Below are 72,089 nucleotides of genomic sequence, written 5' to 3'. Positions count from 1 at the left end.
TAAATCAGGGGTGATACCCAAGGAAGTTTCCAAATTTATATAAAGTTTACTACATAGTTGCCAGCTTTCACAAACAAATTTTTGGATAAATAAATAGCAGATCCTAAGTTGAACGTGACATTATAGGTACCTACGGATATTTTACAGTGTTCTTTAAATATCTACACCCTCAACTATCCTGAGTTTCGGTAAAGTTGCTTTTAAATCAATGTCGTATTGCATCAGCGAAGATAGTGTAGAGACCTGCCTTACCGACATTTTTCTTATGTTTTTTTTAGATGTATGGCGCGTAACTCACAGATGAACTACTACGTATTTATCACGCGGAAGAGATCTTCAATTATGATTGAACTTCACTATGGTAAGTTCGTTGAATCATTTCATATTCCGGACCGGCGTCCACAAGTATGTTCTGCATTCTTTTTATGTGACTGATCTTCAGGTAGATTCCCTCTTCCGGCTCGAAGGACCACAGCAAATGTTGCATATTTAAATGGACTGTAATTTTTAAATAATGTTTGCACTTACCCCTTTTTGATGAAATTCCTTCTCCACATGATTGCAGAAGAAGAATAATGTAAATAAGGAGGTTAGAGTAAATGCAAATCTTCAATAATTGCTTTGAATTTCCAGTTCGTCATTCACGCTTTTAACAATCGCACTGAACAAACTTTAATTGTTATTATTTATCAACAAACGAGACGTATAAGGGATTTTAAAGATTGTATGAGATCAAACCGTATAGGTAATTTATTTATGCGACTGCCCCAGTTGCACCAACAAAATTAACTCGAACTTAAAACCTATGGCAACGATTATTAAGACAATCGTTGCTGTGGTATTTAACTGTAAAGCTTTAAAGGATACTTAATTTTGACAGTGCAATTGGCCCTAAATGCATTAATTGACCAGTTATTACGCGTCCCTGGCCGATTACTAAATTGTGGGAAATAAAATACTCATTTCATCATGCATGTGAAAACCAAACAACAAACTAAAAGCGTTACTAATCGTGACACGGGGACGTTTTCGCTTTCCATTTAACGCTTTGTAGTATTACTGGTGAGAAAATGACAAGTTATTCTAAGGAAAGTAAATAGAGAAAATGTAGGTTTCTCTTTTCTGCACAGCAGCGTAGGGACGTACTGCATCTTACACAATAAGATTTCATATTTGTAATAAAGTACCCTACAGATTTTATCAATGGACTGTTTTTATTTGAACAAATTCGTGTCCACTTCACAGAACAAAATTACAGCGATTTGTCATTGCTAGAATTCTGACAGGTACACATATTCGGCAGAGGAATGCTCAATTCAATACAAAGCTCGCTAGTTTTCGATTCTCTTCTTTTGATGGCAGATACAAATGTCTTTTGCCATCAAGAACCCGTTCAACTTCACGTACAGGAGAAATACTTTTTTTAAATGTAAACTACAACCGATATTTCAAGATGGAGAGTTACGAAATCAGGATAAATTAGTATAACGGAAATATCGCCGATGTTATGAATGTACAGCAGACGCAGGTGTTTTTACTGAAAGCCATCATTTCATTTTGTCTAAAAATCGTGTCGTATAATCATTTACCTAAAAGCTATAATTTATCACAATATCTGGTAAAGTTGTGTTCCATTTCTCTTAGGCTTCTACTTGGCAGTAAAATTTAGTTTTAACTTTAGGACAGGACGCACTTTATTGAAAAGCGTGCATATGTTCAGTCCCAAAGCGCCAATTCCGCTAGAAAAGATTCTTCTCATTTAGATAGGTATTGTTATAGATGCGTTGATGGTTATTGACCATGTCTCGATTTCCTTTTCAACTTACCCTTTTTACGAAATCGACAATTTCGTTAAACGTTCGCTCAGGTCTATATAGCTGCTTGGCGTCGCTGTACAATCGCTTTTGGAGAGACCTTTGACGTATTGTAGATATTATTGATTACGTAGGTAGTTTTAATGATCTTTTTATATTTAAGAATTTTATATACAGTTAACCCGTTTTAAAGTGGAAAAGTAGCGGTGCAATTTGAACTTCATTTGAGCTAGATCTAATCTCTTCATCCGTGCATTCTAGAAATCTTCTTAAGTAATCGGGAGTTTGCTGTACTAGCGAGTAGCGAGATAATGCAAAAACGTGAAATTCCACGTCAATCGCTAAGCATACTACATACACTTTTTGAGTAACTGGGCATTGGGCCGCCAGACATTAGGCGGACGCAGACCTTAATTAGCAAATGTTTAATAACACCTGATGTAATTCTGGGTAGAAAAAAATTTAATATGAACACTCTTATCTAGGTCGCTCGATTAATCACAAAACTAATCATTTATAGTTAAAACAAATTTATTTTACCTAAAACAATCAGGCTGAGAGAAAACTAGGCACTCAGGGCCAGAATAACATATACCACGATACTTTTAATACGACGACTTCTATAATTTAATACTCGTAGCACTCAACTAACTTTCTTCTAACACGTGAACATTGGCAAAACTGACCGTTTCGAAAATAGGCTTCCATAACAGCAAAATTAATTGATTTACAAACAAATACGGCAGTATTTTGACGTCCAAATTCACGTCTTTCACAAAAAATCCACCACAAAACAAACGCTTGGATCAATAAAACGCGTCGTTTACGTCCAATTCGTTTATTTAAACCCTTTTTCCTCTCACTTCCGTTCCTCTTTCCTTAACAAAATAATGCGCGTCTTCGCTAAATTAAACTGCACCTGCGTTCAATATAGCAACAACACGTCCTTATCTTGGTATTTAATTAGCGCACGCAGCGATAAGAAAACTTCTTATCCACGACCGGAGAAAAACATGAAATAAGCTTTTACAAATACTATGCAAATAATTTCCAAACTCAGTCTTTTAACACGTAATTTACATTTACAATTACCAAAATAAAATAAATAAAGTAATCATTTAAATAAAATCCACCATCAAATAATTAAATAATTCTGATGCAACATCAACATTGTCCTCGAATTCAACTAATATGATCGGGATTGTCTAATTTGTCTAATTCCAACCAATACTTAACGTTAACAATACATGAAATTCACATACAGGGGCACCCATCGTTATTGCAGGTGCCGAAACCAAACCAAATGTGTGCTTGAAATAGTTTACCCAACAATATATTAAAAGATCAGAAATAAATAAAATCGCCGGTGGTATTGCAATTCCTTTCGTTAACCCGGTGCAACGGAACTCACGTGAAAACAAAAATTCTTGTTTTTCGCACACATTATTTAGGTTTAACGCACATTATACATACTATTTGACCTAGTGAATACTGTAACCGTTATCCTTTATTTGTTAACATTATACGGTTATACCATGAATCTCTTTAATAACTGCACTTTTTTCATTTATAGCAACGTTACAATGAAAATAGATGTCTGCAATATAATCTGACACTGTGAAATACAAATGTCATATTATTATTACCATGCAGCTTGGAAATTTCGTATTAAGCGCAATTATTCTGTTTGCGACTCAAACACAAATACGAAACATTCTTCTTTTTATTGTAATTTCATCTTAGTGACTTCCCAACTCGACAAATAGCAATTCCTGACTTAGACGAATGTTCCAAGACCACACTCTAAAATTAACAGGCAACTCGAGACTACTTTGTCTGAGTAGAAACAAGTCTTTTTAGAGATAATACGATTTCGACTCTTAAGACGCTGCGAGACAATTACAAAAAATATCGTGTTTACTTTGAGATGGTAATTAAGATAATGCCGCTTTTCTAATTCCGTAACGGCGCAACTACACGCTCTAACTTTCCGCGTAAAATATGAGTGACGATATTTCGTAACGTGGAAATTTATTGCATTGAATTACGTCTCATACTATGCCTGAGCGAATAAATCTTGCCAATATTAAATTTCGCTCAAATTCGACAGAAATTTTTAGAACCTAAAGAAACCACTTCAAATAAATCTTTATCAATTGAACCGTAAAATTTATTTGATTTTGCTGCTTAATGTCATTAAAATAAATTATATTTAGGTACTTCATTTGTTTATATTGTCAGGTAGACTTATTTCTATTTTACAATGTTTAAAATATTTTCTCCTTATGGTTCTGTTTGAAGTTATAATGTAACCGTGATGGATTGCAGTATTCTTAAAAGCTTTCTTCCAATATGTTCCCAGGAGTAATTCTCAATTTAAAGCAAGTATTCTGTGCTCGCATTAAGTTAGTGAGGATAAAAGGCACTTATTTACATATTTATTTCTTTCGCGTGCAGATGTAGCAAACGTTTATTGGCACTTTACTAATAACGTAACACGAGATCAATTTGCAGAGTCTATTTACAATTAACTAATACAGAAATTAAACATTTCATCAACTACCTTCGACTATTGTTACAACAATTTTTGTAGAACCATTAATTAGGCTACTAAAATGACCTGTCTGGTGTTTTACTTGAGGTTTCGTTTATAGCGCGTCCAAACCTCCAAATTCAGTATGGGCTCTTATGGAGTATACACCTCCTTTACTATCTTTAGCGATTCCCAAATAACACTATCCTTGTCCTACAAGGCAACGTTGTCAATTGTAAATTGTAATTTCATCAGTCGTCTGTCACCTGTCACATTTATATTGCTCTTGTTTTTCTCCGTAATTTCTTAAATTCTCGTACCGCATTTATTAAAAAATCGTTCTTTTCAGAACGCATAAATCATTTACATTTTACAAGCGTTTTTAAGGTAATGATGGGTTTTCCTATGATTTTGTCATTGAGGTTAACTTTGTAGAGTTTCCAATAATATGGAAGTACAAGGAGATGAAGCTGGACCTGCAAATAAAAACGACCCCAGGGGCAATATTTCAGCCGTAAAGAGAAACGACTCATCGTTAATGTTCTGAATTATTTCTCCTCAACAATGAACACCATATTAAGATGAATAACACGACATTTAAGGTAAAGAACATGCAAGAGTTAATGAAACTTGATTATGAAAAAGTCACGATTGAAAACTGGCAACATTATATAAATCACGTAAAGGGCATTGAAAACAACATGTGGATAGCAGATAATCTTCAAGACGATATTCAAGCTTTTGTAATAACGTTACGAAATCTTCTTCAGATGATGATCCAGAATACGAGTCCAGTGACAACTGATGAACAGATATAATATAAATTGTATTGACAATGTTAACTTGTGATATAAACCATTAAATTTTCTTAAAATTTTGTTTTCTTTAATCTTTATCAGAGATATGGAGTAAGCATGCATAATTTGTATTTTGAGATTGAGGTTAGGAAGTGTGGTTGTTATACCGTAAAAATCTTCTACGGTAATATAAAACTACAGGCACTACATCAGTAACATATGTTTGGCAACCATGTACTGTTTTCCCATAAGCTCTATACTGAATTTGGAGGTTTGGACGCACTATAGTAAATGGAGAAAGATCTATATAATATACGGTTTATAAATAACAGAGTAAGTAAAAAGACTGGAATAGAGAATGTTAGACTTCTCAATAAAACAAACCATTGTTCTATGTGCACTATTTTTGATATTCTCCAACACGCTGAAACATTCGCCCGCCGAAACGTCCTTCCGTCGATAAGTACTACCGCCACCGAAAAGTCCCGCCGCCGAAACGTCGCGCATCGAGGTAACTTGGCCTCCAAGAGCGTTTTCTTCTTCGCGTCTGTGGTATTTAGACTCCCCCTTGATTTTTGAAAAACTGAATCATTAAATAGAACTGGTTAGCAACGATTTCTGGCCAATAAACGATCCTTAGATACCTCACGCGACTCAATATTACGAGATGAAATTAATTTAATTCTAATAATTTCTGCCTAAAACTATTGTTACAATGATTCACTTATCTTACCTCTCACAAATAAAAGCAAAACCTAATAAATTAACTCGAGTCACTTATGGTCAATGCTTATGGCTAACAAGCAACTTCATAAGAAATAAAACTTACAGATTAAATAATTTTATAAATTACACATTTCCAGGAATGCCTTATCGTTTTTAACAGAAAATAAACAAATATAATCTTGAATGCACGCTCGTTATGCAAAATTGTTTTGTGTTGAGAATTGCAATGACCTTAATTAACAATTAACTATACAATACTATATACAAATTATATTATAATCGGTACTGATTTAAAATAAAATTGTCTTGTTGTATATGTCTCGTAAAAGAAACATGTGACTTCATTTGCATGGCATTTAAACAACTATTATCTAAAGTGACATTCAGCCATATATTGTATTAATAGCTTTTCTCTGAAAATGTGTGCATTGTGCATCGAAATTACACGTCACTTCAAATAAGAACAAGCAGAGAACCTTTGCCAGTCAATCTTACAATTTTACATATATATATATCAGCTGAATTAATTGGCTTGGTTGCTGCATTGCAAACTAAGCCGAAGGTTAATCGCTGAGGTAGGGTGAATACCTAGGCTATATAATTCCTAGATTTTCATTATTGCCTTGCATTCAATTAAGACTAGAACCAGAACATGTGTAAATAATTAATTTTGAAATAAAGCGAATGTTATAAATCTTTCAAACGGCATTTGTATCATTCGTTGATTTATCTACGCACGTATACCACGAGGGTAGTATCCATTTGACGATAAATTGCGAGAAGGTGAAAAATGTAGTGGAGTTCGGCTACACCAAAGCTAAAAAAGTTTGTAGTTCCTGCATATTTTGCCGTGATAAACTGTCTAGTTTGAGTTATGAGATTTTAATATCGGTACTAATATTGTGGAAGGCCCGAGCTGGCGTTCGCGCTTCTATCGCCACCTATTTTCATGAAGTTATTTTGCATTCACTCTAGAACGGAATGGCAAATAACAAACAAAAATGAAATTGTATGAAAATGTGCAAAACAGTTTGAAAATCTCACGTCGAGATCTTCAAATGCGCTTTAAATTGTAGAATTTCAGGGATATCTTACATGTGGTAATTTTTTTTTCTTTTACATAATTTGTGTTGAAACAGACAGTTAACTTTGTTAAGCTTATTTTTCCGCTGTCACGATGATTTCTGTACCGTAATATTTACGAGGAAATCGTGCTTTAACGTCGTTGTCAGTTTTACGGTTTATTTACCGTGCTTGTATTCGGTTCATTTAATTTGTAATTATTAAAACCAATTTATACGTTTGTAAACTGGACATTACAATAAATAACATTCATAGCTGGTATTATTTTATGTAAGAACATCCATTAATTTTTCTAGTTTCTACTTTTACATATTGTATTTAAAAACTATCTACATCTACATAGGCATTCAAAATAATGTTAGCGATATAGGTAATCTTAAATGTCACTTACCTTGCGGAATTAAATAAATTCTCAACTTTCTCCAGATTATCAATAAATGCAATTGATTTTCATAGGTGAGTTCCTTTAGGTTTAGCTTACAATTAAAAAAATGCCTATGCAAAATTCCTAAAAATAATCGACCAATACTTAATGTAAATCAAAAATTGAATGTAACTTACAGTTGATGACACTGGTGTTGTATTCAGGTTACGATTGATACTATCCTCTCTTGGAAAAGGCAACTTCAACTTAGAAATGTGGAACAGCTGAACTTTGGGTACCGCTCTGGTAGTATCGGCGTTTTGTTGAAAGGAAATTTCAGTATAATGTCCGTATTAATTGCGGATACGGCAAACTTGCATCGGATTCTCGAAAGCATGGATCGAGATCTTGTTTATGCACAGAAATAAAAAGCAATTCCCCATTGCAATGAATATTAATTTATTATTAATTGAGTTTTGCTGTATGCAAAATGCACAAATTAATTGTCTTAAATTTTACCGCATGCCGTTGATAATAGAGCTTTAGTTAGAACACGTGCGTTAAACGTTTACTGGTTCTGGTCGGTTGGTTACTTCATAGATGATAAAAGTTGCCATCTGAGAATATTTCAAAGTTAAATATGTAGATGTATTTCAGAGTTTTTAAGTTCCCTCTTTATATTCAACAACAAATTCAGGAATATTGCAAAGGGTTGGGTTTTTTCTGGATTGCAAATCGTCCGATCTGTCCTGTATGGCCACATTGTATTTAGTTTTGAAGAAAACTATTAGTTACTGCAATGAGGTGGAAGCGTTAAAAGACTGACACCATATTTTCTTGCATAGTCAATTATAGCTACATGGCTTTCGTGATTAACCAATGTTATATTAAACATGTTCGATGTTCAAGTGATGAACGGGAATATTTCACAAAATGTTGCAACAATTTTGGAAAATTTCTCGTAGTCAACCACCCGGATGGGTAAGGATCTCATCTGATACTGTGGGCCCAGTAGAAACAAACGGGTCATTATATCTTACCCTCGAAAATATGAAAAATGGTGGAAAAGGGGTTCCCAGGAGCGTTTATAAAAATCCAAACAGTTACTAAAGTACCTCGCTCTGCCGAAGTAACTTAACCAACCTGACGAACTTTCTTATAGCTGTGACTGTAGGAGGTTTTTGCACTGTGGTGCAGCCAGTTTCATCGCAAGTGTATATGAATTACTGGCAATTAATATTGTATTTAATTCTATCTTTTTTCAACAAATTTGCCGTGGCTAGCACAGATTCCAATCGATTGAGCCGTTTAAACGGAAATGAGAGTACAGACGGACCGACAGAGAGGCCGACAGGCCGACATCATCAAGGTTTTGTTTGGTTCGGATTCCTAGTGCTTCAAAACGTGTATTTTCATCAAAATGGAGGATCAATTTTTACCCCTATAACGTATTGGTGCGGTTTCAATACGTGATCGACCCACCGTAGCCAAACAATCACCAATCGACATTTTGTTCGCGCCAATTTCAAGTCAAAAGTATTTTCTCCCCTCTGCCCATGTATCCCGCACTCCCTCTATTGCCTGGCCAACTACCTAGGTGCCTTTAAACACCTATCATGGTCATTTCCCATGCCTTCTTGACAAAAAGACATTCGTTTTGTCCTTACGTAGTAATTTATATTACGCCCACTCGATTTTTAGTTATTAATAAGTTTATTAAATGAAGTACTATATGTCCACTTTTCCTTGGCACAATATTTGAGACATTTATTAAGGAACAATTTACAAGGGAATTTTCGGAACGTCAATCTCCTGCGTGTAACTGTAAAGTAATGAAGGAACTGTTAGTTCATAAGAACGTAGAAATCGTGCTTTCCCAAACAACGTAAATTATGGCTTATGCTCGCGGTCTTCCAAGTTAAGCCTTCAAACTCCCCAGAGTGTAGATTTTATTATTTTATTATTTCACAGAGAAAGTGGAAAAGCCAGTACTTTATTTGTGTTAAGGAAGTTATTTTGTTTGCATAAAATTAGGTGCCCTTCAGAAGGAGTTCGCTATTTAAAAGTAGACATGTAAAATCAATACACGTAAATCCATATGCCTACTGATCCTTAAAAATATCACTGTATAACGAGGCGATCAACATGGACGGAAAGCGGCAATACTACAACGCGATAGAACAAATTGCTCATAAATAACTTTACTGTTTGTGATCCAGGAGTTTTAGTTACGTTCTGGTCACGGCTTTCTGTACGGAACGGCTGTAGAATCCTCACTGATGTTACCACACTTAATTCGGCGCCGCCTTCAACCCCTACCACAGGGATTGCCACACCCTCCTCACCGTTGGCCGGACTTCCGCATCAAAGAATCAGCAGGTATACCTACGGAAACCCAATCACCAAGAAAAGAAGACACTGGCGTTAGGCAAGTCATCCAATACCCCTTCTACAAGCGACTCAGCCTGGTGGTTTGGCTCTGACCAATACCTAATTTGTTTAAATTAAATTCAGGATTATTTGTCCTAAGGATAAGATACATTTACGTGGAAGGGACGTCTTCTATACTTGTTTAAAATAATGGAAGTATTTATAATTTCAAAACAAATGATTTCTTTGTCCCTGGGCCAAAAATAAAATATATTTGTTTAAAATAATGGAAGTATTTATAATTTTGAACCAAATATATTTTTCCTTTGGCCAGTGGCGGATTTACATATAGGCACACTAGGCACGTGCCTAGGGGCTGCCGCTTTAGAGGGCGGCATTTTTTGCACTATAGTATGTTCATTTTAGATAACATTTTAAGTTTTAAAATATGTCCCACCAAGTTACAAATGACAAAAATCTTCGATTAAAATTATGAAATAAATTGGAACTGGTAGATAGTTTAAACAAACTGTAACTGTAAGAACAATAATCGACAATCCAAGTTTTGACGTGTGTGAATACTTAATCTTAGGTATACTGTAGGTATTTCTTTTCATATTAGTTTAAAAAATTTCAAGTTATAATTTGATTTTTATTAGCATCCTAGAATTTATTGCAATTTAAAATTTAAATCCACCACTGCCTTTGGCCCAAGGACAAAGAAATCATTTGTTTATTTTAAGTGTAATTTTGCCACGTGATGATGCGCAAAGAATGCACCACATAGCATTTTTCCTACAAATTAACCTCAAGGACTACACAAATTTAGCATTAAAAGTTTTCTAACCTTCAATACAATATTTTATTTATTTGAAATTTATGAAGAAAACTGAATCGCCGAAAAACTGAAAATGTCATTTTGTTTTTATTTTCCCTAGCTTAAACGGTCAGAAATGGACGGTTTCCGTTAGTACCTGTTATTGGTACTTTTTTTCGGAGAATCTGAATCTTTTATCAGAATGTATTTCTCACCTTTACGGAGATCCAATCGTGAGCCACGAATTTGAACCACCCTTTACAATTTACGTTGCAAAAGACAGCATTACATTTTGGAAAGTGTGCCGATTCTTGTATGTAAAATAGCGGGTATTTTTATGAAATAAATTGAATGAAAATTGAATGTAGGTATGCAACTGAGAGATGTTATTCGAGGCTGCTAAAAGAAGAAATCCTTAAAAAATAGTCATTAGCAGCATGCATTACACCCCGAATACCACAAAGCCGTTACCCCTTCACAACAGATCAATTTAAATGATACACGATTTATATTTATTATAATTAAAATTTACAAAATAAATTGATTTTTTTCGTCTTCATATCCTGCGATTATTGTATTCAGTACACAATTTCTATTTACTGCAATAAACAAAATAGAGCATGAAGATTGCTAAAGTATTCTTACTTGGATGGAGTGTTATTGGTAATTAACACCTAAGAAAACATTTCAAAGCTAGTTCCATAAAACCAAAATAAAAAAATTCTGCAAATATCCACCTTTCTACATCATAACCGTAAAAACTCAATAAAACGTGTAATAGAAATGTAAAAGTCCCATAAAGTGAACATCGGCTCACCAGAAAATAGCATAAAACAGAATAGAAAAAGCAATCCTTCAATGCTTTAGGAACTTTGTTTGCTAGTGCACTATGTCTTTGCAAATTTAAACGAAGCGATGCTTATGCCTTTCTAACAAACGTCTCAGACGGGACATTCATTTGATTGTTCGAATTCTATAGAAAGTACAGCGAGATCAATGAAAGTCGAAATAAAATTCATAACAAAACAATAAATTCTCATTTCGCTAGTAATAAGATGCGCCATGTCTTTAAAACGTCTGCTTGCCTCTCAAAAACCTATTATCTTTAGAGTTTGTGCCTTGACAGGTAAATAATTGCTTTCGACGTTTCAATGGCGAATACTATGAATACATTAAGTAGATGCGTCAATTAGTGAGGGTTGATGTCGGGTCAACGTAAATTTATAATATAAGTTCGCGTTTCGTCAATACTTTTTCAGAGTATCTTGTATATACCTACACCTTATACAATGATATAACTGAGATGAGGAATAAACAAATTACACTACACGCAGGTGTAATATGTACATGCTGGGATCCCTACGATTGTGGTAAACCGCAGTTCACACGGTTCATCTAACCCTCGCATCTGCACATAACCATTAAATAAAAAATTAATTTTTATTCAATGACATAACTAAGGATCAAATTATAATACATTTTTTTGACAAACTTGTTTGAATAAGGGTAGGTACTAATATGTTATGTCATCGAAAAGAGAAAAAAATGACTATCAAACTCGCTATCAAATGAGCCTAATGAAAAGGTGCACTGCTATTTAAAAAAAATCAATTGTTTTTCGTTATGTACGCACTTGTTTTCTGAAATTAAAACCACAGTATGCTGCCTTACTATGGGAAATAAAATGTTAAACAACTTCATTTCATTCAACGAAAAATAAAGTTTGGAAAGACTGGTCACAAACTCAGAGATTTCTTTCGATGAAAAAATGTAAACAATTTTTGACATATTACGTTTTCAAATAACTTGTTCGCTTTAAGCTCGGTGAATCGCGAACACTGGATTTAATTCCTTGGGACTCTAAATGCCGCTTTAGGAAGACGCCGGCGCCGTACTGACCCAATTTTCGCCTTCACCGCACAGACCAGAATCTCTCTGGTTGGCCACTCAAACTAGTATGAATAATTTTGTGCAAACTCATCTCCTATTTCTATACTAAGCTGACATAAAACGCCTATTACGTGGTGGAAAGTAATGGCGACGATCCTTCACTAATTTTCATCGGTGTGCCAACTCAAAAATTGTCTACAAAAAGCGCTAACTCAACAGAAATTAACTCGCAGCGTAAGATTTGAAACCTTATATGACCTCTTTTTACCCTGTAAAACGAAACAATTTTTTTTCAACAAGGCGCCGAATGTGATAAAGCTCGCTCCAATCGACAAAATAAAAACGTGACATAATGAATAACTTTTGAATTAAATTTCGGTTAGAATTTGAAAGTGTAAACTTACTGTTGAGTCGTGCAAACAGCAAGCGAAATTCTGTGCATTGGTTTGTAACAGTTTGATGGCTTTGATCTTTCCCTATCCAGAAAATGCACTGACTGTATCACAACCTGTCCACGCAGGTAATGCTGATATTATACCAAAGCCAATTGCAGATGCTAGTTTTGTTAATTATTAATTAATCTAATTCGACCACTAGTTCCGCGTTTTATATACCTACACTTATAACAGTTTCTCTCTTCATTGGTGTCAGGTAATATACAGTGCCAGACGTTTTTCTCCGATATAGTTCACGGAAGAAAGTTGAAATAAAAATATTAATAACTAAAAGGTATATGGAGAAACCAATTTCGATATCTTCGGTTTCCAATTTCCGGAGTCAACTTTGTAATTTTAAATGGAAAGGGGGGTCAAGTGGTTGTCGTTAAAAAGGTCTTTTTAAAAGACACACAGTATGACATTGTTCCTTGTGCTGCCTGGAAGTATTCAATGTTTTCAGGTAAAAGTTCTCTTGATTACTGTACTTGTAGTCTGTAGGCCTCTGAGGTAAGCACTTCCACGAAGTCTTTTGAACGATTATACCATTGACTCGATGACAAGCACAAACCAGTTTCCACAAAGAAATTGATGTTCCGAACACAAATTCGCACGTGTAAGCCAAATTCAAGTAGGTAATACACAAAAAGGCAACGCTTACCTTAATGTAAATTAGATGCCATCTAGAGAAGTGAGCTCAGTTCCCGGATCCATAAACCTGCTCCCAATCGCATAGCTCGGAATGCAATCAACTGAACAATGTCTGAAGGGCCTCGCCTTACTCGTAGTAATTTTCCATCACAAGTACGATACTGACCCGGCCAACCTTTCCAGAAGGAAGTGGCGGGTTACCATAACATTCGCGTGTAAAACTCGTAACTTAACGGAGTTCGCCAAGATAATAAATAGGTACTGAAGGTAACAAATTAATTTAATACGATAGCTTATAAACGTCGACAGAATGGTAGGTAAACCACCTCCCAACTTAAGCTGGTCCTTACAGTTGAAGTAAATTCAATTTGTACTGGGCTGTTAAACTGGTAACAATTAAAATAGAACTTGAACCCAAAATTAAAACTAGACTTGAAGCCAGAACTAGAATCCTAAAAGAAAAATCAAAAATAAAAAACCTATTTTCAATTCGACCATACTTACTGTATAAGATACCTATTGAATACTTCCTGAGTTTTTACATATCATCCTCAATGCTTTTAAATCAGTTTCTTTAATACGATATATCTTCCTTCAAGTTTTCATTTTGGATTAAAGTGATACTAAAGCAGTAACGTAAGCTTTTGATAGAGAAAGATAGCATTTATTACAACGTTCAGGATACAAAGAAATACACATAAAGGCAGAGCTACCTGAATACGAAACCAGAGGGAACGTTGGCAATATAAGCCGTACTAAAGTTATGCCCTAATCCGAAATGAAAAAAGATTGATTGAATTCGATGTTTTCATTTGTAAACGTCTCTGCCTTTTCATTCCATATGCCAAAGGGCAAATTTTCCAGTTCTCATAGTAGCCCGCTATTGCAATAAACGTGTAGCTACCTAAACGAAATTTAACAGAGCCCGTGAAGTTGATATATAATGGACGAGTAAAAATGTGGAAACGAAAAAAGAGAGAAATTGTTAACTTAATTGCCGATCCGTCACTGGCAACGCTTGTTTAATCGCTCGCCATTGACAATCAATTCTAACTGCACGTACCCCAAACTTTTAACTTTATTAAACTAAAACAGAGCGGAATGTGCTGCATTAACAAACAACAAACAGCACTATAAAGGTAGAATTCATTTCCTTTCGGTGAAAAACGTAACAAATTCTTTCTAATTCAGAGCGGAACAATCTGTATCGACCCATTACACCCAATTCTGTTAAAATTGTAACATCCTACATTTGCACCACAATCTAAAACGTGAGAGCAATTTTCTGTTCATTATTAAGCTTTCATTAGGGTATACTGTTGTTCCACGTGAAATACAATGAAATTGGGCCCTTTGCACTTCGCTAAAATTAAATTCAGATTAATTCTATAAGAATATTAAAATATATGGCCGTGGTTCCTTACGTATCCAGCCCGATACCGATCGGAGAAGAGAGTGCGGAGTTCCATTGTTGGAAGGTAATGAAAATCTACAGCATCCATTGTTGAAACTTGTTTATAAAAGGCTAGCGCTAAAAGTAACGTATGTTGTACAAAGTAAATACAAATTTCAAAGTTTTACCGGCATCCACTACGAACGCTTAGGTATATTTTTAATTTTGCAAAGGCTTTCGGTAGACTTTATTTACGCTCACTTACACATTCCAGTGTATACAATCCAACAAAGTAGGATTTGGTTCAAAGCTGGAAATTTTAAAACACGTCCTCTATAAATTAAGCAGAACCTCACAAGTTTTTGAATGCATGCCAGGCCAACTAAATTTAATCTTTGGATTATAAATTAGGTAGGGGTCTCTACGATTATGAGATATTAGGGGGAACTCATTTTAAGAAGTAGACGCTTGAATGTGGTTATGTCGGAAATTTCTGCTTAATACATTTTAGAATGTTCGTTTCTTGTTCATTTCGAATCAAAGGAAACTCGTTTTTCTCTTTTCTACCTTTCGATTGTTTGTCGTTTAAACGAATGCTTCTGTCACCGCCAGTTGCTAAAAAAACACAGTTTTAATCGAAAAGAGAGAAATTCATGTCTTTTTGTTGAGAGTGCTTTGGGAAAAGATTGGGGAGTGGGGAAGGCACGAAATAATGTTGCCCTTAGTATAGTGGTTGAGTTGCGGCACAAAGGGTAACTTTTTGAGTTGTTGTCAATCTGCAATATTGTTCGACGCATAACAGAAATCTAGAAATGCCCGAATCCGGGCGTTCAAAGTTTGAGGGACAAGATCTATTTAATTACCGCTCTAGTACATAAGTAGTCGAAGAGATGAGAAACAAACAGCGAAAAATAATACAGTTACTAGGTTCATACTATACGGGTATTAGTTTGGCCTGCGAAGGTGCAAATTGAAAGCAAATTCGACATAAAGTATGCCAACATCGAAGCACCTTAATGCGTCGCTGAAGTTAGCTTGGAATTTGAATTAACATTCCCAAATATTTCAGTTGACCAGTTAAGTGACACCAAATTGTGAATTTATAAAAAAATAGTGTAAAACGCATCAGCGTAATGAAAACGGTATAAATTAACTACGATGACCATGCAAAAACCTTACCCAACAACAAAAATTATCAATCTACCCCTTCTAAGTACCTAACTCCATTAGTATAGCCACAGACAACATCTGTGGTATAGCTTATTCCTTTATAGGCCAGTAGAATAAAATCAAATTAGACAAATCGGACTTATATCCTAGAAAAGGTTTGCCCAATATGAATACTCTTCGAAATAACAAAATTTATAACTAAAAGTATGAAGAAGAGGGTCTCCAAACTCTATAATTTCCGTCTCCATATATCATGTATGCTGTCCAAGTCTTGAGTCTTGGTCAAAACCTGGTTCGTGAATTGCATCTGGTTGGAGGGAGTTAGTGCAGGAGCTTCCATTGCAGTAAGTCATGGGAAGATTATATAGTTTATAATTATAGTAAAGTGCAGTTTACGTTATGTGATTTTGCTTACGATTTCTTTTGCGGGTTGTCATGATTTCGGGTCCGATCGTACTTTTTCGTAATTGCTGGTACCAAATCGTATAATGTAAACAGAAAACCACCAAAACAACTCCTAACAAAACTCGAAATTAAAATCATATGAAGAATCATACGAGAAATCGTAAGCAAAATCACATAACGTAAACTGCACTTAAGAAGGTTCGGAAGCACTCGAAATTATAGGTAATAACGTGACCTTCCATTTTTTAATAACAGGCCAATTGTTTTTATCTTTCAAAATAACTAGATCAATTAATAATAAATCAATTAATATCACATTGCGCCCTTCGAAATGTGACCTCCGGGAACATTGGATTGAGTTACCAAATGTTTATTTTTATTTTATTTATTGTCCTCCGGATTTATACCCCAACGCTTCTACCACTGAGCTATAATGCCGGTCAAAGGAGGGTGGAGGCTGGGGCTGGATCGTCAGAATCTTGGTGGATGGACTTGTCCCGGGTTTGGACGGAGAAAGCGGTGATTTCGGGGGAAGAGGCTGCCTGATTCTGTTTTGAAGGTAGCGGATCTTCCTTTTACTTCGATGACCATGGCATAGTTAAACTTGGATAAGGACGATGACATCTCTCTTGGTGAGTCCTAAGGGTTCAGCATTGCCGTCATAAGCATCTTTAGTGCTTCCTGCTGCCATGTCTCTATGAATTGGCGAGTATTAGGAAGAGTTGACCTTCTGGGCGCTCCAAATAACATTTGGATTGGACTGGGTCCATGGACACGGACACGGGGTTCTTGAGCTCTAGTGAACCTTGCTGGAACTCCCCAGTGGTAATATCTCCATTGGGTGACGACTTTACCAGTAAGTATTTCAGGCTTTTTACACCTAATTCTGCCAATCCGTTGCATGGTAGCAGGGAGAAGAGGTTGAGCAATACCAAACTTTTTCGTCCAATTACGAAACTTGAGCGGGGTGAATTGTGGTCCGTTGTCGCTCGTCAGTTGGCGGGGTATTGCGAATGCGGTCATCCACTGACGTAAGTGATATATGATGGTATTGCTGTTGGCACTGGTGCAACACATACCAATAAGGGGTTACGTTACCGCATTCTGTGCATCGGGTTGAGCAAAAGCTTAGACATTCGCATCTGAAGTCTATTCAGTGATCACACACGTCGTCAAGAGTCTTTAGTGTGGCGAAGTAGTGGTCTACTGACTCGCCTCTGTTCAATAGTGGGTTTCTTCGTCTACAAAGATTTGCTTCCATTCTCTGGAGAATATCATCCATTTGGGTAAAACTTGTAATGCTAAGGCGAGAGCTACTCCACAGCATGGTCCATTCATACTCAAGGGCCGATCGAATGGTTCACTCTTGAGCACATAGATAGGTGCTATTGGGAGAGCTGCTGGGCACGGAAGTTGTGTTTCCAGCGGAACTGAGGAATTGTCCAATTGTCGACTGAGGCAAGTCTGGATACGTAAGAGACTTCACTGCTGGAATGTGAATTGGGGTTGATGCAGTTCTTAAAGGAAGAATTTTGCTGATTCAGGGCCTGGGTGAAGGTAATTTATGGATAAAGGAAATAAAAAATTGCGTTTTAGCCATATTCTGTGGGATGAAAGTCGTAACTAACAGCAGTTCCCCGATCTTTTATTCATAAATTAAAAATAGGCGTGAGATAACGTAGACAGCTTCTCTTGTTTTAAGAATAGCAGGTTTTTGCTTTCAAAATGGCAAAAATGTGTACCCTTCTCACACTCGGCATTTGCAGTTAAATAATAATAATAATAATAATAACTTTTATTGAGCTTCCATTAATATACATAAAAAGCTTTGCAAATAAAAACAAACAAACCCTCCACGAAACGATGAAGTTCAGACTAACGAACCAAACAGTTGAATTATCTGTTCTTCCATTTCTCCCCTTATTAACAAACTATATTTATTGTCATGTCAAGATATGGAACAAAAAATAGAGAGAAAGAAAATGTGCGCAATGAACCCAAACGATACATCAATAATATTGTAAATATAAAAATAAATAAATAAAATAAATTGATTTGCTAAGTGAATAAATGATACAGTAATCATAGAACCCAACAATCAGACCTGTGATGTATTTTAACGTGCAGGTCATCTGCCAAAAAAACGTTATTTTACGTTATTTTGTATGAGTAAAATAACGTTTTCTACGTTAAGTTTAACTTTAGTGATACATCACAGAGCTAATTATCTCTAATGACTCTTACGAAATGAGCACAGAGAGATATTAAGTTAAAACGGTTTAAAGAAAAACACAAAGAGACGTATACAGTTTTCGGAACATATCTAAATTAAATGGTCCCATGACAGACGTATGTTTGCATTTGACAACCATATCTTTTTCGTTTGTGGTGCATTTGCGATTCAATTAATCTCCGGCGAAGCAGAAACAGTTTTCATATACTACATATTTTTTTTCGGAATCTCTTTTACATAGTCATACCAATTACATACAACAATCTGGTCGAAACAAAATTAATAAGTCGTTTGTAGTAGATATCTAATAAAGCACAACATACAAACACGAAATTTTCAACGCGGCTCATAAACTTTTTTAAATGTGTGTCACACGCAATATTGCGCTGAACGTGCTCTCGTGCAGTCGCAACAGGAACACACCAACCGCTTGATAAAAAATAAAACGCGGTCCACGCTTTGCAAGGCCTACGAAATTGGTTTCCCGGAACCATAAGAAAACCGGAAGGAAGTGTACCTTTTTCTAGTAATTTTTCATGCTTTACTGTAAGCTGATGAATGATGATATATTGCGTGCTACTGATTGGTCGCTTGTGAATATCGCTTTATCTTTATTTACATGAATCAATAGATAAACGTACCGAATCGATGTGTATTAATTAAGTTGCCTGCCACTGCAATAGAAATCCTCGGTTAGCTTCGGCCGAACCTTACAAAACCACCCTCCGTCGAGGTTCAAGTTCTCTACGTGTCTGAGCTTACGCATAAGATTTACGCTGTCATTGTCACACTCTTCTGTATTGTGTTGTGGGTAAAGGGTATTAATGTATAAGAAAGCTTACGTCGTTGTCCCGTAAATTATGCCGCAAGATAGTTTTCCCAAAACTGAATAAATTTCACTAAAATTAGATTGGGAAATAATGTTTCCATAGATTAAAATGCAAAATAGCTGACCGTATTCTCAAATATTATGACCGCGGAATGTGTGGTCCATGTTGATAAACAGCTTCTGACATTTCATTAGCATTGCTGCTAGTAACATTGTAATCTCCGTTTTTCTAAAAAAAATTCCATTAAAATGGAGATTGTATTTGATTTCTGTGACCGGTACGTATACATCAGTAGTAACAATATACAGTGCGTGTATTTAAAACGTGCCAGGAGTTCCGTCGCTGTGCTGTACAAGAACACGTCATGTTGTGTGATGAGCTTTTATGCTTTCATAACAAACGCTATACCCTGTGTCCAATATGGACGTCTATTCGAAAACCAGAAAAGATGCGAATCATCAAATTTATTTATTATATGGCCTCTAAAAAGGTACATATTGTATTAAGTAGCATTTTTCATTACAAAAACAACAACGTACAACACCAAAAACCAAGGTTCGAAATTGGTGATTTCAGCAGGACGGTGCACCCGCAAACAATGCCCTAAGAGGTATTTTCTGGCGTTGTATGGTGTTGCACCATCCTTTTTTTTTGTATGCTCAATACAGTATGTCCTGTTTTTTATGGCACACATAAAAAATAAAGTTGATGATGATTTCACCGAAACGAAACGTTGTATTGAAAATCTCTTAACGGTGACTTGTAGAGCTCAAAAAGTTGCAAAGAGGTGTTTTTTTTATTTTGCTGTTCAGATAAAATCAATATAAAAACAAAATCGGCAAATTTCGGTTTTCCCGGCATATCTTCGGAAGTAATCGTAATTTTCTGGTTTCCTTTACAGCAACTCTTTAATTGCGCAACTTTTCCCTAATCTGACCATATTCGTGGGCAACGAATGCAACGAATTCTGTCGGGAAACCATCCGGCCCTGACGCCTTTCTCCTGGGCTCATAGGCCGCGTCTCTGATTTCGTCGTTGCTAATGGCTCGACTGATTCGTCGCGTTCCTGTCTCATCGTAGCTCCCCTGCCTTGGAAATATGTGTTCTATTTTATTCATGATCTCCTCGTCGGTGCCAACCACTCTCTCACCGCAGCGCCGTAGTTTCCCGGTGACTATCTTATACGCCCTTCCCCACACATCTTTTTCAAGCTCCGTACACAGTCTTCTAGGGCAATCCGTTTTGCTGCGTTCCATAGCAGTCCTATACTCCTTCCTATGGGCTCGGTACTCCTCCTTCGCCTCATCTAGCTTGACACTTTTCCACTTGGCTCCAGCACTCATACCGATGCTCTCGCGTTTGTTCGGTGCACCACATGACTCCAGTCTAAAAGTTACGCATTTATGGTCGATGAGCGTTTCTTCCTCTTCGACCACCCACGTGTCGCGGGCCTCTCTCTCGCTGGCGCGGGTGACGTTGATCTTCTCTCTCCTTCGTACCTATGTAGGGCGGTTTCCTTGATTCAGGGGAACGAGGTCTAGAGTGGGTAACATCTCCCCCACTTTCGCTCCACGCCTCGTCTCGTTAAAGTCTCCAACCAGGAGAATCCGGTTATCTTTCCGAGGTCTTCCATGCTGTCGTTGGGGGGGCACCTCTTAGGTGTTTTGGCATTTTTCTTGGAAGTAGCTCTCCTGTCCGCAGTTGAAGCATCGGTTTCTCAGGTCTTTGCAACAACTCGTGTGTTCCTCGTGGATCCCTCAACACAATTTTTCATTTCTACTCAATTTTTAGGCGGCACGGGTTAAACCCATATCCTCTTTTAGCCTTCCTCGGACTTAGTGACCAGGATTGTGGCCGACTTTTGCCCGATGTCGCTCGTCGGACTGCCCTGACCTTAACATTTTCTTTATCGGTGCCTTTCGCCTCGCAGATGGCTTCCCGTATCTCCTCCGCCTCTGCTACCTTGTCCAGGTCTCTGATATGGTGCACGACTTTCTCCCGTCCATTACGATGCAGGGGTGATCTTCTTTGGTTCTATGGACTCCTTTTAAGGCTTGCCTACCCTCTCCTACATTTCAGGGTTGGGTAAATCATGGTGTTTAGCTGTACGGACGAAGTTCTCCTTTTTTTTATATCATTGATGATTAATTCATTCAATTTACTCCATTTATTCTTTGTACTTTGAAAACTAAAATGAATATTGTATTCTGTGTTTACTGAGTTAAATGCGAATATTTTCAAAATTGAAGGTAGGAGGAGGGGGCGATTGGAAGGTCAGGGGGAGACATATTATGTACTGGTAGCAAAGCTCTTTGCTGGTAGTGTAAAAACTTAAGTGCAAGTATCTCGAAAAGGGGATGTCGGAGGGGAGGGTACTTACAGAGTGAAAATGCAATATTGTCGAGAAGTGCTCTCGATTAATCTTGCATTATATAGCGTATAATTTGAATGCGTCCCAGGCGGCCTTTAAATATTGATACTTTGAATAAATATATCATTTAGTTATAAATCGTTAGTTTACGATAATTGTTTAGACATTTGTGTCAACTTCGAATGTTTTGGATACTAAAGAAAAGAATAAAAGGTAACAGTTCCATATACAAGGAAGGAATCGAGTTCTATGTAAAGAAAGAGTACCTACTAATTGTGAAACCTTTGAATATAAGATAAAGGCAAAACTTTCCAATTCTACCTAATTGACACATTCCATTGAACAGATATGTGTTTAAAATTCATGAGAACAGTATTTTATTAATTGTTATTGCCGGCCCGTGTGGCGCAGTTCAGTTGAAGCTGGACTGTGGTGCTAGGGTCCCTGGTTCGAATCCGGGTTCGGGCATGGATATTTGTAAATGTATAGTGGGTTGGGTTGGTAGAGCAGCCTTGGCTGAAACCCCGCCCACTCAAAAATAAAGGCAAAAATAAAAAAAAAAAAAAATAAATATCGAGTCAATTAAACGCTACATAAAAAAAACTTAAGGCGAATTACAGAATTGGCGTAACAACGCAGTTTGTCCACGGAGTGTATGTACATTACATTGGAGGTTGGCGAACATTGAGCAAAAAAAGGCAAAAGTTGTGGAAAAACAGGGGCGAAATGTCATTTTTAATAGTACAATTACACCAAAAACGTGAGAATCCAATTATTACGGTTACATTTGCCGCAAACGTAATTGAGATTTATTATGTAGTGCTTTCGGAAAGTCAGTAGCTCTCCTTCTTTTTCAATTTCATATATAATCAGCATGAAGTTGTTCGTATGGAAATATCGTCACGTGCTGAAAACTTTTCACCTGTTGAGCTTACCATAACTTTTTGCATTTTTTTATGTGCTTTTCGCAATACAACTATTATTTCAAAGTAATAGAAGCATTATAAAATGGTCCTTCAAAGTATGTAGCCCCCTCCTTTTACAGTCCTAGCGAACTTTACTCTAAAAACAATTCCTTTTACCGTTTGTAAAATTTTAAATAGGTTTTGTTTACTACCGAAGAGATAGCAAGTACGTCATTAGGGACAAGTATCACGGCGAAACTAAGGCGAACAGGGTTGAATATTCTAGTCTGCTTATGTAAAATAAACAAAGCGTAAAGGTGAGAGTGTACCTATGCCTAAGATCTGAAAAGCAAACATGCCAAGATGTTGACCTAAACACACCATCTGAATCTGGACTAAGCCAACACCATTTATTATGGTTATGATCATTCATTGTCATTATCTTCACCGACAGTTCGTCTGTAAACATATCCATCTTTCTAAAATGTAACATGCAAGATCTCTCCATATTTACATTTCTACTTACCTAATCGTTATGAAAAATATTGAAACTCGAATCACTCTTACGTTCACTAGCTCAAAGTGACCCAATTGATTTATTTGTTACCGTTGATGTGCGGAAAACCGTTAGAGTTCATATTATCTAATTAATCTGCAAATTACCTATCTCGTTAAGTCCGGTAAAGTGCGAAAAATTCGTTTGTTTGGCAGATTAGCTAGTTACTCTGCAGAATGAACTCGATAATCTACAAATTACCAACTAAGTATACGTGATAATCTGAAAAAAATGAGTGCTTTGATACGTTTTATTTATTTATTTATTTATTTTATTTATTTATTTATTTTATCCCTCTCTTGTTTTGGGCCCTCAACAGGCATGCGCCCAATTACAGAGTGACCCGCACAATGCTATTTAGAGGTGCCTCTGCAGAAGGTCTTAAGATGGTCTATACTACTCCGGTATTTACCTTACTAAACTAAACAAAAGGGCAACAAAGGTAATTGCGGGGCGGTAATAAAGCCACTGCCTACTAACTCAGCTCAATGGGTTCAATAATAGTTGATAACCGGGCGCCAGGTCCTATCCCCAATGGTATATGCCTCCAGCGGACCAATAGAGGTTATATAGCCACAAATTACTTGTACTAATACTCAACAGTAATAATGAAATACCAAAGTTTAATTTTAAGTAAACGAAAATTATAGTTATTATAATAACTCGGAACAAAATAAAATAAACCCTATGTAAGATGGATTATTGTTATAAATAAACTTAATATTGGTTTTAAGATAGACGTAGGTAAGTATGGTATAAACGGAGGATGTAAATTGTAAATGATGCAAGGCCTTCTACAGTTGCTATAAAATCAGCAAGAAATCATACACAAATATTGACACCTTACCCTGTTGGCCGGACGATAGCTATAGTTTTCTGATTGAAATATTAGGGGTTGTACAACCAAAGCGCTTTGTTTGCTACCACCGTATATGTGTATTTATTCGATGAATACAGCAGTCCTCCGTACTGTCAACTGGCAAGTACCGTTTAGCCTTATCGCCCAAAAATTACGGTAAGTAAAATTGATAAATATGTAGGTAGGTACCTAACTGTAGAAACGACCTAATGCTAAAATACAGATGGTTATAATGAACGATGGACGAATAATTAACGGATTGGATGGATCACAGGTGAGTATAGATAATGTTCTTGCTTCTTTTATATATAGTTTGATATCAACAGGTGTAATTGGTATGCAGATATGAGCCCATGGACAGCAACAACAACCACAAGGGCTGATTTACGCGACGCTGCTATCCAGTGTGGTGATAAGGAGTTGAACAATGGTTACTAACTTGACTGGTGACTTCCTTAGGTATTTGATTTGACGTTTCAATTTGGTTCAAGATTATGACTTTAAATAAATAGGCTAAAATTTTAGAATTACGACAATTAAGAAATCTGATTAATTCTTACCCTGTTAGTCGACCTCTTTTCCCTCTGAGCCTTAAATCCCACTAATGTGGTTGCTAATTATAATAATTATCTAACTAATTGTTTCTAAATTAATTAGCGGTACTAATGAAATGCGGAAAATCTGGCCTAATATTTGCCTTTTTAATTACTGGTACCGCAAATCATGTTGCTCTTAGGAAAGTACAGGTGTAAGTGAACGAGATATCAGTTTACGCCAAATACGAAATTTAATGTTATCAATTATTCTCCAAAATTTTGATTTCCAAACTGTATAATATGCAACTTATTCTGCCTCGTCCTTTTCAAACCAACCCAACCGTTATAATATACTGTTCGGTTTAACACAAAAACATTACGTCTTACACCAGAAAACCTTCATTATGCTTGCGGTTTGCGCTACATTAATAAATAACGTAGGTCCCTACATCGTTTGCAAACTTAAGCATTCGAAGGGAGCTGGATTTGAACAAAGTACAGGAAAATAAAAAGACGGTAAAAAATGGTTGCCAAATGCCAATTGATTGTAACTCCCTAGTGGCAAAAGCAATAATACTCAAAACCAAAATCAAAAAACATTTAAAATTATATTTTAATTATTGGGCACACGATATATTGTAATGTGATCGCCATACAAATCTAAATTAATTTATAATTGTAATGAACTATATAACTTCTGGTTTTGAAATATATCCGCGACTTATAAGAAGGGTTGTTTAACTCACCATCAATAAGGGGTTAAAGGGGCCTCCTACTTAAAAGATAAACCTATATTAAAACGGGATGAATTTTACTTGCTGTGATGTGACGGCTTTGTGCAGATTTGAACTGAAAGTCTTTTTAGATGTTCGGCGCCTTTGTGTATAATTTATTTTGTAAAAACCTTTGAATAAAAAGAATTCCACAATAAATCTAAATATGAATAAAAAACACGTTTTAAATTGTGAAATTAATTAAATATCGCAGATGTAAGAAATTAGAATACAGAAAAGTTAATTTCTAAAAAAAAAACGTGTCATAAGTTTTCACAAACACTCAACTATTATTTTTAACTTTCTTTTAAAATTACAGTGTAAAAGGAGGGTTTAAATTAACGTTCAGAGTTCATTTGCATTGCATTTTCCACCGGATTTGCTCGGTGATGAGTTTTATTTTTTACGACCCGCTATGCAGAATACGTGTGTTTCTCAAGCTTATCCCGAGAGGTGCGAGCTAGGGAAAATTTAGACGCAAGTAATTGCCGTTATGTTCTTAAAAGGCCATTTCGGAGACTTATAATTTCATTAAATTAACCAATACTTAATCTACATAAGACAATGTTGACGGTGCGATAACAGAAATAATTTGTATATGCGAACTTGGCATAATTACTTTTGGAGGGTAAGTCAGAAAAACTTAATAATATCTAAGTTTCCACCCCGAAAAGTGCGACGGCGTAATTAGTCGGCAGGTGCCACAAAGGTAGCCCTAAATATCGATTGTATTTTGGCGTAATTATAAACCAAATTGGTTTTCTAATTAACTTATATCAGTTGTGTAATATTTGAACTTTGTGTGGCGGCATTAACTTTTAATTAATTATAACAAGAACAACGAGACGCTCGACGTCGAGCGTAAGATGCATTTGCTGCGCAGCCTTTTCTCCTCTGCTAACACGTAAGTTTCCATTCTTTGAGTTTCGCATCCGCTCTAATTTCACGGGGAGATGATTTTGACTGTTCTTTGGGTGCTCTGTGTTTATGTGCAAATTTATGCAGACGTCTTATCGACTAAAGACGGATAAATGTAAACTAGCAAAGGATTACTTGGTGCAAGCTACCTCATTCTTGGCTGCCGTTCTGGGGTTTGCATATTTTGAAAATTATAATGAATTCTGACGTGGTGGCTGCAAACATCTCAAAGTGGTGAAATACGAGAACACCGGCGTTGTGCGAACGTGAACGTAATTTATGAACGAACACCGAAACACTCAACTTTAACAAAGCATTATATGAAAAATGGCTCAAACTATGTCAAGATTGTATTTTTAGCGGATCGTTTTTTAAGAAAAAGAGCGCACATCTTTTAATTTTTGAGTAAAGAAATCATTTTGGTTCAATACATTATCTGCGAATAACAACCCAAATCTGACTGTTGAAAATATTTATTTGCTAGATGTAACATCGTTTGTACTGGAATGCAATGTAATAAATTACTTGAATTGTGAGAAGCTAATTTCGAAATAATGAAATTTTCCGCTTCATTAGCATTAACGCCAGTAACAGAGAATAAAATTTAAAGCTTCGTAAACGTTGTAATTTTCAGACCATGCATGAAGTTGTGGAAGCATCTGTACCTATGTGGTATGTGCAATTATGCAGTACTTATTATTTGCAATAAAAATTAATTTTTCATGCATAAATAAAGTTGTTAGGAATTATTCCTTATGTGCATGCAATCCAAATAACCACCAATTTAGTTTTTAATTCAGCCACAAAAAAATTTGCCTTACAAGAGCATACGTAATTTTTGAATCGGAGATATCCAGGATCTGGTGAAGTCAAGATGGGGTTGACGTGAAATTGAATCAGTAATTGAAACACAAAACTTTCCCCATACTAATTTAATTTATTAAGACATAAAAGCGGGTAATTTCGACAGTAGGTCATCTTCTGGCTATGACTTCCATTGCAGTTTTTAATGTTTAAAGTTCTAAAGTAGATAACTTATGGAAATTACATATTAAAACGGGACATTCTAGAAGTTACAAATTTTTAACATTTTAAAGAAGGGTGCTGAAAAAACTATACACTATTAATTTTAAGAAGGTAGCGGTAGAAAGAATAGGGAAGCTTTGACCTTCACTGTGATTCAGTGGCGGATTTACTAGCAGCCTGGAGCCTAGGGCGACAGATCTTAGGGGGCGGTTCTGCAGAGTTGTATGCGATTAATTTTCCCGTTCAGAGTCTCTTGTAGCTTTACCAATAGCGAAGTTATTGCCAAAAAACCAAACAATGTCATTTCCGAGAACATCTTCAAATATATCAAACAATAATTTTAACATTTTTTTTCTACCCTTTCTGACGATACTAAAATCAAATTTTGATGGCTTTCTTATTCCTTATAGATGCCATATTGGTTTTTTACAGTAGATAGAGAACAAATTACAAAATCGGTACTTCGGAAATTAATCTTGAATTTTTTTTGCATTTAAATTTACAATGTATCAATAGGAAAATGAATTAGCATAATATTCTGTATCGTATTATACAACTTTGGTTCTTTTATATCGCTTTCCAATTATGGTATCAATTGGTCTTGCAGTTTCACACAATTTTTCGGTCTTACTGGGGCTCCCAACAACTGCTAACATTAGTTATTTTTGGTTTACGGTCACTATAATTAATTGTTTGAGATTCGCTGGCATAAGTACCTCTTCAAAGATATACATATTTTGAACTTTGCTTTCGTCGTCTATAATTCATTGTAATCTCTGTCGATAATCGATATTCTGATCGATATTGAACGCGTTATTCTTTTGGTTGAATACACTGTAAGGAAAGGAAATTACACTATTTTAATTCAGATTGCAATAAAATCAAAGTAAGTAAATAATCGGAAAACTCCCTATATAATTTTTCATTTACCGACGTTAGCATGATTTTAACTTGGCCTTTAAGTCGTTTTTTTTCAACCCATTTCCCTCAAGAGAAGCTGCTTTCCTAATTCGTTGTATCCATCTTCGTTTTCATTTTTGTCCTCCTTCCATCACGAAGATGAAAATTTTGTCTGGAACACAATATACCTTCAACACAAAAATTTTTAAAGGAGCTTAATATGGTATCCAAAATTATAAAAAGTTTGCTACCAATCTGCGTACCTTGAATTTGTGGTCAGTGGAGTACTTCTGCATGGTCGAAGAGGGCATATTTTTTTTATCAGCAACAACTAGGTAGTTTACATTAAGATATTCTTCAAGACTTCACTTTTATTGGATATAGGAGCATAATATTATATTACATAATTAAATTTAAAAGAAAAATTCAAATTAAGGAATATAGTTTATTAATTATTTTCATAATTGTACTATTTTGATATGTTGTATGATGTGTTTTATGTTGTCTATTAAAAAAAAACATTCTTTAAAAATGCCTCACGAAAAGTAGTGCTTTCCATTAAAAAAAGTGACCCTCTTAGTTCTATAGACGCCTCAGTAGACGCACGCCACTGTAAATAATTTTTAACCATGTAGATTTACTTATTTTTTTTCGTGAATTTTGATGCAATAAATTGCTTTCACATAACTAACAAAAGAATAATGTTTTTTTCAATAACTATTGAAATTATTGAATTAATTAACACAGTTTTGAGTTGTTCTCTTAAATTTGTTTATGTAATTGTAATAGAATAAGTTTGTTACACTTTAATAATATGTAATGAAGACTGTAGTGGTTCCCATTGAAAAAAATAAGCCCCGCTTGACCATGGAGAAGTACGCTGCCAGCCACAAATTTATCGTAGATTGCTAGCACTCTTTATAATTTTAGGTACCACGAAGAACTTCTATTTAAAAAAATCGTCGTTCTGAAGATATGTCCATTGTCCAATGTTCTAGACAAAATTTTCTCGTGTATAGGATATGACACAGCAAATACAAACTTCACGGATCTTTCCGAGGCCTACGATACTACATACATAATTTGATTGTGTGTACTATTGACAAGCTCTCATTGAAATTTCGTGGCTCTATGTTGAACGGATCCGGAGTAAAAAAATAAATAGTGGAGCCGCGCACGGATTTTCCATAAGCCGTAATGTATTTCATACGACTCTTAACGTCACGTGACTTTTTCGAGCGCTCCGGCCTGTAAGTATCGTAGGCCTCGATCTTTCCCAAACTTAATTCCCTTTGATTACTGTATTTCATGTTTAGTTTCATGAAACAGTATAATAATTTACTTCAATTATAACATTTCTTTTCCATTTGTCATGCCATGTTATCTAAGGAACCCATCCGCTGCCTGTTGCGTTTATAGCTTTCATATATGCACAATTAATCTGTTTTCGTTCATATTTAATTGGCGTTGACAATTTTATTAACTTTGTACGCATTCCACTAATTATAGCTTTGTGATGTATGACTTATTTTCCATAATTTGTCCAGTTTCACTTTAACAAATGCCCTGTCATTAAAATCCCTCTCTTTCGTTACTCAGTTTTGGGATTCACTTTTTTACTTGAAGATATATGCCGAAACTAACTGATCGCATTTAAATACTATAAAAATAATGTTATTGCATATGGTGGTCGACAAAATTACACTAAATGCTACAAATAACGATTTTCATAAGCACGGGACACAATCCGTGCACATGCACACTAAACAACTAAATGATCTGCTTCTAAAACGAACGTAAAGTTACCGAGACGAACCGGAAGGCACTAATGGAAAAAAGAAGCGCCTGTCTTTACGCAACTTTTTATACAGTTTGTATAGTGGAGACATTGTGAAATTACTAGTGTTTGGCATTTTGCCTACCTACAATTCCGCTCTGCCGAGCGTAGCTAGGGTTCTCTGGGCCCAGTGCGGATCCAAATTTCTGGGCCCCCAAAGAAATACGAAATATGTGTGATAACCTAATGGGAAACATTTAAACAAAAATAAGCTATATTTGGTTTAGGAAATTTATTTACAGCGTTTTGTGTAAAAAAATACATTTAAGTTCTATAATAGTATATTAAAGCATAAGTTGCAGAAGGCGCTATATTCTAGCACGAGTTCAAGTTTCGAACCTGAGCCGCGCAGCGGCGAAGGTTCGAATGAACGAGTGCTAGAAAGGCCTTCTGCAACATATGCTTTATACTATTTTCTCTGTTGAGCATTTTAATTGTATTAAAAAAATTAACCATTCTGACATTTTCTGTAATAAATATTTCAATAAAGAAATTAAGTTGGCAACACCAACAATTTTTCAATAAAGAAATTAAGTTGGCTACGCTACATTTTGAAAAAATTCAATTTAACAAGCGCGTCAAATACGAATTTGTGCAGTATATTTTAGTTTTTTCAATAAAAAGTGAATAATGTGCGAAGAAATTCTTCCTTCCACTCCTCCAGAGCTTCGACAGTTAGCAGAAGAGACTGTTCATAATTTGCTACCAGGCAATAATTCCACAATTATTCTAAAAGTTTATAATAATTGTACATTTAGTGACAAAGATTAGTTTTGTAATTTTGTTAGGTTATAAAACCTCATTTGTATTAAATGTGGATTTCTCTAAGTACCTACACTGAATTTTCAATACCTAATGATTTTAATTACCCGTATCGTTAATAACTGTAACATAATGTTATAACAATAAGTGAAATTAGTCCACATTTTACTAAACCGTTGAGATAAGTATTAACGTCTAAATCATCCAGGCAGAACTTTGAATTGAACATTCGCGTATATGATCAGTCTGGATGATTTAGACGAGCATGCCAACCACTGAATACCAAAAGTTCTTAAAAATCTGTCAGTTGTGGAAAATAGTTACCAAAAATAGTGTTGGAATGAAACTCATTCCAGCACTATTTTTGATATCGGAATACTGTCATTATAAACGCAAAACAGAGAAACTTATTTTACGTGCTTTCGTATTAGCAAAATCAGCAATAACAGAATTGAAATCAATCGAATCAGTAACTTCACGCTCAATAGATAAAATTGCAAGGTTTGACAATCTCAAGTGCTGGCGGGCGTCCGTAACCGAACTCCAAACACGAGTCACAACAAAGCGTGCGTAATATTACAGTTTTGTCGTCGCGTCACATTGCACTCAGTGCAGCGGTTTTGTCAACTGCATAAAAGTAATGAATAGCATAGAACATAACAGAATGAATTACGAAGGCCGGCTTGTTTTAGCTCATTTCTGATTAGCTTAAAAATGGTCAGAACTTACAAATTTACTTACCTTTATTTTATTCGTATTGTAAAGTGATTTATAAATTCGGGTTTGATTTATATCAATATTTATTAAACAAAACTAAAACACTATAAAAACTGTACAATTTATATCCACTATTTATATTACACACTTCGCAATTTATATCAGATTTTCGCGCTCAATGTTTCGTCCGTACTCGATCTCGTTCGGTAGTAAAACTGACTGCGATGTTCGGTCCGCAACCATTTATACACGCAAGCAATGTAAGTCGAGAACACTCGCGTCATTACCAGATAAGTCTCGAATATTCCTATACAAATCCCGCTATCGCGCGCGTAGAAAATTCCAGAGCGCCAAAGGCGACGTCACGTCTGGAGCGTTTCCGTTACAGTATTTCTGCAAACTATCGATCAACTACAGATTTTCAAAAATGTTGCATAATTTTTGTTATCCCGGCCGCGCGGTTACACGGATGAATTATAGGGCCCCTTCATTTCAGGGGCCCGGTGCGGACCGCACCTACCGCACCCCCCTAGCTACGCCACTGCCGAGCATAATCAATGCAAAAAAAATGTTTGCTATTATTTGATCTCGCATATCAATTTTCCAAGCTACAGAATGATTTAAAAAATATGGGATTGGTATAACGTCCTTATCCTAACTCATACAATGCAGATTACTCGCTATACAAAATAATTCAGTTCGCTTTAAAGAAAAACGTTTTAATGCGAGATTTAGTAGAGTGGATATTCAAAGCGACATTTAAATAAAAGAAAATAATTTTATTTTAATTTCACGGTGTAGTTCACAGTCATTATTGAATTTCAGATCAAGACGTTTTGTAAGAGATTCAAGCATAAAATAAGAAGTTATGGAAATATAATTCGTTATTAAATTTACCGAGGCTTTTCACATGTACATATCGGGATATCTCGTTTCTTACATTTTATAAATCTCAAAACGGAAGATGCTGATTCTATCACAATACAATTAGGCAGGATTTTATATCTTTTACAAATTATATTTACTCAGTTCGTATAATGTACGACTACCCACTCAAAGCTCTGAAAAATAAGAAAAAAAAGAGAACGGTTTCCCCCCTTCAATTTGGAACCTACCTCTAACATATGTAAGTAAACTAGAATGTAGCCACCGATTTCGAGATACTCACAATCGAGTTGTAATGAAGTAGGTATGTATAATGATGTTCACTTGGCGACGAGTCGCGACACGACCTTCAGCGGCAAAAGGTTGCTTCCAAAACTTCTCATGTTTTCAAGTGTAGCAGATAGCAGTTCTCACTAAGCGGCCCGACGCAACAGCGAAGCGACGCGTCACAAGACAAACGGTTCCAAAAGCGTTGTATGCAGCTGCGCGTCGCCAAGTGAGAATCGACCATTATGTTCCAATTGTTTACCGAACACCCTGTTGATATTCATTGATGGGAATTAAAAATCTTCCATTCGTTAAATTTTATTTTCCCGAAGCAATTTTACAGGGTTCGAATACCTAATTGACTTTTGTTAATTATGACTGCCTTTAGGAAGAGAAGAAGTCCGTAAAAGATCCGCGAATCATGGACACTTGCGTCCAGGAGAATTAAGTGTGTTGACGTATTTTCGAAAGTTGACCACGCATACAAAAAACACATAAGTAATTTATTTCAAAGACAGCCGTATAAAATAGGTATGTAACTGTAATAAAGATGTACATATATACTGGAACACACACGAGTACTTATTAAGGTAAGTACCTACTATTATGTAGCATGAGGGTGCTGCATAAGTGTATACGGTACATAATATATCGTCAATCGCTGTATATAGAATTAAAATTAAGATCAAATTTGCTCATTTAAATTTAAATCAGGGACGTTTTGTAGTACGGTGAAATTATTTTGGTACCCAGACATGTTGTTTTCCAAGAAAAAGAAATTTGCATTGTTGAAATTAGTGGCTATAGGAATTCGTAGGCTGTTTAGGTGTAGACATTTATCGAATTGTGTTGAGAAAAAAATTGTAGGGTGTGTTTTTCCTATTTAAATTTGATTAGGATTTCTTACAGGATTAATTACAGTGACAGGTAATAGAATTCATAATAGTTTGTACCTAATTATTTTAAAGAATATGATAGGTACTAGTACTAGGTGCAAAAGTTTATTTTGTAGCAGAATCATTGTAAAGCTTCTGACAATTCTGAATTTAATTTAGACGTCAAAAATAGTAAGCTTAGGTTGTGCCGTCGCGCTCGTTTCCATAAAAACCTCATTGATATATGCTCTCAACGTCATTTTATATCGCGCTCCCATTTGAAATAAGAATGACAGATGTCATTACAATGCATAATCATCTGTTTCTCTTTATATACCCTCACGGTTAAAGAGCGACTTATTCAAACTCATTCAAACCTACAAAAAAAAACCGCCAGTTGCTTATTAAACATTCAATCTGTTAATGTCGATACCAGGCGTGTGTGTAGTTTATTATGGTATTAGTAACAATATAAACTAATTGCCATTTTAAAAATGTTACAGAAAGGTATTAATTGTGATCATCTGGATAAGACACTAAAACGAAATAAATTTTAAAGTCAAGAGTAGGTACAGCAATACTACAAATATTTTCAAAGGCTTTGATTGGCATTCGGATAAATTAGTTTCCGCGATACACCCATGCGAGAACAAATCGGACGCGCTTCGTTCCGACCTACTCAGTATAAAGTTTAATTGAAAAACGGATGACTTCTTTTAGGCGACGACGCTAAGAAAATATTTGATCAACTCCGTCCGTCCGCATTTTTCTAAGAAACTTTAAACCCATAGAGAAGTAATTTACTGGTATACATTGTCTTTACCAAGTTTAGAGAATGTATAGATTGTCGCATTTCCGCTCAAAGGAGTTTTCTGTTGCAGAAGTCGGTGAAATAGCAAAAATTCTTTATTAAAAGTTTCTTGTTTTTCAACATTCAACTACATTCGTAGTTTAGGAGATGATCGGAATTTTAAATAGCTCGCAATATTTAAGGATCTGTATTGCATCTTATTGTACCATAATAAAGTTGTTTCTTGGATCAATAGTTTCTCAATGAATTAACTATCTAATAGCGCAATCGTCGGGCTAGTAAGAAAAGGCTCTCATTAATTGATTTTTCTCTACAAGAAAAATAAAATGTTAGAAATTGCACCTATGTCAAAAATGCCGATACAGCCTTGTGCTTAGTGTAAAAGGTGAAAACCCGAAACGAAAACGTTACATGAACCGAAAGAGAATCTGACCCGACATCATTATAAACATTTCGTCATTATAATCTCCACCCTCGATCTCAAAAACAGTTGAGTAAATAAAAAATGTTTGGGACAAAAATTGTAGAGAATTTTATTTTTTCCAATTTTTATAATAAAAGCAAAAATAAAACCATAAGCAACAAGATATTTGCAAAAAAAAAACGATTTTTGAAACAACTTTCAAAATGCCAAAATAAAGGTTTGCACAAGTTTAGGTATAGCGTATCTCTCATTCCGAGGTGAACCCACTAATGACTGGACTATAATTAATTTGAAGATAAACAGGTGTTCGCTGCAGTAAACACATGTGTTAGTTTATCGAAGACACTTATTCAAGTTAAGCCAAGAGGGGAAGTCGGTCGACCTTTTTAGTGGACTTCATTGGTTGATGTCATTAATAAGCAAGGAAATGGATCGGAAAGTTTAAAGAAAGGGAAGAGTTGTTAAAAAGACGAAGCAGTGGAAAAAGGCCGCTCTTTAAAAAACAAGATATTTTAATTCGTCGTTATAAAAGTGAATGTTCTAATTCGAGTTAAGCGCAAGCGTTCTGGCACGTTTACGGAGAAGTCGTTTGAGTGTTGCGTCTATTGAGCAGTAATCTCATAAGCGGCGTTTTCTATTTTTTCTCAATTGTCACGGTCATCTTGGATTTTAAAAAATAAAAATGTGCTTGAAATTCTTTTCAGACCAAGCAGGTCGGGATCCCAAACCATCAAAACGAGATTCAAACATTTTTGATCAATTACACGTATACCTATAGTGAACTCAATCCGGGGACACACTGTATAAACTTAGTAAACATTGCAAATAAAATAGTCTTTGTCTGAAAGCTATTTTGTCCAATTACTTAACGGGGGTGTGAAAAACAGTCCCCAATTGGTGCGAGTGATGGCGTATCCTCCAAAAATCTTCAGAAAATGAAGGCGCTTTCAATGATATAATATATCATATAACATAATTATGTTACTTGCCATTTTAAGCCAGTCTCGCCCCTAGCAGTAAGAGGTGAAGGAATTAATAAGCAAGTTTTATCGTAAAAACGATTGGTTTATAAGGGAACTGAACTGCCATTGGCTGATTGACAAGATAACGGTTGGTCACTAATATGATCGTTCTTTTTTTAAGACTTGATTTTACCCCCTATCCGCTCGGTTAGTGCAAATTTTTTGTATATATGACTAATGACCGCGCAAAATTGAACTCGATTGATAATGTTAGTACAAAGATAGGCATTGAGTTTTAACACCATATCTCGGTTGGAATTATAGCACAAAACGTGGGAATTGGCGCCCAATAATAATAATAATAATTAATATGGTAATACACAGTGTCAATGGTATTAGATGCATTGTTGTGTTCGTAAATCAACTTCTACCCTCTTGGCTCTTGAGGCCCTGTATAATAAATTAATAATAAATATTCCTGACCATTGCATTTTATCCTGCTAACGAGTTTTGCCATCAGAAATTGCAGCTGCAACATTACAAATGGCATACGACTTTAAACAATTAGTAATCTACCAGTAAAACGAATGGGCAATTTGCACCTTTAATGCAATTCGTGCAGCAATTCATTCTACCGCCCTCTCGCAATGCAAAATAAATAAATTTAGTTAAAGCGATTCAGAAGATTAAACAAGGGCTAAGTACATAATGTATAACATTATCATCGGATTTATAATTTCGAATTAAAAACCAAGAAAACTGGCAACATTTGCATGTGATTCTTACAAAGCAGTTGAAAGTGGCTATTTATAGCGGCCATTAAGGGGGTAATAATTTACACGAAAATTAGATGCAATTTACAATAAATTCTTACTAGGCTATTATGCTTTGTTCCTGCGATAAAAATTTGCTGAATAAGTGAGCTTTATAATTCTACAACACGTTATGAGAAAAGGTACCTACTTTCTACGTATACATTTTGTTAAATAATTTATTGGTTAGTTAACCATCTAATGCTTGTGTTTTTGATTTATTGCACAAAATGGTAAATTCTTTAATTTAATAATCGCTTTGCAATAAAGCTTACAATTGGAGCATATATTTTTAGATATATTTTTAAATGACCATTGCTTTCTAATTAGTGATTAACTATGACCATCAAAACAGTTACCATACTTGTTATTAAATGTGTTAGTATACTCACAGATATATTCTTTACGTATATCTGTGGTATATTGTAAAATTCGCATGGATTTTTGGGTTTGAGTATATTTACGTTTTAATTGGTAGAGTAGAGCCGTTAAGAAGTTCGTAGAATCTGATGTCAACTGTCACAGTCAGAAATTGAAATACAGAAATTCGAAAAGTGCGCAGCAAGTTAAATAGCGGAAAATTCACAGCTACGCAATATTAGACAAGCTATTTTCTACTACCAAACAGAGACTATCAGAACAGAAGAGCAGAATGCATTACATTACTTACATATAATTAATATAGCACCATACTCTAATTTTAATTGGTTGATAAAGCCGCATAAATCGTCAAATTCAGGAGCAATTTTCTGTTGCAACGACCCCTCAAGTTTCGTCTATTACCGGTTCATTTTGAAAAATTAATCCATTCGTCGTTTCGTGTACTTCTTTTACTGTATTATCATTTTGTATTATACTATGATATTATGTAGTCTTTGTTTATTATTTGAGTTACAGTGTTGCGTAACTCAACTGAACTATCTCCTGAGCTTCTATTTTCCACCTTGTAACCTTTATAATCTGATTTTGCCGAATCGGCTAAAAATGCAGACAACTCCATTCCGACTGCCAATGTTGAGGTAACCAGAGGCAAATCAACTACACTCAGACCTCCAGTTCGAGATAGGTACCAAATGGATTGGTTGGCCGGCGTTTAATATTGCTAATTTTATATTATAATTTATTTTCTCTAGATGAGCATAATACTCGTATGATCTCCAAAGTAGAACTATGACTAAAAACACGGGCGCTGGGATCTGCTGTGATAATCCATTGAACTCTTCCACTGTTCAACTCTGATTGGGTAAGTATATTGTAAATTGACAGTTCGCGCACTCAGTCTTACAAAAATTGCTTGCAGGTATGAATGAGAGCACTATTACTTTAGCGGGGTCATCTTCAGGAACTTCTAGGCTTTTAACGTAACTGTTATATTCTTTAAGATTACCTAAATTTATTATCTAGTATATATGATTTTCATTTTCAGGTATAAAATACATTTTTTAATTTAATTTAAATGTCTTTTCCATATGACATTATTAAAAATGGAATTCTAATGAAATAGGTAGATCTTCCAATTTTCTTTTTAACAATCCCTTTTACCCATGAAGGTTTCTGGGGAGTATGTAATCTCTAACTAATACATTTTCATTCACTTGAAATATCAAAATCCTTTTTCCACGATGTAGTTCTTGTTTATATAAAAGTCTTTGATGTAGGTACATCAGTTGAATTTTCAATCATTTTTGGTGGTAGGTAACAGGTTGCCGAATCTGGTGCGTACTTAAATAATAATTGTGAGGGTGCTATGGGAATGGGGTGTATTTCGATAATTAAATTAAAAGTTACATAGAACTTTGCTTAAATAATTTAAATGTTGCATATTTCCCAATGCGTTTTTGAGCGTATTTTTAGGTAATACTTTTGACCGAATTTTCAGGTCCTCCATTGGATGAAGGCTCATCGGTGGTGACGTAATATGTTTAATAATATCATAGTGTAAAGACACTAAGATAATATTCAGGGATAAAAACTCTTCAAATTCGCGATGTGATTCCTATAGTACCTGCCACCGTTTGGGAGCGTGTAGGTGGTGCGTAGGGGAGTATTTTGATATAGGACACTTGGGGTCGGAAATCTAAAATAAGGGTGCCAGAGCCAAATTTACCTTCTGGAATTTCGCGCCTGTAGGTAGGCAACCCAACCGGCCGGCGGTGCTACCAGAACTTGGAATGGATGTTCCAGTGAACTTGTACTGGGACCACTGGTTCCAGCACGATGGGTGCCCTGCTCACTACGGGCGGCAGGTGAGGGAACACTTGGACCAAACCTATCCGGACAGATGGATCGGCCGTGGAGGTGCGGTGGAGTGGCCTGCCCGCTCGCCCGACATCACCCCATTAGATTTTTACTTGTGGGGTGTGATGGAAGCGTACGTCTACGAGACTCCCGTCGAATCCGAAGAGGACTTAATTGCGCGCGTCGTCATGGCCGGAGGGGCTGTTCGCCAGGACATAGGAGTCTTCACGCGAGTTCGAGGGGAGTGGTTGGCTAGATGTAGGAAGTGCATTGAGAACAACGGTGGCCACGTTGAACACTTGTAAACGTTATTGCTTTTGACTGTCGTTTTCCCTCCTTCCCTCCCATGTCGCTTCCTCGCGCTAACTCGCTCTGCATCGCTCCGCGCGAAACGTCGGTCGGTTGGGTTGCCTACATACAGGCGTGAAATTCCAGAAGATAAATTTGGTTCTGGCGCCCTTATTTTGGATTTCCGACCCCAAGTGTCCTATATGAAAAGACTTCCCCTAGGCACCCCCTATACGCTCCCAAACGGTGGCAGGTACTATAGGAATCACCCTGTATAAGTAAGCAGTAGCATTATCAGAAACAACTTGCTTAGGTAGCCCAAATCCTGCAAACAATAAATGGCTGCCTTAGAAGTGATTGAAGTGACTGGAAATGCCTCAATCCATTTCGAATGAGCATCAACTATATAAGTAAAAAATTATTTATTTAAAAATGGACCCAAGAAATCAAAGTGGAGCCTGTTGCACACTTGCTCTGGAAAATCCCACGGGTTTAATACTGCTTTATTGGGTGACTTTTTAGTTTCTATGTAATGTACAGGTATCGCAGCTCGAAGCAATTTTTCAATTTCCTTATCCATTCCCGGCCACCAAAATTACGAGCGAGCTAGGATTTTCATTTTAACATGCTCATACTAGATTTATGTAAATCTTTTAATATTTGGCCTCTAACCGAATGGGGTATAATTACTTATTCTGTTAATCCACAAAACACTAAGCTATCTGACTCTATAGTTAATTTGTTTCGAAGACGATAAAGTGTTTTATATTTTTCTGGAACTTCTGTTGGCCAACCCGAAGCAGGATAGTTTTTAAAATCCACTACCTAAGTCAATATCTTTTAAGGTGGCTTCTTGAATAGTTTTAAAATTTATTGGAAAAAAAATTTTCATTTCTGGTAAACTAGTTTATGAAATTTACTTCCACATCTTGTAAGTTTCCCAACTTTTAGGGAAGCGTGACAAACAATCCGTTTAAACATAATGCTACTATTAAATTTAAGACACTTTCCAGAATCCTTAAAATATTACATAGAAAAATTAAAATAATTCATTAGTTAGTTTCGAAATGTGTAACCTAGCTCATTAAATACCCATACAACTTCATTAATTATTGAATTGGAATTGATTTCTCCTAATCGGCTCTATTATTTAATCTTTTAGTAGAGCAATAGGTAAATATATGCAACCAATAACAACTTCATTTTAATTTAGTTAATCAACACTTTTTATAAATTAAATTTGGGTAAGTATTTAAAAAAATCTAAAACGGATTTATAAGTATACGCTCTAAAAAGCTCACATTAAAGATTAAAACGTCGGTAGGTAATGGGTAACGAAAGATAGGTCTGATGATCTCGAATTCATTTCCATGTCGAATTTTAAATTGAATTACTTATATAACGCTGAAAAGGTTCTATTGTGATATAAAAATGAAAATTGTTCAGTTTAAGATATGAATGCATTTCAGCAGAAATCTCGCCTCGCTTACCTACTGTGCACCAATTGCAACGGTCACTAATTTGGCCGGAACGAAAGTTCGAATCTCTACATTACACAGGGTGAGACAAAGCGTGGCTATTCGAACGTAATTAGCAAGAATATAATGAAGTGATGTATAATTAGTAGGTACGTGTCACCCCTTCTTTGCACGAATATACCACAAGAGCAGCTGGGTTAGTGAAAATAGCTGCAGCGAATGCACTTCCACAGATTTAAATGCAATTGTAAATGGTCAGTGAGGTTTTAAATACTCATCCATAAGCACTAACTATCTTCATTGATTCAAATAGTCTTAAAGTAAAATCACATCCTTCTCGATTTCGTTATAATTTAAAGAACTTCGTTCATGATACAATCCGTTTATTTTAATTGTAGGTAAATGGAGTAAAAATGATGTTTTTTTTAAACTATACTAAAAATGTGATTTTCCTCTCTAGTGAGGAAAGTAAAAACGAGTATAACGAGCGGTTGACGTAACTTACGGCCAATTTAGGTTGAACGGCAGTCATTGATCTAATTTATTTTTAACATTACTTAGGTACTATGCGATCAAACAAGAGTTGCTTTCGAGTCACCTTTGGAATTTTTGTACATGAAAAATTGTAGGTATGTAACTTGAACTTCCAAAGGCGACTCGACGCCATAATCCTTTTTTGATCGCCCGTTGCCCTTAGATGTGTTGCAGGAACCGACGGAATCAACCGCAAAACTAAGATACCACCGAGGTAAGGCGACCAAGAATCATTGAAATCGAAATTTTTCACTCAACGCAAGAAGCCATAGCATTATACCTACTATGGCCATAGGTACGAAGCTTCCGACGTCAAGTGCACACACTCAAAGAATTATGCTCGGAGTGCTTGGCAAAAGGGCCTTTAATTTTAAACACACAACTGAGGCACTCCTAGGATGCCTTTCAGGTGTTGCCGTTCCGTATTCCGTAGGTAGTTTTAATTCGGCAAAGTTGCGTATTTGGATGCTTAACAAAAGCCGTTTTTTGTGTCATTTAATAGAGCATTTTTTTCTGATCTCAAAAATGTAAACATCAATTTTTCAAATATCTTCTTTTTTGCTTGGCAAACTTTGTCTTGGGTCATTTCTTATTACAAATAGTGATATTTACATTTTTGAAATCAGAAAAATGCTCCATCAAATGACACAAATAGTAAAAATGACTTCCATAAGGAAAAACAAACTTTATGCTGGTTAACCGGAGACGAAACGTCAGACTTAAAATTTAAAACTAGCATCTTGTAGAGAGAAAAAAGTGGTCACTATATTAATGTGTCATTTATTTTTAAATATCTTTTTAAATAACCAGTAAAAAATAACAAAAATTTCGTTTTTTTTTCAGGATATCTCTGAAAGTAGTCGGAATTTTTTTAAATTTCAAAACTGCATTTTGTTAAGCATCCAATCCCTTGAATTTGAATCAGCCTGTATAGAACATATCAAGTAGAATATAGCTACATTTTGCAAAGACGCTAAAAAAGGATAAAATAATAAATAATTTTTTATGTTGGTAAGTAGGTACAATAGTTTGTGTAATTCATAGCATGATAGTTATAAATTCAATGTTCATAGTTACGATGATCAAGCGCAACTAACACGTATATAGACTGTTTCGACCAACCAGGAAAATAAAACGCACAAATTTATTTTCTTTTTTCCCCTTTCATGCTAATTTCACAATCCCTCAGAGTCTGACACTTATTAAGTTAGCAGAGGTGGCTAGTCCCTGGGGCTCCCACAAGCCTGAGTATTCGTGTCGTTTACCTGATCACCTTTATTGATAGTCATGATGATGGCCGATTTCTCGAAACTCTACTCCTCTGTAGCAGCAAATGTCAATCGACCTTCACCAGAAAATCCTGGAATCAGGAAGTTGTCCAAATGTATACTGCGCGGCTCAGGAGTTAACGTACGTGAAATGGTACTACCAAATGAGTACCCACTCTTTGGTGCTACTCATGTCAATATAAGTCCCTATATTATTACGTTTATTGAGCGATCGTGGAGAATTCTTTCGAATTTCTCTACTCCATGAAGCATTTGAATGATACGGGATCCGTTAGAGAGAGATTGACTGCAATTGAGTAACTCACGCACCAAACTTTCATGGGTAAAAACCATGTAGCTGTACTACTAGCAAACTCAACGCTAACTTATTGGTGAGATGTCAACTAAAGATCCCGTTTTTAGTATTACACGCCGCAGATGACTTCCAGTTTCCACTGGATTTTCTTAGCTCGGCACTTGGTAAAGAACATGCCTTTTAGCTCAGATTCTGACATTATGTCGACCACACAGATTGTTATGTGACCAACGCCCGCCCAACAAAAGTTGGTACACTTTACCTACTTGTATGATACAAATTAACAATTATTTTTTTCCCAATAGCAGACAAGAGTTGAAGGTATTACCTACATTTTCATTGAGCAGGTTTACCTACCATATACAAATTTAACCTTATACGAAATATCGGACGAGGACAGAACTTTCGGATGGTACCATACTTCATAAACAGATATAAGTTTCTATTTCGAGGACTACCTATTCACAAAGTTTATTAAAATAACAGTACCAAACAAAGCATCTATTACATCTAATAACTTTTGCCAGAAGAATTTAAACAAAACTCCTCTAATAATATCCACATTAACATACATAGATAAAAATATAACAAGCATCTTAAAGCTTTTAAGACCTGGTCCACGTGTTAGGTTTATGGTAAGAGATTAATGAAATTAAACAAAATACTTAATGGCATAAAGATCAGAACAGTGTAGAAAAGACATCTTTGGACTTCATTTATCAGACTTTTGGTGCAAAAATTAACTTAAGTCTTAAGTAGACTTGACCTTTTCAGATAGGACATCCCACGAAACTGTGCTAAAGAATGGGTGAGTTTTTATATCTTCAGATCCATTGACACCTGCTCCTAAACGCTCATGCGGATCATAGACCAGTAACTAAAATTTGGTAACTTATCTACAGCAAAGGAAATTATATGAATACCTGTCTTAAAAGTGAGCGTCCTTCTAGGCTGACATATTTAGGCATCTTCAAAGTAGAAAAAGCGTTAAAACCTTCAGGATAGAGTAAATCCAATGGCTGGAAATGAACATTTTAGACAAGATGTTAAATTGTTGAAGTGTTTAGGTACCATTCCCACAAGCATTTCATACAAAATGGCACCATAACTCCACCAATCAACTGCGAAATGAACCGGTTGAAAGCCGTAGAGTTCTGGTGCTAAAGCTACTTCGTTCCTATTGTTTAAAAAAATGTAATTTTTGTCTTGCATACTGTACATATAGGTTAAAGTTAAGTCTCCCGACTCATTGATAAGTAAATTTTTCATTTGCAGATCACTGGAATAAAGTCATACACAGCATAAAGCCAACACTTTTTGTTTGCTACCTACCCACATACTATTCCTAAAGAGTGTAACCTCTCCAATGCTAATAAAAGCTGAGCTGCCCATTTTGTAATATCGCTAATTGATAAAAGTACGTTCTCATTTATTTCACAATCATCAAAACACGACCACTCGCTTCTTTCGCTCGATTTACGACATAAAGTAGGCCTAGAAAAATAACTGGTATTCGCCTCCGATTCCACACTCTTAGATAGGGATCTGCATATCTTCAGTTCTCTGTTTGACGAATTAATTAAATTATCACTGGAATGTTCCTCAGAGGAATCTTTTTTTAATGAACTACTAATATCTTCGGATCGTTCGGCAATGTCACTGGACTTAATTTTACTTAATGTGTAGTCGTAAATTAGATCACTGTAGCTGTGTTCAGAATCGGAGGATTCGTCATTGACGCCATTTAGGTCTCTACCGCTAAATGTGGTCAAATTGGACGAAAAGCTGCATTGAAGGATGTCGTCTGAATTTAACCTTTGCATGAGTTCTTTGAGATTGCAACCACTAAAATTAAAATAGTTAGAACAGTGTCAAATAGTGATTGTGTCATAAAAATTGGACTACTAGAAGACTGATACCACACCATCACGTAAAAAATGTTACTATTTCTTAAAATGGTTGTAACAAAGGTCTTGCAAATGATTGAATGTGGTATTGTAAAACACTGATGGTGACAATTGGGAGCAAGGAAATTCGATGCTGTTTTGGTGGTATGACAAATTACCTGATAAACTCAAGCACCAAAAATATAGCATTTTCACAATTATAATAGTTACACAATTTGACCATATAAGGCACATTTCCGGGTAGCCTAAGCTCGTCATTGGAAAATTTCGATGTCTTCTGAATAACCTAAAATAGCATAGCAAGTTAAGACAATTGTGGGGGCATAAAACTAACCTTGACGTAATATAATTGTTGAGATCCAATGTGCAATACTAACATTCCGCAACCAATAGTCCTTAGAACTTTATAATTATACAACTCCGACTCTGACTGTTTTGTGGTGTCATCATTAGTGAGATCACCAGTGGGTTGTGTCTGCAAAAACACCATACTATTGGTCCTTCCATAACGCTAATATACATACGTAATTTCGAACAGTTTGACTTTCTCTGGATAAGTAGAGGTTGAAGATTTTTTCGGCCCTTAATAGATATTTTTCTATCTTATGTCTAATCATGTCTTTTATGTCGATGTTTTTGTCATCTGAAAGTTATTTTTCATTATATTTTGTTGTCAGAAATAGAATCGCATGCACTGCACATCAAATCCCTAATGTCGAGTATTTTTGAAAAACCGCATAAATCACTGTGTCCCTAAACGAGTGAGAGGATTACAAACACAATCATCTGAACAACCTCAATACAACCAGAAATTGTAGCATTTATCAATTTTTGTGGTCAATTTAATTTATTTGGCATGAAAAAAAAGTCATTAGCATATCTGTGGTTAAGAGATTTGATAAAAACAGTTATAACAAGCGACAAGCGTCCCTAGAGTAGAACTGAGGTAGTGTGTACATTACACAAGGATAAAAGTGCCGACATTTATTTAATGCTAGTTTAATTAGGGGATGAGTACATGCTTCAGGCATCTCGTGGTTGCATTACCATCTTTCAAAATTTTAAATAACCAGTGAAGTGCTTCTATAAGGCAACACTTATATGTTTAGTGTGTGTAAATATCGAAAAAAAAGTTAATTACTTAATAATACATTACAAAAAATACTGCTTTCCATTAAAAAAAGTGACCCCTGTAGTTCTGTAGACGTACGCCACTATAAATAATTTTTAAGCGTGCAGATTTACTTACATTTTTTTAAAGATTTTTAATAAAATAAATTGCTTTCACTTAACTAACAACGCAAACTAATGAAAGTAGTAAATTAACACAACCATTATTCCCCTAATTTAAGTTTTTTTTTCTTATATTTGATTACGTAATATAATATTTTTATTGAGTTGCTATATCCAAAACAGTGTACTTTTGAAGAATATGTAATGAAAACTAGTGGTTGCCATTAAAAAAAAAACCCCTTGACTATGAAGAAGTACGTACATTAGTAGCAAACGTTTTATAATTTTGGATACCATAAAAAGCTTCTGTTAAAAAAAAGCGTTGTTTCAAAGATATATTCAGTGTTCCAGAAAAAAATGTTCACCCTGTATATTAAGATGCTAACCGTCGTCAATTATTTTTGCCGTCGCCCACGATCGTCTAATCGCCGTAAAACGTCACGCAGGCGGCCCGGGTTCGACTTCCAGCTGATGCTGCATTTTTTAAATTTTATATTATTTAGCATTTCTATATTTCGCCAAACTAATGGTAATCATTGATCCAGGATGTCATGGTATTTTTAGATATTTAAAGTGATTGTTCCAAGCCCGTAGCCTGGGAGTGGCCACCCCTGTTACTTCGTTCTGGCTACGGGCCTGGCTTATTCAGAAAAATTGAAGAAAATTAATAATAGGTGATAATGTAGCTTTTGGGAAATAAGGCAAATTTTAAATTGGCAAGTCCAATAATTTACGTAATTTGCAATAAAAATTTATGAATTTTGGTTGGAAGCAACAAGAATGTATTCGGTATTTATTCTATTGCTAACTAGCATGTTAACTTTCCAGTAGGTGGGTGGCATTTGATTAAGTAAGTAATTTAAATTAAAATTATCATCAAATGTTCTAATCATCAATCATCAAAAATAGTTTCATCTGGAGTTTAATTCTCTGGGCTACTTGCACATAGGAGGCTTTACTAGTCAGAAATTTAACCACCGCGGTGCTTTTATTTTTTACATTCAGACCTAAATTACCGGCAACTGTTTGTCACTATAACATTCAGTACATCACGACCGTTATTATACAATCTTTATAACACTTTATCACAGGGTTTACGATATGCTAAAGTTGATTTAGATAATAATCTACCTGCTATTCCAATTTCCCATTCCAACCGAGTCATTAATGCTCCAACAAAAAAATTTGCTGTGACGAGCACAGATACCACCCGCACGATGCAATAGTGTAGCCATAATATGGAAGCCAGCTCACTGTGGTGCTAAGGGTCCCTGGTTCGGGCATGGATATTTGTAAATGTATAGTGGTTGGGTTGGTAGAACAGCCTTGGCTGAAATCCCGCCCGCTCAAAAATAAAGGCAAAATAAAATTTTAAAAAAACATTCAAAATTGACAGTTTTTTGTTAATTTGACACACTTGCGCATGCGCGATTCTACCCAAAAGCTTTTGGAATATGTGTACCAAATTTGGTTCCAATAATTTATTTTTAAAAAAATTACTTCCCGATCCAAACCATCCAGGTGAAATGATTGGAAATTGGGGAAAAATAATTATAACAGCTAAATTTCATCGCGGGCGAAACTCCGGGTGTTGAAAAAAGTGAAATTTGTGGGAAAACTATTAATTACTATTGTATTTAATCTGTGGTAGTAGGTAGCGTATTTCTCTATATCCATCATAAGACCTAAGAACACCTGGAGTTATTCCGTAACGCCAGACCCTCATGTTCTACATCCTGCCCCAAAACATATAGTACCCTTAGCACTTACATCATAATTAATTGTACATAAGTGCTAAGGGCACTAAATATTTGGGGCACAATCTAAAAGCGGGGAAAAACCTCCCAGTATACTTCTTATGGACGTATCCACGGGTAACTAGATCTTGCTGAATCAACATGGTTATGATAGCGATCCATTCAAATGAGTTTCTTTTTTTGTCTTCTATCACTATCTGATTCTGTGAAAATTCAGTAATAGCTTGTAGCTTCTACATCTTGCATGCTTAGGGCTGTCAGAGGCGTCCCGATTTAGGCGAGATAATCCCGCTTTTATATATTGTTTCACGCGTCACGCTTAAGAGTCTTCTTTACCTAAGCGCAACTTTTTTACATTATAGTGTATAGATGATTATATCTGCAAGAGATAAGATGAAATTCTTGCTTTGTCAACTGCTGTCTTGGTCCTTAGTTAGTTCCCACCGACACTGTGCAGCGGCGCTACTTGTTACACTCAAATTGTTAATTTAACGCCCGCCAAGATACAGACTTTATTTAGAAAAATTTTGATTTCATTTTTTGGGGTCATGTTTAGAAATAACTTATCTAAAAAACTGTCGGTTTACTTTTTCCATAAATCGTCTTGATCGAGAGTAAAAAAATAAAACAGATTAGCACAATAATCGGTGCGAAACATCTAATTTTTAAACAATCGGTATTAAGTTGCTATAACCTTTTAAAAAAAAATAGTCCGAACATTTTGTAGATAAAGGTCTAAATTTATAAAATAGTTCTTAAAAAAAATTGTTTTTGGAAAAACAAATAGAGTTTTTATGGCGGGCGCTATTATGGAAATTTACATTGGATGCAGTGGGTACAGAAGACTCTTAACCCTTAGGCGGGACACCTATTAACCTTACAATTACATTTGTACTTATAATAATGGCATGTAAGTATTTTAGGAAATAAAAGAATGCATAGGTACACACGCCACAACTTGTGTGGTGTGAAACTATGATAATAATGTACGTTAGCGCCGTAAGAGGACTGCAGTAACTGAAAGCAATGCTTGTTTGCCCCTGACGCATGTTGAAAGACGTGAAGCAAGCTGCAATCTGTCAGCTGTGAATAGAAATTATTTGTTTCATTCATGCATTACTTTGGGAGTCAAATATACACGCAAAGTTGTTTGAAGTTTTCATCCCCCTCTTCATCCCCGCCTCCGATTGTTTTTGTGTTCCACTTTGTTTTCAAGAACTTGGCGCCCCCATTTAACCTACATTGAAAGTAATCACTGGATTTGAACCACCCTGTATAAAAGTCCATATCAATAAATGATTTATGAGAAGCACAGGGTTCATGAAAAGTTGGAAATAATCTTAACAAATAAATTTAGATATACAAGAAGTTTCTTAAGCAGGTTGGTTAAACTTTCATGGTCACAGGAGCGGAAAGAGGGGAAGGGCAAATATATATTCTTCTGTTTTTAAAAACACAATTTTAAGATTATAAATGTGAATGCTTCAAGCCTTCCGATTAAAAAATTTAATACTGTTGTAGTGCAGACACAATTTGCAGTATTTAGCATGCGAGTCATGAGTGTGATATGCAAATTTTAATCACACCAAGAATCATACAAACCTTTTACATGTTTAAGTAAAATCTCTATCCCAGCTTTATATTGATTAAATGCCTCTTCATACTTTCTTGACACTTCAAAGTCGATCGCCTTCTCAATACAGACAGAGGCTTCCTGTATGTAATTAGAAAATCCATCTGTATGAGCGGAATTTGGAGTGTGAGGTGGAGTCGGATACCCAGGCTCCTCAATAATTGTACATGGATCCAGTGAAATACTACTAACAGAGATACTAAAAGTGTCGGATGATTTGTGAGAATTTTTTAAGGCAGAAGATTTAGTAGGTTTATTAGCACTACTGCAAAAGTTAAGTGGATCAGGTAAGTGCTCAATCACCTGAAACTGGAAAATAAAGCCGTCAGGCACAGACTTGCACATCAAGAAAATACTTACACTACTTAGCGTTGATAAGGAATCTGTATCACTTAAAGTATGATCATCATCTGATGGTATACGAATAACACTATACTCAGTTTCTATGGGCAAGTTTAGCTCTGCCCTAATTAGCTGTATATTACTATCTACGATATCACTAGGAGTGTGACTAGTCTGAAACCAAACCAGATATTGCTGTAATCACTAAGACATGTAGTCATACCTTAAAAAATTGGACACAAATATCAGATGTATACAATAAACGATTCAACGAAATGTACTCTAAAAAATATAAAATTCCCGCCTTTCGTTGCTGAATAACTTCGTCATCAAATCTACAACTTGTCTATCAATCACTGTAAAAACACAAGTGTTACTCACCTGTGAAAATATGAAATATTGGGCAAACCAGGAAAACCATTCAACTTTAACATCTTAGCATACTGTTTCATTTCGCGGTGTAGTTTCTTGAAATCATTATACCTTTTCCAAACAGTGACCTTAGTTACAGAATCCGGACAAGCTTTCGGATAGAGCTAGGAATAAGAAAACCAGGTAAGGAATTGAAACTTTTTAGTATTTACCATCGAGATGATCTTGTATATGGTGAACCCTTTTTTATGTTTACTAGTATCGGGGATATCGAAAATTTGCACCCACGAATCCTCGTTATTTGCCATTTTTCAAAGGGCACCTCTTTCTTTTTGCAATTTACATGTTTACTTAACGTTTAAGGTTATGTTTTTTGACGAGTTCGCAGATCAACAATCGCAAACCACACCTATCTGTAATCAAACGCCTCCTTTATATACATGGTTAGTCAAAAATGCAGGGTTTGGTTATGCAATTTCTTCGACCTTCACCATTTAGAGTTCTGACACGAATATACGATTTATTGATTTTTCAAATCAATATTTCGTCATATAATAAAAAAATACAAACACGTTCTATGCTGCCACCCAAACCTTTACACTTGCTTATCGACCGTGACTCGTGCGAGTAGGAATGATGGTCAATTCAATTGAGAATTAGTGCCCCTTCACACTAGGCGGCTTCGCAGCGCCGGTTTGCTGCTGACAGAGCAATGGTTTACATTGAGCGACCGCGGTATCGACGTTACTGCTCGCAGCACTGCTGACGTTGAAACCTTCCACACTAGGCAGCTAAGCAGAGCTGTGTAGACACGTCGCTGCTGCTGCAATACTTTCAGGCTGTTATTCCGTTTACCGTTTTTTATTAAAGTCAAATTTTATTTAAAAAACATTTATTAGGTAATATTAAAATAAATATATAAAAATATAAATATGCAACAACACAACTCAATAAACTTGGTCCAAAATAAAGTTAACAGTGCATTAAGCATAAGCATTACTAAGACTTGCAATATTTAAATGTTTCCTGAAGTTAGGTATTTCTAATCTGAAAGTGTTAAAACCCGCGTTTTGTGCCCCCATATTGTATCTCCCAATTAGAATTTACCTTGACAAGGTAGGAACATTAAGATTTTCTTCAGACGGCGATTCCTTAAAGAAACTAGACGACAGTGCAATCGCAACATACAAACCGCATAAAAGCAACGGTCCAATAATTGCCCCCTCCACTCCTAAACAGAAGATTCCGCCAGCAATTGCAAGACCAGTTAAATACGGATGGCCGCCCCTAGAAAATAGTTGAAGACTCTTATTAGGTGGGTACTTAAGAGGAATTTACCCTTGAATTTCATTGTAGATGGTCGCATCGACGACTGTCATTGGCAAAACTTGGAAAACGGCGCACAGAATGGCTTGTAAACTTTTCTCTTGCGCTAGCCATAAGTCTAAAACGGCAGGTAGACATGCCCAATACGTGCCCAAAAACGGAACAGCTCCCAGTATTGTGGCGAGCGCTAAAATTATAAGTTATAAATTGGTTTTAACTGGATTAATTACCTGATGGTAAGTACACGATCTTGACGTTAAAACAATTATGTATGAACCATGTCCAAAGCCCATAAAACGCCGCCATTTTAAAAGATGCAGTAAATACTCCATTTACAGCACCTTCTAGTGCTAAGCCAAAACGACTTCCACTAGTGGAGAAGTTTGTCAGTAGCTCTACAGGTTTGTATAAGTCTCCGCTTGCACTAAGAAGATAAAAGAGTGTTGTTAAAAAGACGATCTGTAACAAATGTCATTTTTTATATGGATCATAAATCTTACATTTAGACAGTGCAATTATAAAAATTGAGGCATAACACGAAGTATACAATTCTAGTGTTACCAAACAAAAAAATTAAAATAGTATATCTATGGAATGCCGTTTTAGTAAAAAGTACTAAATTTTTCAACTATAAATATTTAGCATTTTAAAACATTTATAGTCACATTACTCTAACATATATTCAAATATAATTAACTTCTCCAAATGTTATACCGAATAAAGAAAAATCTCGAAGTGTTATCGAATTTAATTTTGTTTCACAAAAATAACATCATAAATATAACACTTGTAGAAAATTTGTATTCACAACACGGGTTTAATATTTTTACATTTTGAAAGATATGATTTACATATATACAAATTATTGTACGTATAAAATAAAGAGTTGATGAAAAAATGAACCTTAACACAAAATTTGATGTAAAGTAAGATTTAGAAATCGACGATACGCCAAAAAAATAACACTGCTAAAAATGAAGTTCAAGTATGAAAGTTTCTTTAAATGTTATTAAAAAAAATTTAAGTTGAATTTGTTCGAGTGTTATAAAAACGAAAATTGTGGAGTTAAATAATTTAAGAGTATAAAAATATTTAAATGTGGTGTTTTTACATTTCAGGAAATTAAATTGTAAAGATATACAAAATAACGTTTATAGTTTTTTTATTTCAGGAGATCTTAAATGTCGTAGATTAAACATTTGAGAAATATAAAATAATGATCTTAAAAAGTTAAACTAATATTTTTTTAAGTTCAATATTTTAGAGTGTTATAGTATATTAAGTATGGAGAACGGTAAGGGATTTTTTTAGGCTATCATCACAAAAACGTTGATTTTGTGGTCGCTTTTGCGGCCATAAAGTTTCACTTTATTGTACGCTTCTGTCAAACTTTACTTTATTGTACACATCTATCAAACTGTACTTATTTGAAACTGATGTATGAGAAACAGTAATCTGTTTGATACAAAGCGTCTATCTGGTCTAGCCCCATCAAGGATAGGGCCATCCACGTGTGTTTTTTTTATTTTCGGACTTGTAGGAATGTTTCACACTATTTTGCATAATCACAATGTTCACATTTAAAATGATAGTTTGACGTTTCAATCTTTGCTGCTTGCAGACCTTTTTGAAGTGTAGAACCAAAACATGAGGAAGATGTTATTGCTTACATTATTATACGAAGAATCACCAGCAATTAACTGAGAACACAAGTAGCTACCTATACCTACCATCAAAGTAGGGAATCAGGTTTCTAATAATTGTACAGCATGTTAACTATAAGGTCTTGGAAGCCACAGTTACGAAGGACCTATTGCATTTGACATTATTAAAATCTTGTGCAACGGAGGAAGTTGCGATTGTACTTTTACTCTCAAATGCCTGCTCTTATATCATATATGACTTAGGGTCGCAACGCTTGCAGCTTCCAAAATTTCATTTGGGGTATCTGAACTGTCGCTATCACCCATTTTGATACGCACAAAACACACACAAAGATGCTAATTATAATTACATATGACAGGAAATGCTTTGTTTTTAATTGTCTAAGATAACTATGATTTTCAGAAAAAATATGTTTATGAGCAAATTTTTTAATTCTTTTTTGATGATCGCCTAAAAAATGTTGTGTGCACCTTGGCCAAAAGTGATTTGTTAGGCCTCATCTGAATTGCGGCCTCGGCCGCAAACAGCAGCTTCGGCCAAAAAAGATCACTTTTACGGCCTTGGTACACAAATAACTATTACCGTTCGAAGACAATTGTTTGGAGGAGGAGCGGAGCGACGACTCCAATTAATTGTCTGAGAACGGTAACCCTTAACGTTCGACGTGCTTATAACATTTTTTGCGCGATCGAAATTAAAAGTATGCAACCAAAGTATGCACTAAGAAATTAACGAGCAGAATAAATCGAAATGATCGAAGTGGTATGGTGTACATCACTAGGTAACCAGTTTATTTGTCAAAATTGAAATTAATAATTTCATAAAATTGTGCATGTGTCTGATGTAGTTTGCTAGCTTTGCACTTCCTTTATGACATTATGAGACAGGTATTCGCCGGTGGCCGAATGGTATGTCGAAGATTAAATTAAAGATTAAAGTAATGTAAGACTGTTAACATTGGACTGATTGTTTTTAAAAAGGCGTCGGTAAGTATTTTTGCTGTTCTGTTTTTAGATCGGTAAGTAATTTTGGCGTCGTCGTAATCATAGCAACTGGTAAATTCCACGTACTGTCATGGAAACACACATGGTAAATAGTCAGAAATGACCGATCGCGCAAAAAAAAATAACAGTCGATATTTTTCAACTTGCATTTTTACTAAAACGGCGTGGTAAGTATCGACGCCATCTACCGTTACGAACATATGCAGACTTCTACCACCGTTGACCGTAATCATAGAGTAAACAATAATATACTGAAATAATATTACAGATTCCTTTGATTTTCACCCTAACGGATACACATTGAGCTATACGATCAGCTGTTTTTTTTTAATTTAAATTTTGTAAAGGCAGCCGTTAATTGTTTTATTTAACTTCCTTTATGAAATTTGGGCAAAATGAATGAAATTAATGAACGTGACATTGGCCCGTATGAATAAAAATAAGCAAATGCTTATACTTGCAAAATTCAAAGTAAATACTCATAAGTGCTCCTTCGCACTGGGCGACTTAGCAGCGCTGCTAAGCAGAAGGACAGGACGCATTGCAGCGCTGCTAAATAGACCGGTATGAAGGGGCAGTTACGAGTATTTACTTTGAATTTTGCAAGTATAAGCATTTGCTTACTTTTATTCATACGGGCCATTAACATTCTGTTAATAAAACGAAGAATTAGGCGGGAATTGATGGAGATTTCGCGGCTTTACAGATTCTTTTGATCTTAACCCTAACGGTGATAACCAGTATGCGTGTAACCAAAGCGGTGTCTTTAGATAACGTGGACCTTTACCACAAATAAGTGTAGTAAACGATAACATGTGGTAAAACAATTTTGCATTCTGCATCCATCAATTCCCGCCTAATTCTTCGTTTTATTAACAGAATGTTATTGTCACGTTCATTAATTTCATTCATTTTGCCCAAATTTCATAAAGGAAGTTAAATAAAACAAGTAACGCCTGCCTTTACAAAATTTAAATTTAAAAAAAAAACAGCTGATCGTATAGCTCAATGTGTATCCGTTAGGGTGAAAATCAAAGGAATCTGTAATATTATTTCAGTATATTACGGTCAACGGTGGTAGAAGTCTGCATATCTTCGTAACGGTAGATGGCGTCGATACTTACCACGCCGTTTTAGTAAAAATGCAAGTTGAAAATTATCGACTGTTATTTTTATAACACTCTAAAATATTGAACTTAAAAAAATATTAGTTTAACTTTTTAAGATCATTATTTTATATTTCTCAAATGTTCAATCTACAACATTTAAGATCTACTGAAATAAAAAACTATAAACGTTATTTTGTATATCTTTAGAATTTAATTTCCTGAAATATAAAAACACTACACTTAAATATTTTTATAATCTTAAATTATTTAACTCTACAATTTTCGTTTTTATAACACTCGAACAAATTCAACTTAAATTTTTTTCAATAACATTTAAAGAAACTTTCATACTTGAACTTCATTTTTAGCAGTGTTATTTTTTTGGCGTATCGTCGATCTCTAAATCTTACTTTACATCAAATTTTGTGTTAAGGTTCATTTTTTTATCAACTCTTTATTTTATACGTAGAATAATTTGTATATATGTAAATCATATCTTTCAAAATGTAAAAATATTAAACCCGTGTTGTGAATACAAATTTTCTACAAGTGTTATATTTATGATGTTATTTTTGAGAAACAAAATTGTATTCTATGAAACGTTAAGATCTTTTTTTAAGTAATATTATATTTGATGATCCGTGTGCCAAAAGTATGCATTTCAAAGCACCCCAAACGTTTTTCTACAACAGTTTAAAAAATATGTTCATATGTTTTATTTGAACCTATTTTTAACTTAAAGCTTTGCGATATTTATGAAATTTTCAATCGTTTTTATCTTTTCCAATAAATTAAAACACCAACATTTTGTAGTTGGTCAGTTTGTGTTGTTTGCAATTATATTCAGCCAAATCCAATTTCTAATAATTTTACAGGTAATACTTTGGAACGCCGTTTTAGTAAAAATGCCAGAAATTTAAAGAATGTTATAAATTTGTATTTAAATATTTTACAACTCACAATTTGTTGAAATGTTCCAATATGATTTAACAATTTTTTAATATGTTTTATGAATGTTGTATAAATTGTTTTTTGATAATTTCATGCCTTTTTACTAAAACGGCATTCCATCAATTTACTCTAAAAAAATACTTACCACATTTAAGAAAAAGTTAAGTACAGCAGTGCCTCCCCCAAGCAGTACAGACATAAATGCACTAAATGAGCCCAACACCAAACTTATGTTACCCTTCAATATGCCCCAAATCGAATCCAATAGAGACATAAAGGTTCCTATGTTTTGTTTCACAAATTCTGATATTCCTTGTACATTAAACATTTCTACAACAAATTCTATATTAGTTAAACAAAATAAAATTGTACATAAATGAGCATCCAGGCCAAAACTAGGGTTGCGCAAAATACACGCAAATATTAAAAACCTTTTACTACACCGCTTGCATAGAATGTTTGTTAATCATGATCCCAGTTTTTGCCCAGATTAAAAATATGAAGATATACAGTGTGTCCAAGAATGAGCTGAGTTAATTATTATATGGCAAATTAATGTCTAAAAATGTTTAAATAAGGATTACTGAGTGAGAACATTTTTATGCAAGCTTACATTAACCGAAAGTTTCAAAAGGATGTGCTTTTTATTCATAAAAAAGTATTTGGTCAATTACTTGGATCAAAGTTAAAAACCAATTCAAAAGTGCACCCACAACCTTATTAGGCTACTTTCTATTTCCAATGGGCTTAGTCACTTCACAGCGGATTAAGTAATTAGAAACCGATCTACCTGGAGATTTCTGAATATCGTCAACAAATGCATTCCACGAATATTGAATTGCCGTAGACGTCACTTGTGGACCATGTACATTATCAGAAGACATCCAGGTTTGATACAAACGATCCCATAGTTCCAAAACTTGCTTTTCCAACTTAGCAGATTTAGCGTCATCCACATCATTAACCATACTACGCACCTACCACAGATCAATAATGAGTATGTGAAAAGTAGACTTGGTTCACTTACAACTTTCGATATCCCTTCACGACCATATTGATACGCATTATCTAAAATTGAATCTACCGTATCATCAAAAGTAGGAGGCAGCATTTGACGTAGCTCGGGATTATGAACGATTATTTGATTTATCCAATTGCCAGTCATTTGCACTAGCATAATAGCTTCAGCATATATCTGAACAAAATGGCATGAAAAAGTAACTTATCGACGGTACTAGTTTACCTGTATCGCTATAAAAACTGAGGCACAAAGGGCAAAGATCAAAAGACCTAAAATTACGACACAACTAGCAACAGTATCGATACTTTTTCTGAGATTTCTCTTAACGCCCATATTAAGCATATCGAGAAACTTATGTAATCCTCTAACTGGGATCGGCACCAGAGCATCATACCTCTCCAAACACCACGCCGCACAACAATCCATTACGTTAGTCCAATAACTGTACAACCAACTCCACAATCCGAGATATATCCCAACATGTTTGAGTATATAAATTAGAATTGGGATAACCAAAATTGGTAACATCATCAAATTTTTCCAAAACAACATTGTCAAGCAGCACCAGATTAATGTACCTAAATAAAAATCACTACCATAGTCCGATTTCTTTTTATTCCCGCTGTTCAAGTCCTCAATTTTTGGGGATTTAAAATGAAATAAACATGACCTCAATTGCCAATTTGAGACATGTGGTTGAGATTGTGATCGTTGAAATTTTAATTTATTCCTACTGGGCGCTTTCCTGTCAAGTACATCTTTGATAACAGTCGGTGTTGATTGCTCAGAGGTGGTGGTTGTTTCAATACTTTGTTTCCCAGTTTTATCTTGCAACTCTGCGGTTTTATTTTCAAATAGTTCAAGAGACCAAGGATCTTTTTCCTTCGAACTTGAAAATACAGTTGCATTTGGTGTTTCTGCAGTTTTTTTATCAGTATCAAACACAGCTTCTTGCTGAAACAAAAAAATATAATTTTTATAAACAGAAAATCAAAAATTTGAAAATTCGCTCGCCTAAGAGATACGGGGCAGAAGTACAAATTTGTCAATTTCAAAATGACCCCATATTTTCTTAGTTAAAAAAGATACAGAAAAATGTTTTATATAAACATTTCTTTGCAATGATGATTTAATAATCTGCTGTTTTCAAAACAAGTGTACGGGGTCAAAAAGAGGTCATATTTGACCTTATTTTTTTTTAATAAAACACATTACATTCTCTTTTGGAAAATATAACAAATAAATTCAAAAAAGATTCATCCAAAAATCTGTTTAAAACCTTTTTGAAGCACTTAATCCTTTTTTGAAATTTTTCGAATCTTTTTTTATTGTTTTAATCACTTAGATCGATTTTTAATATCTACGATGTATGTTATATTTTCCTAGAAATGGTTATAGAATAAAATTTCAAGTTACTGATATTGTTCTCAACATAGACACCTATAAATCAAACAAACAGCCAAGTAAACACTTACTTGAAATATTTACTAAAAATTGCCATTACACGATATTGAGGAAATGGAAGAGTTTGAGAATTTGTTGGCAGAAGAAAGTAAAAACGATTTGTTTGTAAGTGTATTTATTAGTAATTAATCAGTGTTGAATTTTAATATCAATTCCCTCTTTATAAGTCTTTAAACACTGAACTGTACTTATACTTGAACGCGCACATCACAATCGGCGGCTCTATCTATTGCAAGAGAGTAAGAGACAGAGACCTCTAGTGTCCCTCTCTCTCGGATTGGACTGTCGAACGGAGCGCGCGTTCCAGTATTATAAGAGCAGTTTAGTGGTAGTAAAGCTCAGTATTGGTATTCTACATTAAAGAATAAAAATGAGAATTGATTCCGTGCTTGTTTCAGACAAAATATCCTTCTACCATTGGAGAGAATAAAGATAATATAAACAGAATATATAAATTAATTTTCACAAATGAATTGGGGGTGGCTGTTCCTGGCTTGGCCAATGAAACAACGTTAGAATGGTAGATTTAAAAATTATAGCAGCTGTTAAAGGTGAAGTAATGAACTATAATATTTTTGGGAGTGGAATACAAGCACAAAAACTGATCAAAAACATTAATCTCCATACCTTAACATAAGAGATAAGCTATATGAGTAGTACCTAATCGATAAAGGCTATAACTTCTTAAGCCCCACCCAGAAAAACACCGGCCACCCCTGCTACTTAATTCTGGCTGAAGACTGGGTCTATAACAGTGACTAGGTATATGAACTAAAAATATTTTCAAAAATTTTACCTCAAGACTACACTAGGTACTTTTTGAAACACACGAGATATTGATATAGGTGGTACACAATCAATATTGAGGTTTATTTAATCTAAGAAGAATTTACAGACAGAAAAAATGGCAGAGGAACTACAAACAACACTGTCTGAGGTACTTCCGTTTAGAAAGTGGTAGATACAAGCAATAAATCTGAACCAAAATAGGTACCTACACTCGATCTACAGTGCATGAGCTCCTTTGAACCTAATCCTACCTTCTCTTCCTGGTCAGACTGTTGCATGTTATCCCCATCACCCAACAGTTTTGACTTCATTTCAGGATTAAAAGCAATTACTACTGCCTCCACCATGGAAATCTGGTGACCTACAATCACATACTACTATAAAACTGAAAAGTAAAAAAGGGCTCACCTTCAGCTAAAATTTGCAATTGAATTTCATATACCTCATACACAAATCCAGCTAGAAATACTATTTGCATAACAATAAACACTGGCGTTTGCAAAGCACCAAATTGGTGGACTAAAAAACACGATAACAATAACCAAATCCCGATTGCAGCAATATGAAACTTGATGTTGTTCTTTGGGTTCCATAAAAAAAACATAACAGTAATATAAGCGATGACAACCAATGTAATCTACAAAAGACACGATTATTCGAAGTAAAAATGAATGTAGACCTACGTTTGCTGCTGTGGAATAATTTATCACAAATGCCATTAAAGTATGAGTATAAGTGAGCAAACACCAAACAATTCTAATGCATATCTTTGGCGTATAATAATAAACAACATGTAACAACGGTATAACAACACAAATCGCAACAATTAATTTAATGTACTTCAGTAGCTTATCACCTATGAAATCTGACAAGCTGCTAATAATATTCACAGGTATGACAAAGATTTCAATGAAAATCGGAGTCCCAGTTTCCTCCATTGTATCGAACCACGATTTAAACTTTTTCGCCAATGAACGTTTGAACGGATGAAGTACAGAGCCGACTAGCAATGCCCACATCAATGGTTTAATAAAGGGCCCCAAAATAACGTACAAAGCATAGCTCGCAGCACAACACAGAACCAGGGCAAATAGTGCAATAGCATTATACAGAGCGTGCTTTACTGGTTTGTCGTGCCCCTGTGGAAGGCCGCTTATAAAATTAAAAACATTATCCAAAGGCGAACGGTATTCCATTTCTATTTCTGTTGTTAACTTTAAAAGTTTCACATTATTTTGAAAATATTTGCATTTTTAAAATGCGTCACCATTTGTATTTTTTGGTTGACAACTAACCATAGAAGTTAGAACGAATGTTCTCTGTTGAAGTTAAGGCAAAGTTTACATTGTTAGGACTGAATTGATAGTGTATGGCTAATCAAGTAAACTCATTCAGATTAGTTGCTTTGGAATTATTAGTAAGTAGAGCTGTTAGTAAGGTGGTAGCTTTGTTTATAAACACATTAACAAAGGTAGTAGATAGGCAACAACAAAAAAACCCTAATGTAAACGCTCATTTAGCATACGTTACGTGGTTTAAAAGGAACCTATATTGGAACTGCCAAGACAACAACATATAGATGGCGATAGTGCAAATCCTCACCTGTGCTAATATTGTGAATTTGGAATATAATGTTTGGCTGGAAATTTATGTGGCACTCTGGTTTCTCTTCAAATGCGAATAAATCTTTCGCCTTTTACTAAAGATTTCCGTGGAGAGGAACAACTCAAATGAGTTTATAACCAATTTTTTAAATGCCCGACGAAAGTTGGGCGATAAATATACAAAGCATAGTATTCAGTTTCTCACAATTCACGATCCCCTTCTTCAAACCCCAGGATAATTCCAAGGGAGCTAAAACTGCACTTTGTGCAACGGGCCCTTAAAACACCCGTCATTCATTTACGCCCGGTTGTACGTCAGTTTAAACTTGAAATTATTCTTTGCGCGATCGGTCATTTCTGACTATTTACCATACCATGGGTGTTTCCATGACAGTACGTAGAATTTACCAGTTGCTATGATTACGACGACGCCAAAATTACTTACCGATCTAAAAACAGAACAGCAAAAATACTTACCGACGCCTTTTTAAAAATCAACAGTCTTACATTACATTTAATCTTTAATTATTGTTAGGTACATTAATCGTACAATTTGTGCTGTTGTTTCCTATAGCAAGACGCTCATAAAGTCATAAAGGATGTGCAAAGCTAGTAAACTACATCAGACACATGCACATTTTTATGGAATTATTAATTTCAATTTTGACATTTAAACTGGTTGCCTAGTGATGTACACCATACCACTTCGATCATTTCGATTTATTCTGCTCGTTAATTTCTTAGTGCATATTTATATTGGTTGATAATTTTAATTTCGATCGCGCAAAAAATGTTATAAGCACGTCGAACGTTAAGGGTTACCGTTCTCAGACAATAATTGGAGTCGTCGCTTCGCTCCTCCTCCAAACAATTGTCTTCGAACGGTAAAAATCCCTTACCGTTCTCCATACTTAATATACTATAACCGAGTTTTCAAAAATACGATTGGTTAACTTGTGAAACAGCCAGTCAAAATCCTTTAACCCACAATTTAACTATACACTGAGATTGTACAACTAAGGCCATAGGCTCCGTTGTACAATGACAGATTTCAGAAACACGATTGGTCAACTTGTCAAATACTACTAGCCAATCAAATCCTACCCATAATTTAACTATAAACTGAAGTTTAAAGTGACATTGTACAACTGGACTTTCGTGTTAGACGCAACGCGGAACAAAAGTCAAACACAATTTAATGATTAAGGCCCGGTTGTACAATGCCAGTTCAGTTTATAGCTAAAGTGTGGGTTTTAGAATTTGATTGGTTAATTTAATTTCGCTAGTTCATCAATGGTGTTTCTGAAATCTGTCAGTTAAACTAATAATCTGAAGTTCATTATTTCAAGAGTGGAGGTGTCAAAATTAAAATTAACATTGTTAACATTTCTCTTTTATTTAAAACCCCTGGTTTATTTTTCACATAATGAAACCTCACAGCAATAACACAACTCAAACCACACTTCAATCCAAAAACAATTTGCCCAAAACTTCATATTTAATTTTCTGTTTATGTATCAAATATAACGGAATGACTACTAAAATCCTCTAACATTTTCTATTGCCTTCATTTCATTCACAGCCGACATTGCTCTATATTCTGAAAATTCCATTGAGAATGATGCCGTTCCAGAGGTAATTGTTCTTAAAACGGTCGAATATCCCAATAGTTCTGACAAGGGTGCCTCGCAGGTAATAATCTGAAAATTAAAATTAGTCAGTTGTGCAACTTTGATTAGGCACATTTTGTATTACCTTTCCAATTCCTCTGACAGTTACATTCAGTATACTCGCTCGTCTTCGACCCAAATCGGCTAAAATTGTTGAAATTGACTCTTCTGTGCTTACTATTTCTAAAAACATAATTGGTTCCAAGATAGTTGTTCCCGCTTCTTTCAACATCTGTAATCGAATAAAGTAACCAGACAACGGTCGTGAAATCACTCACCTTCTGCAAGCATTGCGTAACAGTAGCAGAAACCATAGTTTCAGAAGTCCCCCTTCCGATTTCGAGCTTGTGTAACACAACTTGAGCATTTATAACCTTTAGATAACAAAGTTTTATAAGAAAATTAACACTTCACAGAAGCATACACACCTTACAGTTTATCCTCGGACCATGAGTCAAAGCGACCTTGATTCCTTGTTTAATCGCCTGTAATGTCCTATGATGTATGTTTGCTAAATTACTGGCTGCCTCTGAAGATCTGTCCAATTTAAGCACTTCCTTTTCCTCATCAACTGATTTGGGCACAATCGAAAGAGATACAGTTACGAGATGCTTTGTAGAGCCTACCCTGACCTCATTTGTAATTTCATGAGAGACTGAGTTAGTTGGCGTTTCGCAATAGGCTATTTGCAGAGCGCCCAATTCTGCATTAATCTTATACTCTTTCAAAATTCTATCTTTAATTATTTCTAAATGAAGTTCGCCCATTCCTGAAGAAACAGTCGATTACGCCATTACATTTTCGTGAAAAAAACAAACCTGCCAAGACAGTTTGACCTGTTTCTGGTTCGTGAGTAACTTTCAGGCTTGGGTCTTCTCGTTGCAATTCAGAAAGGGCTTGGTCTAATTGTTTTTCGTAAGCAAGACTGGGTGGTTCAATAGAACAAAAGAATACAGGTTCTGGAATTTTTGTGCCAGTCCCAAAAATTCTGTCGACAAGCTCATTATCTTTGGTTGATGAAATTACCTCATCCTTTGCCCTTTGGGCGGACGGCGCTGATTGGGATATTAAATCCCCTACTGTTGTTACCTGAAAAGAGGGAAGACTCATACATCGCTATGGTTAAGTTGGTAGAAATTAGTGTGGCAGCTCTAAATAAAAGTGAGAATTATCATTTTTGCCCTTAGAAATTCATTGCAAATTTTACAATTCTGTATATAATTCAGTTTGTGAATACTTTAGGGAAGAAATTGACAAATGTCACAGGAGAGCCCCATTCAAAAAGCTTCCTAATTCAGAAACTTTTAGTCTGGCTATTCAGCGCGGAAATGCTGCTAGTGTTATGGGCACTTTCCCTTCTACAATCGCTTTAGATGAAATATTCTCCCTCTCCTAAATCTTTATTTGTTTTTTAATGTTCGAAATATTTTATACCTATAATGATTAAATAAAATCAGATAAAATATTTCGAACACTAAAAAACAAATAAAGATTTAGGAGAGGAAGAAAATTTTATCTTCGTAGGTAGTATTTAAAATTTAAAAAATACTAGTACCCTCAGGGTGACAATACCACGTCATATCTTATACACTGTGTCCAAGATAAGGATGTGTATCATGGGTATCTAGGAAACCATAGAAGATACGAAGATGGTCAAATTCGGGTAAAGTAGCACAATTAAAGAGTTATTATCATGTTGTAAAGAAAACCAGAAAATTTACTTCCGAAGATATGCAGGAAAAACGCAAATTTGCAAATTTCATAATTATTTTTTTCTGATGTGTTTTGGACAGATACAAAAAAATAAGGAACACTTTCCCATTAACACTTTTTGAGATGTAATCGTTCAAGATTTTCAATACAACGTTTCTTTTCAGAAAAATCATCATCAACCTTATTTCTTTATATGGCCCATAAAGAAAGGTCCATACTGTATTGAGAAGCATTTTTTATTACAAATACAATGATGTACTGCAGCCAAAAAAAAACAAAATTTGGAAACCGAGTTGGAAAATATTGGTTTCATTAGGATGGTGCACCTGCACACAACACCTTGTACATCACTTTAATGCCGACCATCATAAAGCACAGAGGACACCTTAGTTCGAGCCTCAGTTATGTTACTATCATCAACAGTAGGTACCATATAATTGGTCCCTAAATGGAGACTCCCACAATCTCAATACATTAGGTTTATAAATACAATTTCCTTAATAATTTGTATCATTCCTGGCGCAATAGGTAATGCTCACCTTCAATCCACTAACCACAGCAATATTCCCGTTTTGCATACTGCCAATTTCTTGAAATTCATCGGCGTACGCAATATATAAACGTCCACTATGTTCTGTACAGTCCTTTGTAATGTTATAGATCTTCTGGCCTTGCTTAAATTCCCCACAGTAAATTCTCAAAAAAACCAACGGTCCTCGTTGCTTATCGTGAATTATTTTGAAAGCACGTGCACATAGAGAATTCTTAAAACAGCTATAAATGTTGTTTCCATCCTTTGGAGATGTTAAATACAGAATAACAGCATCCATCAGTGGTTCGACCCCGATGTTCTTATAAGAGCTACCGCATAGTACAGGTGTGGCATCCTTCAATTTTAGACAATTAATTGACAAAAACCAATAGATCTTTTACCTGTTTTGCAGTAATTTTCCATAATGTCTTTGAAATTTCTGTGGTTTGAATATGATCAATTGAATCTGCACTTATAACCAAATTAGCAAAATTATCATCGAGATCTGTAAGCCTATCAACTAAAACACTTCGCGCATTTTTTGCAGCTGTCCAATTGCGTAAATCCTCCTGCTCAATTAATAAGGTCCTTGTAAGCTTCTCCTTACTAGGTACCAACTTCTCCAAAGTCAAGATATCGATTAAACCTTGGAAATAAATAATACCACTACATTCCAAAATGTGTAACTCAATTATACCTACAAATTTCCCATTTTCCATAAGTGGTAATTGAAGGCATAAAGTTGGGCTTCCAAACTTCTTTTCGATAGATGTGCAACATGATTCTAAATTGGCATCAGCTCGATCCATTTTATTGATGTAAACCAACCGAGGGATTTTGTATCGGTCAGCCTGCCTCCACACTGTGACAGTTTGAGCTTCTACACCTACAATTACGTCGGTTAGATATGCAACACTGTTAAAAACACACACCTGCTGATGCATCCAATATGACAATAGCACTGTCTAGCACACTTAAGGTTTCTTCTACTTCCATGGTAAAATCAATATGTCCAGGAGTGTCGATAAGATTAAACTGATGACCTTTCCATTTAAATGTAACAGCGGCCGACTTAATAGTTATACCACGCTCTCGTTCCTGTGTCATATAGTCTGTTACTGTATTTCCATGATGCACCTCACCCATGTGATGAATTTTACCAGAATAATACAACATTCGTTCTGTTGTTGTAGTTTTACCTTAAAGCACGTTCTTATTACCTATATCCAATCAATTATCAATTACCAGCGTCAATGTGTGCTAAAATTCCAATATTCCTTATTTTGTTGATATCGTTATTCCACTGGTTTGAAGAACAGAAATTTCTGGACCGTTTAGAAATGCACATCAGTTGTTTCATACGTTTGGATATATTCATTTTTGTATCTTCTTGGAAAAATTAAAATTGCTATATTTTAAAAACGAAGTGTGGTTAGGAATTTGTACAGCACCATTTTCGGTGGATAAACGCCCAATCGGAATCTACAGACGTGGCTAAATGACCACCTGCAGTGTTACCAAATGTAGTTAAACCAAGTTCTATCATTGAATTTATAACTATCAGAATTATATTATTAATTTAAAACTTTAAATTGTAAAACGTTAAACGTATATGTTACTACCGCAAAGAAAAATTACGGTGACTTTTTAGAGACAAGTGTGGTCATACGGTGGTGTTGTTTTCTATTGGTAGTTGGAAGATCCGCCAGGTTTTGGCCAAATACACCGGATTGGTAGAAATTAACCCGGAAACCATCATTATGATTTCATTTTGCCGGAAACAGTTCTGGCAATCAGTGTTGACAAATACTTTTGAGTATCTAGATACAGATACATTTGAAAAATTGTATCTAGAGGCTCGTAGCCTCTTAAAAAGGCCCGTGATCTAGATACATCTGTTTCAGTGTATTTAGTACAGATACTTATACCTATTTTGTATCTAGATAACGCCATCGAAAAAAGAGAAGTTTAGAAGGCCATGAAATCTTTCTCACTTATAATTGCACAAGAGGTTTGTATTTTACCGAGTAAATTTGGGTTGTTAAGGTAATGAAAATCTGTTGCCTAGCAATTCGACGAGAAAAACTGTCAACTAATAAAAATGCGACACCGCAGGTGGAGCATTTTTAGGTTGACAGTTTTTCGAGTCCAATTGCTAAAAGGAAACAGATTTGAATTGCCACAACCCAAATTTACTCGGTTTAAATACAAACCTCGAGTGTAATTCGGCAGGACAATTTAACGAACAAGAAATTCACCAAACTAATCAATTATTGACAGACGTCAAACTAGTCATATGGGTAAGGATAATGCGATAATTGGTTCGAAAATGAATAAGTGAAAAAACCACTAGTGCATTTGTCGCTGGAAAAGTTGCAGGTAACTTTTTCCGCTGTCAAAGTGACAATTTCACTGCGGCTTATGCGATTTTTTATACATGAGTTGAATTGTCACCAGAAATTTATGAAAATTTACGCTTCGGCTTCTGTTTTTATTTTTCTATATCTCCCATGTGTGCTTAATTACAATTCTACTCATGTATAATAAAATCCCATTTGCGAGTAGTTTACATCAGATAAATAGGAAAGAAGAGAAATGCAAGTGGATAAATTAAGTTCCCATAACAACACCATTATTTATTGTTCTAGAGCTCAGACTAAGGCCCAGTTGTACAATGTTAGTTTAAACTTCAGTTTATAGTTGAATTGTGAGTGAAAGGATTTGATTGGCTAGTATATCACACGGTGATCAATCCTGTTTCTGAAATCTGTCCGTTAAACTAAACTGAAGTTGAAACCGGGCCTTAGTATAGGATATCTTTTATAGTTTGTAGAATTGACAAAGAGATATCTAAATATCCAAGACACCCAGATACAAGGAAAATCTGTAGATGTATCCAAAAGTATCTAGTTACTGTATCTAGCTATAGAGCTACAATTGTCTATGATATGACACAACATCAATGATAAATTGGAAAAACTATGGCGAACATTGAGCATTAATAAAGCGTAGACAAATTCATTATCTAGATTTGAAATTTTTTTTCACAAAAAATTCTAGAAATCTATTTTAGAAACGTTTGCTATTCATTTGGCACACTAGATACATTAACTCATGCCCTACTGTCAACATTCCGTAATGACCGAGGTTAAATTACATTTAGACATGAACTAAAAAGCTCCGCAGGAGTTCCTGATAAATGTAACAACACGGCCAAAAAAATGAAATTACGAGGGCGAATCAAATATAAACAAGACTTTATTTTTCTACACATTCCCCTGCTTTTGAAACAAATATTTTTCCCAGCGAATAGGGAACTTAGCGAAGCTGATGGTCGTCTCAACAGCCACTTGTGAATATAGGCTTCAACCTCAGTGTCATTGTTGAATCTTTGACCTCCCAGAGCGCCTTTGGGCGGACGAACAACATGAAACTTGCACAGTGAAAGGTCTCATGCTCCAGTGTTTTCCAACCGAGTTTTCGAGATATTTGTAGTTTTAATATCTTTCGATAGAAGGTGGTAAATGAGAAGGGCGGAAGTTGATAGAAAAGTTTCTTTCGTTGAGACCAGAAAAGATAAAATCAATTTTTAATATTTAAAAAATGCGCTAAGAAATTGGGTATCAAAAGAAACATGTCAAATTTTTCGTTTCGTATAGTTGTTTCCTAGCCTCAGTGTGTTTTTTTAAATTTTTTCCTCAACTTAATGTACATTTTAAATTTTAAATAAAAAATTTTTAAAGATGGGCGCTTTGATTTTTTTTAAATAGGATACCTATTTGCTTACATTTGTAAAGCCTTACAATTCTGCGTCTTTTCATAGGAAGGTGTTCCTATACCTTCCTATCTCTTATAGTTTATGATTTATTTACGTTTATTACACCGTCTTCGCATTTTGTTAGTACAAGAAAATAGGCTCTGTTTCATATTAGTTCGTCCAACATAGTTTGGTTACAAAAATAGTTTGGATTTTGAATAACGTCACTTTGATTATTAAATTTCGTTTCTAAACCCCTTTCATTTGATACTCATGTCGCAGTGGATACTATGCAAATGATAAATTTCCATTTTCTGGTATCCTAAAATGAACATTTAATTGTTCATGCATTGTCACAAGAACCAACCATGCATGTAAATGTAAAATTTCAGCTCGCTCAATCAGGCGAGGTTAACTGTTTCAAAATATGTCTCACGCTAACAGGTCAACTTAAAATCTCGTAAAAAAGACAAGGAAAACATGAAAATGATTTTATTGATAACTGAAAAAAACTTATTTTATGCGCTATGAAGCAAACAAAGGAACATAATGGTGTATTTCTTAGCAAAACGAGTTTTCTTTAACTTAAAACAAATTCCACTTTAAATAAATAAGAAACCAAAGTAACTTAAAAGAAATTCAACTTTAAGTAATAACAAAACAATCCCATTCTAGGAAATGAAACATTAAGAGCAGTATATCTAGTTCAAAATTTTGGTTAACTTTAATAAATTGCACTTTTCATAAAATACTTTTTATATTGTGATCACCCGTACCACTCACACATAATACTTACAAGCATCAAGTAAATTTTTAAATTCTTCATTACTCAGGTACCTAAGTATCGAGTCTATACAGGGTTGTGGTAATCCAGAAGTAGTAAACAGAAAATCGTAGACTGTATCGCTTTGTTCCAGTAACTTCTTCCGCTCTACACCCTTTTTAATACAATTTTGTAACATGTAAGCATATATTGGATATTTTGTTTTAAACTCGGCAGATTTTAAAACTTGCATGACAGTTTCGTTCCTCATATATATTGCTAAAAGATGCTCACCTTTAGATAAAATATCATAAAATGATATGATTGTATCACTAATTTTATCAGTCTTCATGGTTGCAATTTCTTCCTCACAATCTTCTCGAAAATTACTTATAGCATCGTCAGACCGCATATTAGACAACGCACGCAAATTTTGATCATTTACATACATATTTGCGGTTTTTCTTTGAATTATGTGGCAATTAAGAGCAACAACCACTTCGTAGACAGCCTCCCCTCTTAGATTGTGAGGAGAATGATAAAAAGAATAAGATGGGCCTAAGCTATGACGGTATGACATTGTTCTATTTCTAACAGACTCAAGAGGCGTCTCATTTCTATTATTTGTAGCATTAATGTCAGCATCATATCGCAAAAGAATTATAACAACATCATCATACCCTTGTACAGCAGCAATGTGAAGTGCTGTATTGCCACGCCAATTTTTAGAGTTCACAACAGCATCAAATTCCAACAATAGTTCAGCAATTTCCCAATACCCTCTGAGAGCAGCTGCATGCAACGGTGGCGTTAAATGATTCTCTACGTTACAATGAATTTTCGCCCCGCCTTTTAGCAATATTTCTACCATCTCCTTATGGCCTGTTTGAGTCGCAATATCAAGTGCAGTGTAGTCATTGCTTTCTTTTACTTCTGTATTAGCTCCCTTACTTAACAACATTTTGGCAATTACTACATTTCTTTGTTCAGCACAAATATGGAGTGGTGTCATAGCAGAACTATCTTTAAAATTAAGGTCCGCATTATGATTTAAAAGAAATTCAACGTTTCTAAGCCGTGCTGATCTGACAGCAATATGAAGGGGTGCCGAACCAAATTTATCTAGGAGATTTAAGTTCGCACCACCATTTATAAGCAATTTGCCAATTTCTTCTCTGACATTACTATCACTGTCAATACTACCACTGTCAATACTATCACTGTCAATACTATCACTGTCTTTTTTTAAAGGATGTTCGGAATGAACACAGCCCTCTTTTGGTGCCCCACAGTCATTACCAGCGCCATAATTATAAAGCTTCTCAATGACGTAAAATATCGGTGTTTTTCTATACTTGTCTCTAGCATTGATATTAGCCCCATAACTCATTAACAATTTTGCTGCTTCTATTAATTTACTGTCTGTTGCAATATGTAAAAGGGTATAACGTCCACATGATTTGTCCGACAAATCAACATCGGCACCAAATTTTAAAAGCTGCTCAAGAATTCTCAAATATCCTTTCACAAGGGCAGTATGCAGCAATTTATGGATATTAACACCTTTAAGGGATACAGTAAAACCGTATCCAAGTAAATTTTGAAGAATCTTGCTATATTCTTGTTTAGAGCCATACACTTCACCTTCAAATGCCTTGATAACAGCCTTCCGATTATCTTCATTATTTACATCAGGCCGATATATTAAAAGATGTTCGAGAATTACAGAGTGTCCCTTTACAACAGCTAAGTAGATTATAGATTCATCGTCATAATCTTTGGCATCAACATCAGCTCCGAATTCCAAAAGGAGCTTAACCATTGTTTCATTTCCTTGCTCGACTGCAACATGGAGTACCGTTTTACCATCATTGTCTTTTGCATTAATATCAGCACTATATTCCAAAAGAAGCTTTACAAGCTTTTCGTCTTTTCTTTCAACGGCGACATGTAGCGTACTTTTACAATTTTTGTCTTGGGCACTAATGTCAGCCCCTTGCTCCAAAAGCAACTTGGCAATTTGTGTAAGTCCATTATGAACTGCCATATACAAGATACTTGTAGTACACTCACATTGAGAATTAGCATTAGCCCCACCCTTCAAAAGTAGCTTAACAATCTTTTTATCCTTGTTTCTAACGGCAACACGCAGTACATTATCACAATGGCCATCTTGGCAATTAACATCAGCTCCGAATTCCACGAGCAGTTTTACAATCTTATCGTCTCGGTTTTCAACAGCAACATATAATATACTTTTGGAATGGTTATCTGTTACATTAACATTCGCGCCATGCTCTAAAAGCAGCAGAACAATCTTTTCATCTCCCTTTTTAACAGCAACACATAGTACACTTTTACAATTCTTATTTTGACCATTTGGATTTGCCCCGTATTCTAAAAGCAGCTTAATAATATTTTCATGGCCTCTTTCTACAGCAAGACCCAGTACTGTTAAACCGTTCCTACATGGATTGTTTGTTACTGAAGCACCACATTTTAGGAGACATTCAACAATTTCTAAATACCCATTTTCAGCTGCGACCGCAAGAGGAGTTATACCGACCTTATCTCTGATGTTAATATTTGCTCCATAATTTATCAGCAAATGACTAAGGCTAAGGTTGCCAGTTTTCACTGCGTTGTGAA

General features: G+C 35.2%; 4 protein-coding genes and 1 non-coding gene across 6 annotated transcripts in view; 1 reads left to right on the top strand and 4 right to left on the bottom strand.

The window, feature by feature from the left end:
- Positions 1–43,283: 43,283 nt before the first annotated feature.
- LOC116159204 (ribosomal protein S6 kinase delta-1) lies at positions 43,284–50,489 on the bottom strand. Its single transcript, XM_031472150.1, has 12 exons — positions 50,285–50,489; positions 50,082–50,236; positions 49,924–50,035; positions 49,719–49,874; positions 49,328–49,667; positions 45,260–45,378; positions 45,070–45,210; positions 44,894–45,021; positions 44,161–44,673; positions 43,900–44,107; positions 43,752–43,847; positions 43,284–43,705 (listed from the first exon to the last, which is right to left on the bottom strand). The coding sequence occupies exons 1-12, from the start codon at positions 50,378–50,380 to the stop codon at positions 43,580–43,582; spliced, it is 2,190 nt and encodes a 729-aa protein (XP_031328010.1). The 5' UTR covers positions 50,381–50,489; the 3' UTR covers positions 43,284–43,579.
- A 494-nt stretch (positions 50,490–50,983) lies between these two features.
- On the bottom strand, positions 50,984–60,709 carry LOC116181261 (transmembrane protein 245). Its single transcript, XM_031501572.1, has 10 exons — positions 60,085–60,709; positions 59,810–60,038; positions 59,653–59,762; positions 57,371–58,102; positions 57,155–57,322; positions 56,918–57,104; positions 56,273–56,457; positions 51,629–51,857; positions 51,411–51,585; positions 50,984–51,359 (listed from the first exon to the last, which is right to left on the bottom strand). The coding sequence occupies exons 1-10, from the start codon at positions 60,595–60,597 to the stop codon at positions 51,176–51,178; spliced, it is 2,712 nt and encodes a 903-aa protein (XP_031357432.1). The 5' UTR covers positions 60,598–60,709; the 3' UTR covers positions 50,984–51,175.
- Positions 60,710–61,055: 346 nt separating this feature from the next.
- LOC116160749 lies at positions 61,056–61,177 on the top strand. Its single transcript, XR_004143334.1, has one exon. It is a non-coding gene; the product is annotated as a U5 spliceosomal RNA (small nuclear RNA).
- Positions 61,178–62,484: 1,307 nt separating this feature from the next.
- On the bottom strand, positions 62,485–66,403 carry LOC116159088 (ribosome-releasing factor 2, mitochondrial). The gene is made up of 10 exons (XM_031471990.1): positions 66,166–66,403; positions 65,853–66,119; positions 65,618–65,806; positions 65,322–65,566; positions 64,928–65,275; positions 63,494–63,764; positions 63,104–63,444; positions 62,954–63,049; positions 62,761–62,907; positions 62,485–62,705 (listed from the first exon to the last, which is right to left on the bottom strand). Exons 1-10 carry the CDS (start codon positions 66,296–66,298, stop codon positions 62,544–62,546), a joined length of 2,199 nt encoding a protein of 732 aa, XP_031327850.1. The 5' UTR covers positions 66,299–66,403; the 3' UTR covers positions 62,485–62,543.
- Positions 66,404–69,399: 2,996 nt separating this feature from the next.
- Positions 69,400–72,089, bottom strand: part of LOC116159205 (ankyrin-3-like) — a 3,295-nt gene continuing 605 nt past the window's right edge. The window contains exons 3-4 of one of the 2 annotated variants that reach the window (XM_031472152.1): positions 70,121–72,089; positions 69,545–69,719 (exon numbers count right to left, since the gene is read on the bottom strand). The exon at positions 70,121–72,089 is cut by the window's right edge and continues 348 nt beyond it. In XM_031472152.1, coding sequence (XP_031328012.1) covers positions 69,665–69,719; positions 70,121–72,089 — 2,024 coding nt within the window. In that variant the 3' untranslated portion in view covers positions 69,545–69,664. The other variant, XM_031472151.1, reaches the window with a different exon arrangement.

The sequence above is a fragment of the Photinus pyralis genome, unplaced genomic scaffold, assembly GCF_008802855.1.
Source record: "Photinus pyralis isolate 1611_PpyrPB1 unplaced genomic scaffold, Ppyr1.3 Ppyr1.4_LG1, whole genome shotgun sequence".
NCBI classification, from domain to species: Eukaryota; Metazoa; Arthropoda; class Insecta; order Coleoptera; family Lampyridae; genus Photinus; species Photinus pyralis.
The sequence above is the reverse complement of the archived record's forward strand: the minus strand, read 5'-3'. Positions and strand labels throughout refer to the sequence as shown.

Bases quoted from the DNA above. Each gene is read 5' to 3' on its own strand.
- LOC116159088 (XM_031471990.1), bottom strand. From the start codon at position 66,298: ATGAATATATCCAAACGTATGAAACAACTGATGTGCATTTCTAAACGG. The intron at 65,807-65,852 runs GTGTGTGTTTTT...ACGTAATTGTAG, and splicing joins CATATTGGATGCATCAGCAG to GTGTAGAAGCTCAAACTGTC. The intron at 65,567-65,617 runs GTATAATTGAGT...TTTATTTCCAAG, and splicing joins GGAAAATGGGAAATTTGTAG to GTTTAATCGATATCTTGACT.
- LOC116181261 (XM_031501572.1), bottom strand. From the start codon at position 60,597: ATGGAATACCGTTCGCCTTTGGATAATGTTTTTAATTTTATAAGCGGC. The intron at 57,323-57,370 runs GTAAACTAGTAC...CATTTTGTTCAG, and splicing joins CAGTTTTTATAGCGATACAG to ATATATGCTGAAGCTATTAT. The intron at 51,858-56,272 runs GTAAGTATTTTT...CATTTGTTACAG, and splicing joins TTAACTTTTTCTTAAATGTG to ATCGTCTTTTTAACAACACT.
- LOC116159204 (XM_031472150.1), bottom strand. From the start codon at position 50,380: ATGGCAAATAACGAGGATTCGTGGGTGCAAATTTTCGATATCCCCGAT. The intron at 49,875-49,923 runs GTATGACTACAT...GTTTGGTTTCAG, and splicing joins TTTGTGTCCAATTTTTTAAG to ACTAGTCACACTCCTAGTGA. The intron at 43,848-43,899 runs GTACCTAAACAC...GTTCATTTCCAG, and splicing joins ATGAAATGCTTGTGGGAATG to CCATTGGATTTACTCTATCC.